Consider the following 72,089-nt stretch of genomic DNA (forward strand, 5'->3'; position numbering starts at 1 on the left):
ATCCACATCTTGCGCCTAAACAAATTAACCTAAGTATAGCGTGACATTACTCAGAGAAACTATTATAGTATAAGATGAAACAAGCAAACACAAAGAGACAAGTATATATGTTGACCTTAAGATCAGGATGAGGATATTCGTTTTAAAACTAAATAAATCTATGCTCTAAGACTATCATACAGTTATGTGTTAAAACCATCTCATTTATGCTTTAGAAAACCCCGTCTTCCTAAGAATGAAGTAAAAAAACGTAACTTATTATCTTTAAGCTGACAGTTGGTACACAGAGGCGGATTTAGTGGGGACCAGGGGCCCGGGTCCCCCTTTTGTGGGAAATTTTTGTTGGTAATATAGGGAATCACTGATGAAGCGTGACGGAAGCGGCCCCCTCTTAGGCAGTCAGTTGGCCCCCACTTATGAAAAATTCTGGATCAACCCCTGGTACAAGCCATTCATTAAATATGTTAAACTAAGGCATTGTTTAAAATTTGATAACTCATGCACACATAATTACAGTTTTAACAGCGCAATGGGAATAAAAAAAGAATGGAACCAAGTTGGTTGCTAAAATTAATTGTTATTTCATCATTTCACTTAAATTAATGGAAAAAAAAGGTTTTCTGTAACAAAAAAAAGAAGAGAATAGTTTTTGTTTTTGTTTACCATCACATTCACAAGCTCTCTGTATTTGCTATATCTATATCGTGGCTACCACGGTTGATTTTTATTGGTAGACGATGCCGGGTTGACAGGAGTGAACCACTGACATTAGCATAAAAAGACAGCAGTCGAACGCACCTAGTGCCACATGTGAATTTTGAACGACAAAATAAGTTTAATAAATTGCAGAAGGATTATCAGCTGTATAATATGGAAGGAGATGTGCTACAATTAAAAAAAAAATAGTGTGAACTGGGTATAAGTCTTTACTATACATTAGGCAAAATTTGCGGAACAAAGGCTTTCAACTTGAAGCAGTGAAAATGATAAATTTAGTTTCTGATCATGATATTTATTCATTACTTGTTGTACCTAATTGAAAAACTTTTTTTTATAAAGATGAACTAATTCAATTCCCTGATAAACTCACTATAGGTAGTGCTCCAGAAAGGACCAGAATCTGGAGGGGAAAAAATGAAATTAATCTTTCGTTTCATTCCCCGTCCTTAAATAGGCCCTGATATTTTGTCTTCTCAAAACTAAAGCTGTATAATTTGTAAATAATGCTGACAAAATCCATGTTATTCCGAAAGAAAATTGTACTTATAAGATGTGGGAGAGTATTCAAGCAAATAAGGTTTTATACGTGTAATAACTATTTTGTGACTACACCAATTTTCTACGTAAATGCAGGTATAGTAACAAAACTAACATGTAAAACCACTACACGTGTCTTTATAGATATGTACATGTATACATGTACAGTGAAAAGTGGGGTACTATTGTTTTCTTTACTGCTTGAAATTTCATGGATACAAGGACCAGTTCAGTGGCAGATCCAGTACTTTTCAAAAGGGGGCCCCGCTGACTGACCAACTGGGGGGGGGGGGGGTCCTCACTTGAGTCATGCTTCAGTGATTCCCTATATAATCAATCAAATTTTCCCCTTGAAAGGGGGGTCCAAGGCCCTGCAAGGCCCCCCGCTGATCCGCCTATGCAATTACTATTTATAATACAATACAATATTTTTATTGTCAATCAAGGACGCCTTAAGAGAGCAGTATAATTACAAAAAAAATTATTACAATGATTATTTTAAATTCTTAATGAGATATACTGACAAAATATAGAATTAGAATAGAGAAAATAAACACAAAAGAAAAATTAAAACCCCAGATATTTATATATATATTAAACATATAAAAATGTTATTCAACTGTTTATGGATACCATTAGTGCCATAAAATTTAAATTTGGCCTATGAATGATTCACTGAGTCAGTAAATTGGCATCATTTACATTTTTTAACAAATTATCCCTCTCAGTCCAGAGACTGATTATTAAATTACATAGGTGTTTTAGAACTTCTAGATTCTCACAACCCATTAGCCATATAAAAATATTTTCATTGTTACATTTCTTTAGATTAGGATAAGAAATACAAAGTTCTTTAAGGTGGCTCGTGGGTACAAAAATTTCAGCAAAAAATTAAACTTTTATTTTTTTATTACAAATTTTATTTATTACACTATTAGTTATTACTTTATGATATGGTACAAAAATCAACCCCAAAAAATGTTATGGTTTTGCCCCAGATGACTTTTAAAGTGTTTGATATCATTGAAAAAGCTCCAAATTATCTCCCTATGGTGCAAAAATGCCATGAAATATCTTTTTTAACTCATCGGTGACCTATATTTTTTATTATTGTTATCAAATAAGCTGTACATAAACTAAATAATTGTAAAATTTAAGCGATTTCTGTAATTAGGTTATATTTTTTTATTTCGATATTACCTTTATTTCTCCTATTAGTTCAACAGAAAAAAAGGACATTAACAAAAATGTATGCTTCTTCCAGAGGCAGATTGTGAGCTTAAATGAACAGTGACCCCATTTTTTTTATTTCATTTTTCTTTTACGTATATGATAAAGTTCATTTATAAAAAAATATAGCGAAATCCTATATTAGAAAAAAAAATGATTTATACCCAGGAGCCCCCTTAATAAATGTTATTCTATGCGTTTCTAATTTTTTGCATCATAGGAGAAAGTGGATCCCATCTTCCACCTCCTCCTCACAAAGTTTACAAATACGCTCAAGAGCTGGGATGTTTTTGTGCCTCCCTGTTTCGATTGCAAGTTGATGGTCCCCAATTCATTGCAATTCTTAGTTTTGTTAATGCCTGCCTTTGTTTAGAGTTTAGCAGGTTTACATACATTTTGTACATGACATAGGGTTCAAAATTAAAAAGTGTTTTGAGTAAACGAAATGTACGAAGTTTATTTTTTAGGTTTTTAATACTTCTTACATCATTAAAAATGTTAATTTTCCATTCTTTTATATACATGATATACAATCCTTTAAGTTTTCCCATAACTATTTTTTAATACAATATTTACTCTTATGTAGTAAACTGTTGGGAGAGAGATCCAGAAGCTCCAAAACTTTAATAATATAACTATACCATGAAGTGTGACCTTTTTCATGTAGGCTTTTAGATATAGTGCCAGTGCTTCTTTTAGTAAAATGTCTTCAGATTTTTCTAAAGTTATCCAATATTTAAGGATGCTTAATAAAATAGACAATATAAATGTATGTATGAGTTATAGGATAACTATATTTGATAAATAGGTCATTGCAATGTCTACTGTACATGTCTGTCAGGTAAGGTTCACCTGACATTGACCTCATTCCATTTATCAGAGATCAAGGTTAAGTTACATTGTCAAGTCTACATCTCAGATACTATAAGCAATAAGTATGGTATTAGGTTTATGGAATGATTGTAAGGTGTACATGTTAGTCTTGGAGGTTTCATCTGACCTTGACCTCAATTTCATGGTTTATTAGACAAGTTTTAGTTTTTGTGGTTTGATCTTTTTCACAGATACTGTAAGCAATATATTAATAGGGCCACTATATATAGTGTATGAAATGATTGAAAAGTTTACATGTCTGTCTAGCCGGTTTCATCTGAACTTGATCTCATTTTCATTGTTCATTTGACAATATTTAGATTTTGTGGTCTGGTTTTAAGCAAAAGGTCAACTAAGTTTAGTGTATGGAGAAATGGTATTAAGGAAACATGTCTTTCTGGCATGGTTCAGCTGACCTTGAATTCATTTCCATAGAACATTTTACAGACTTTCAACATTAATTTTCGTGATTTAAGTAAAACAGGCAAGACTTTTCAGTGTGTGGTCTCTTGTTTAATAATTAAAAACCACATCAAGAAGAATTAGAATAATGAAAAAAAATGTTAGAAAGAGAAGGAATATATGTAAAGCTGTGGTCACACTTTACTGGGTAGCACGAACGGACGCCTCACGGATGAAAATAAAAGTTTTCCGTTGACAAAATTGTTATCCATTGATGTACTGACCAAATTAAACAGACGTGTAACGAATGCATAACGTACACACACTGGATAGGCAACATACGAAAAACAGAAACGTACCGGACAGAACGGATGTCGAACATACATTCAACTGACGAGTACCGCAAAAAAACAGACACCTAACGGAAGCGTACCGGTTAAAATGAATGAACAAGATGAATGGAAAAATTAAAGGCAACAATAATAATACATGTAAATCACATAAATATTCAAAAAATTTCTGTGTAACTGGTTTTGGTTTGTTCAAACGGCAGTGTCTGGCCTGAATAAGAGCTGCTTGAATGTGAAGACATGCCTTTACTCTAAGATCGATTATGAATAATAAGAATTCATGAACCTCAAGACATCTGACATACAAATAATTGGCATTCCTTTATATATATGCGAAATTTGGAATTGGCATTTATCTGTTTCAGATCCATTCATCAACTGTTTTATCCGTTAAATGTCCAGTAGAAGTCTGTTTCACATTAGTTCAACATCCGTTTTATCTGTTAAAAATCCTGTAGAAATCTGTTGGTGAATTTTTATACCAGACCTCCAACGGATGTATAAAGGACAAGTAACGAACACAAAACGGAAACGAAACGGACGAGTACCGTACAAAACGGACGCCTACCGGGCTTCAATGGACACTTCATCCATTGGACGTCCGTTCAAAGTTTTGAACATGCTCAAAATTTTCCACCAGACAGAACAGACGTCGACAGATAAAACGTACACTAAACAGACATGAAATGGATATGGACGGACGTCTAATGGATATGAACGGATGTCTAACAGATAAGAACGTACGTCTAATGGACATGAACAGATTGAAAAAAAGTTATCCTTTAGGCATCGGTTCGAGCTATCTGTTAAGGTGTGGCCGAGGCTTAAGTAAGTGAAATTGTAGTTTAATAAAAAAAAAGATTACAGGAGTCCAATATAAAATGTAAATGAACATAGTGTACAGTACACCTATAATTTGTTAAACTTTTTGTTCAGTTATTTAGCTAGCTTATAGTACAGTTTTATAGTCATGTAAAGATTATCTGATAAAATTGATTTAGTCTCCTCCTTCATAAACCACAAACATGTTCAATTTAAAAAGAAATTAATTTGATCGCTCATACCATTTTTTATAAATATATTTTAGAGCCACATATTGGACATTTGTACACAGCTGTTCTAGCAGATTCTGTTGCTAGGTGGCATGAATTAAAGGGAGGTAATGTAATTTTTACCACAGGAACAGATGAACATGGATTAAAGGTAAGTTGTCTATTAAACTGAAAGAATTTCAATTTTACAATCTGTATATTTAAGGAATGACTGTAATATGTTTTCTGTCTATGAAGAAATAACATAAAAAATACGGTGCTCACTGAATAACCCACGTAGTGGGTTATTTAAAGTGTGCACCACATTTTTTATGTTATTTCGAATAGACAGAAAAAATATTAGTCATTTCTTATAATTTGATTTTTAATTCCATTTTAAACTGGAGTAAATCATGAAAAAACGTTGATGACATCACGGTCACAAGACAAAATTATGTCTATGGACTGATAAACAAAACGACGTCAGCCAATCAGAAGAGGTGTTACAACCAAAATTAAATTATATAAAAATCGAATGTTTCTTTTAATTATTTTATTTGTTTGCTAAAGCATTCATGAAAGTGCATGTGATAATACAAATATGAACATGGTCAATACTTTCACATTGGAAAAAATAATACTTAACAAGGGGAAAGAAGTATTCAATTCTTATAATTTCGTCTTAATACCTTAACCAGGAAATTAAAGGTATTAAAGTCAAGCTTTGTATTTGTTTTGTCTTTACAATGCTTATTCAGAAAGCTTTGTATGATCTAAATACCACTTGCTAAATAGGTTTTAACTGATTGCAGTTTGAATCTTCTCTACAAACTGACCAACTGGGTGGTAAAATAGTTTAGCTCATTGCTTCAGTGAAAGGTTGATATTATAATATGAATGAAGTGAAATAAACATTGATAAAGGTAAGGGTTACCAACTTGCCATCCAAATCCCGGTACGTCTAAACACTGCTAAGGACTCCTTAGTGCACTAAGGACTATACAATGCCACTAAGGACTAGAAGGAGTGCTGTTATGTGTATTATTTGTACATATTATGTTTGAGATTGATATTAAATGCATAAATTTGAAATTTTATAGAAAAATAATCATGAATAAACGAGATATTCAACATTATTTAGGCACGTGCCTGTTTTTCTTTGATATGCCGAAAATCAATGAACCGTTTGACACGTGCCAAATAACATAACAATTGATTAAACAATCATAACTTTCTTTTATTTTTTTAGAAATAAACAGTTGTATCGAAAAGATTTATGCTTAATATTTATTATTAAATGTGTTGTTCTTATTAAAAATGATTAAAAGGACAAATAATTTTGTTTTTGTTTCCATTAAACTCTATTTAGTAGTAGTTTTTGTATTATTTCTTTTCCGACAAAGTTATTTGCCATGGGTGCACGACTTTGATGAGCGCTTACTAAATGACTAATAAGTTAGAGTGTGGTCAGCTTGTTATGTAAGAGATACGAAGACAAAAGGAATAGATATATACTTATAAGTGTTTTTTTTTAATTTTTATTTCGACAAAGATGCTTGTATTTACAAATAGTTTCACTAAAAAATTACAATTGAATTGAGAACAAAATCATGTGGCGTCCTTGGTGTTTATCAAAACCACTAGTTTTCAACCAGTTTGATATCTGTTTACAAAGGCTTCTTACGGTACTTAATTGTTTGAATAGGTTCGACATTTTTTTTTCTAAAAGTAAAAGAAGTTGAAAAATCATTTCACGATTTTTAGTCAGATTAAATTTCATTTTCAAATATACAAAAGAGACAAATGTTTTTTTAAAATGTTCCACAGTTTTTAGTACATTATTCAGAAAAAATTTCAGTATGTGTTAATTTAGAGCTTAAGATATAATTTTGACAGAGAAAGAGAATGCTTCGTATGAATACCTTGAAAATATGCCTTTACCTTTTTTTGAAAATGAACCACAGCAAACGCATAAGATAATCCCTGCCCAAACAGGTCATATATGAACTTGCAATTACCGGACTTATCACAGCCCAAGATCAAGATGAGTTTAATGAAAAAGCAACAAACATCTCTGCTGGTTATCCAATTTTCAACACAAACTTTCAAAAAATATATCAATGTGAATTACAGAATTGAGAATGGAAATGGGGAATATGTCAAAGAGACAACAACCCGACCATAAAACAGACAACAGCAGAAGGTCACCTATAGGTCTTCAATGTAGCAAGAAATTCCCGCACCCGGAGGCGTCCTTCAGCTGGCCCCTTAAAATATTTTAAAAAAATGTATATGAGATCCGTTTGCGCCAAAAATGCATCCTTTTGCGCCACAAACATTTTTCTAGAATGCTACGTTTGCGCCACATGTTTTAAAATTACATGGTATCATTTGCGCCATAAATAAAACATACAATTGCGCCAATTAGAAGAAAAATGACTTCCCTACTCCTTTATTCGGACTTTGAACCGGAAGTTTACACGACAAATGTTTCCTTTTCTGAAACATATCTTCTTCTTAATGCTGCTGCATGTGTACTTCCCAATTTGATGTATGTAGTAGCTTGTAACTTCACTTTTTTGTCCGAAAACACAAGCATTGAAGGATGAAATGCATAAAACAGTTCATAATAATCCTAATATAATAATAAAGCCCATACGCATGGTGGGAACAAAGCACTGTGTCATCAACATATGTGGCTAAAACATTATCAGCAAAAGCTTCTATTTTCTTCTCTATTGGCACATCTTTATTAAATATTCAGAAAAGCAATAAGTTTTATTCTATCCCTGTACATTGACTGTCTAATGCATTTTGAGCCATTTCTCTTCAGATGCTTATCAGACATCTTCATGGTGAAGTATCTCCGAACATATGATACTTTTTAAGCCAAAAATAAGAATGAATATATATTAATCATTTTTATTTATGATAGATATGTGTACAGGTAAATTGACGCAAATGAGTTCCGAATATTGGCGCAGTTGATACATTTGGTAAACAAAATTTAGCGCAAATGATACCCCTGAAAAACAGTTATTGGTGCAAAAGGACTGCTGCCATTTCAGTCACCTAATAATATGAACATTAAATAAAACGGTTCATTGATTTTCGGCATATCAAAGAAAAACAGGCACGTGTCTAAATAATGTTGAATGTCTCGTTTATTTATGATTATTTTTCTAAAAAATTTGAAATTTATGCATTAAATATCAATTTCTACCATAATATGAAAAGAAATTACATGTAACAGCACTCCATCTAGTCCTTAGTGCACTAAGGACTCCTTAGCAGTGTTTAGACGCACCCTCCAAATCCAGGCATTAAATGTCTGTCATGAAATTCATATAAAATACCTACCTACATTTGCACTTTTTTTTATGAGGAACATAGTATGAAAAGGTGCAACTTGGATATGAAAATATCTATCTTATTGACATTAATTTTCTTTAATGGAACTTCAAAGTACTAAGGATATTCTAGGACCTAATATCATAAACAGATTTACCTGTTATTGTCATAAACTGTTACAAAAGATAAATTAATTATTCATGTTATTGTAAAACGTACCAAACTTTATTTTACAGATACAACAGGCAGCTGAAAAATTTGGTTTATCACCAGAGCAACATTGCACTAATATTTCAAAGAAATTCAGGGTTTGTAAACACGTATTATTGTCATTTTGTTTATTTTCTTTGGTTACATCTATTGACATCAGACTCGGACTTCTCTTGAACTGAATTTTAATGTGCGTATTGTTATGCGTTTACTTTTCTACATTGGCTAGAGGTATAGGGGGAGGGTTGAGATCTCACAAACATGTTTAACCCCGCTGCATTTTTGCGCCTGTCCCAAGTCAAGAGCCTCTGGCCTTTGTTAGTCTTGTATTATTTTAATTTTAGTTTCTTGTGTACAATTTGGAAATTAGTATGGCGTTCATTATCACTGAACTAGTATATATTTGTTTAGGGGCCAGTTGAAGGACGCCTCCAGGTGTGGGAATTACTCGCTACATTGAAGACCTGTTGGTGACCTTCTGCTGTTGTTTTTTTCTATGGTCGGGTTGTTGTCTCTTTGGCACATTCCCCATTTCCATTCTCAATTTTACGTATATATTTATACAATAATAGTATTTCAGTTTTAATACTAACTTTATCTGCAAGAATATCCCAAAGATGTCTGCTAGAGCATACTGACATTTGATTTGAAAAAGTCAATATAAAATGATATAATGCTGTTATTCTTTTTATCTGTAATTTTTGTCGAGCCTGCAACTTTTGTTGCAGAAAGCTCGACATAGGGATAGTGATCCGGCGGCGGCGGCGGCTACGGCGGCGGCTACGGCGGCGGCTACGGCGGCGGCGTTAGCTCACTTCTTAAAAGCTTTATATTTTAGAAGGTGGAAGACCTGGATGCTTCATACTTTGTATATAGATGCTTCATGTTACAAAGTTTCCGTCAGTCACATGTCCAATGTCCTTGACCTCATTTTCATGGTTCAGTGACCACTTGAAAAAAAAGTTCAAATTTTTTGTAATGTTGAATTCTCTCTTATTATAAGTAATAGGATAACTATATTTGATGTGTGCGTACCTTGCAAGGTCCTCATGCCCGTCAGACAGTTTTCACTTGACCTCGACCTCATTTCATGGATCAGTGAACAAGGTTAAGTTTTGGTGGTCAAGTCCATATCTCAGATACTATAAGCAATAGGGCTAGTATATTCGGTGTATGGAAGGACTGTAAGGTGTACATGTCCAACTGGCAGGTGTCATCTGACCTTGACCTCATTTTCATGGTTCAGTGGTTATAGTTAAATTTTTGTGTTTTGGTCTGTTTTTCTCATACCATATGCAATAGGTCTACTATATTTGGTGTATGGAATGATTGTTAAGTGTACATGTCTAGCGGGCAGATGTCATGTGACCTTGACCTCATTTTCATGGTTCAGTGGTCAAAGTTAAGTTTTTGAGTTTTGGTCTTTTTATCTAATGCTATATGCCATAGGTCAACTATATTTGGTGTATGGAAATATTTTATGATCTTTATGTCAGTCGAGCAGGTTTTATTTAACCGTGACCTCATTTTCACGGTTCATTGCACAGTGTTAAGTTTTTGTGTTTTGGTCTATTTTTCTTAAACTATAAGTAATGTGTCAACTATATATGTTGTATAGAAGCATTGTTAGCTGTACCTGTCTGCCTGGCATGGTTCATCTGACCTGGACCTCTTTTTCAAGGTTCATTGGTCTTTGTTTAGTTATCTTGGTTAATGTAAAGTTTATGTGACAGTTGTAATAAAGCTTAGATTTATACTTAAGACTATCAACATAATATCAATGATTAGTATAGAAGGCGAGACATTTCAGCGTGTGCACTCTTGTTTCTGTATTTCATGGATTTTTTTTTTGAAATACAAAAATATTGAAATAGTTAGTAAAACTATATTTACATGTACATTAGGTTGTGATAGTTGTGAAGTTGAATAAATGAAGTTGTGTGCATTTCTTGATATTTAATTTGAGTGTACATGAATCTGTCACTCTGTGATACAGTTTTACATGATGTCATTGCCTTATAGTTATTGGTATTAGGTCCTGTTCATGAATTCAACAAATATTTGGCAGTAGGATCAAAGGGAAAATGTACAAATTGCTGATAAAATATTTTATGCATTTTCTTATATTATTTCATTTTTTTTGACTGAATAATTAATGTTATTCAAATGTTGAAATCAGACTTGTGAAATGAATATTTATGGCACTTGAGACAGTGTTCTCCCCAGATCTTTCATATATAGCATCCTGGTAAAAAAGGAAACTCAAATACCATCATGTGTCTAAAAATTATACCATCACATCCATAACACAATCTATAAGAAAATCAATTCAGATAGCATCACATTCATAAATATAGCATCACATTACCACGATGCTAAAAGGTCCTGGCGAAACAGTGTTTGAGATACTATTAGGACCTTTAAATTCTCAGTTGTGGAACTTCTTTTGAAAGCTTTTGAAAGATATGGCCCACAGTTGTAAGTCAGTGAGTGCTATTACAGTTTAATTCATGTAATAATTTGTAAACACCTGTCAAAGACGTGATGTATTATGGTGTACCCATGTCTGGCCATCCTTACTTGTAAACACCTGTCAAAGACGTGATGTATTATGGTGTACCCATGTCTGGCCATCCTTACTTGTAAACACCTGTCAAAGACGTGATGTATTATGGTGTACCCATGTCTGGCCATCCTTACTTGTAAACACCTGCCAAAGACGTGATGTATTATGGTGTACCCATGTCTGGCCATCCTTACACCTGTCAAAGACGTGATGTATTATGGTGTACCCATGTCTGGCCATCCTTACACCTGTCAAAGACGTGATGTATTATGGTGTACCCATGTCTGGCCATCCTTACACCTGTCAAAGAGGTGATATATTATGGTGTACCCATGTCTGGCCACCCTTACACCTGTCAAAGATGTGATGTATTATGGTGTACCCATGTCTGGCCATAACACCTGTCAAAGACATGATGTATTATGGTGTACCCATGTCTGGCCACCCTTACATTTTTCTGTCAAAACTTTGCAGTATACCGGTACCTTAAATACACTTTAACATAATTTTCATATAACTTTATCACTACATTAGAAATGACAAAAGAAAGTTTGCTTTTGATTAATTTTAATTTTGTTGTTGCTCCAGAGTTATTGGACTTTAATTAATTGTCAGATTTTCACATTTTGTACCAAAACTTGAGTTTGCTTGGAATGATTCAGTGGACACTTGACATACTGATTTAAATAATGAACATAACAAACTGATTGATTCAAAAGGTATCCTAAGGCATGTTTTTATACAGAGCCATTTTATTAGTTTATGATTAAGTGCCAGGTCTCATAGTGAAGGTCTCTGCTTCAGTAAAATATCAGTATTAGAGTACAGGAAGACAATAATTCAACAGCAGTACATTTATGAAGATTTCTATTAATAAGATAAAGGATGTTCTACAAGAAAGTACATGAATATAAAACATATTATATTTTTTTTATTTGAAGTTTCATGACTTTGCTAAACTAATGATAAAGTATTTTAATTAAGTGGCATATTTTTTTTTAAGGATTTATTCAGTATAACAGATATTAAGTATACAGACTTCATCAGAACTACAGAAAATAGGCATAAAGAAGTGGTCAGTCATTTCTGGGTAGGTAGACTTTCAGTTAGAACCAGTAGTCTGTGTAATAAAATTGAGAATGGAAATGGGGAATGTGTAAATGCAAAGAGACAAGAACCTGGCAAAAGAACAGAAAACCACTGAAGGCCACCTATTCTTTGCAGCTAATGTCAGAGTGTTCATAAAACTACAATTTGAAATAAAAAATGAGGTATTATTGCCAATGAGAAAACTCTCCACCAGAGATCTAATGAAGAAGTTTAAAACAACTATAGGACATTTTCAAGCTTAAAACAAGAAAATATGAACACAATAGGATTGTGAAGTATATCTTTATTTTAATGTCGCTTTAAATTTCTTTTCCATTATTCTAGCAATAGATTTAATAAAGCAGTGATACTGCATAAAACTTTCATGAGTCTATAGATAGGAAACATATTTAGGAGAGCCTTTTTTCTTTCCAAAGGTTGATGGTTCAATATAACTCTGACTTCCTCCAACCATTAAAACTGGTGGCCACAATAAAGCAAAATGTAGCTGAAAGTAATGTTAGACCAACAAACAAAGTAACAAATAATTAACTTAAGGGGGCTCGCGGGTATAAATCATTTTTTTTTTTAATATAGGATTTTGATGTACTTTTTTATAAATGAACTTTATCATATACCTAATAGAAAAATGAAATAAAAAAATGGGGTCACTGTTCATTTAAGCTCACAATCTGCCTCCGAAAGAAGCATACATTTTTGTTAATGTCCTTTTTTTCTGTTGAACTAATAGGAGAAATAGAGGTAATATCGAAATTAAAAAAAAGAACTAAATTGCAGATATCGCTTAAATTTTACAATTATTTAGTTGATGTACAGCTTATTTGAAAACAATAATAAAAAATATAGGTCACCAATAAGTATAAAAAGATATTTCAATTTTAATGCTTTTTGCACCAAAGGGAGATAATTTGGAGCTTTTTCAATGATATAAACATTTTAAAAGTCGTCTGGGGCCAAACAGAATCGATTTGTTTGGTTGATTTTTGTACCATATCATAAAGCAAAAACTAATAGTGTAATGAATAAAATTTATAATGAAAAAACAAATGTTTAGTTTTTGGAAAATGACGCTTTCAGCGGCATGTTTCCAATACTAGTGACATGAACTTCCATTACATTTCTCTGCCTACCGCGCTTGATTCGTATTTACTTTCCATTACATTTCTCCGTCTACCGCGCTTGGTTTCGTATTTACTATTTTACATACAAACTTGAATCTGCTTCTATTATGTGTTGTAATATAATCAACCGGGAACCAGTTTACATACCTCCGGTCCTTCTTATTACCAAAAAGATCGAAGTGTACCAACCAATGTTGTTAAAAATACTCATAAATCTATTTTTATAACTTTATTGATTATGTGAAGTAAAACTAAAACATTGTTAAAACATTAAAGATATATAATTAATCGGGGAAAACTTGAAAGTCTTTTCGTTTTACAAACAACTGCCTTTTTTATAAAAAAAATATAATGTGTCCGTGTTGGTCACTTTCTACTGGTTATAAGACAGATCGAAGTACCGGAAATCCGACTCAATCTTTGTTTACAAAGTAACAACAGTAGAGGCTGTAACAGACTGTATCTGTATGACATGTGAATAAAATGTCGATATTGATGCTGGCTTTAATACAACGGTTTGAGAGAGCGCCGCCGATTTATTAACGGGGCGGGAGAACAGATTTAAAGCTATCTACGTTTGATGCGTGCACAACAGTGTCGATTGTTGCGTGGTATTCTTTGAATTTCTTGGCAGTTATGGTTCTCTTCGGACATGCTTTTTAGAGGAATTTGTCTGGTAACGTTCAATAGTGTGAATCAGCCCCTCAACTACTTTTTACATAAATACTAACTTTGGCTTCAATTACTAGCCTTGTTCGTCCTTGTCTGGAGATCTTGTTGTAGTTCCAGTTTGGCAAGCATTTTGGAGACTTATCCATCCTCTCTTGACTTGTAATCTCTGGTGATAAATTTTGCCGCTTGACATGTTTATTTTTGTTACGGGGTAGGGGTCGCATACTATGGCTCCATATTAAATTATGAGATCAGTTCATAAAGGTCTAGTTCATCATGTTCATTATCCAATCTGACACAAATTTCAATAACTGGAATGCCACCCAAGTTGAATATACATGTATGGTGACCCACTATAATAGCATAATAACTTGGAACTGTGTTTAATACCATGATGGTTCGACAATGACATAAAATTAAATGGAGACAGAAATTTGACATGAAAGATTGTGGATTAGTGTAAAATAAAAAACTAGCTTTCTATGATATATGGTTAAAGAATGAATATCAAATTATATGGGTCATGGGCAGAGTTGTTATAAAATATCAATATGGCAGAGAAGTGGTTTCAAGTTTCATATAAAGGGACCTGACTGGCATGAAATAAAAAAATCAAAGGAGTATCCCTATTTGTCTAATCTTCAAGGTGAAATAAAACAAGTATAACAATATTATGCTATTGTGTAAATCTACAGAAATAGAATTTGCTTCAAGTAACAGAAATAACTATGTCACTAGTAACTTATTTAATGAGTATGTGGGTAATAAGTCCTATAACATATGACCTCAGGAGCATTATTTACTATTTCTATTTACTGTTCTGATAAATTTTTTTACTATCAATGTGTCACACTTTGCATTAATTTTTTTTTTTTAAATGAAAATATCAGTATAAAAACATTAAAAATTGAATAAGAATGCGAAGTCATATGTTATAGGACTAGTGGAGTATAAGAGCGTGTTACAACAGGCTCTTTGTAATCATTTGGTTTGAAAGGATACTAGAAGTCTGTATTCTTGATTTAGAAAAATGTAATTGCAAGAAAAAAATTACACATTACTTAGAATACTTTAGATCATTCAGGTAGTCTTTATTTAGTATGTACAAAAGAACAGCCAGTAGTCATTGGATATTGTAGATCATTTAAATAGTAATTAGTCTTGACCTATCTATTAGTACAAAAGAACAGCTAGTAATCATTGGATATTGTAGATCATTCCAGTATTCTTGACCTATTTATTTGTACAAAAAACAACAACCAGTAGTCATTGGATACTGTAGATCATAATTTCAGATAGTCTTGACCTATTTATGTGTACAAAAAAACAGCCAGTAGTCATTGGATACTGTAGATCATTCAGATAGTCTTGACTCTTGACCTGTTCATTTGTATTAAAAAAAAACAGTCAGTTGTCATCTTTACTTCACACACACATATACAAATATCAATTATAATATATGGGTACGAGACATGTTGTAATGTTAAACTTATTACGGTATTTGAAGATCAAGACTTGCATAAAAAATATCCCAATATTAGAGGCAGTGGCGTCATTTTTCCTCAGAGCTTTCAGCTCTTTGATTAGCTGATTTGTTTGCACCCCCGAGCCTTCTTAAGGAGAAGCTGAAATGTGAGAAGCAAACGTGCCTAAAAGTTTTTATTATTTTCTGCAGCAATCCCTCATTAAGAATGATCATATTTACAAAGGTGTTTATGAAGGATGGTATTCTGTGGCAGATGAAGCATATTTATCAGAAAATGAAGTTATTGAAATAGATGATAAAGATGGGAACAAAGTTAAGGTAACATGGTATTGTTGTGTAAAGTTTTACATATATATATAGCAGGGTTCTCGTTAACGCGTCCTGTACATATGAAAATTGAGGAAGACGCAGAATTATTATACTATAGTGATTATATTTTACCACATACCTAAAATTGGGTCAAATTGTAAATCCTCATATACTTTATTTTTAAAAATAAAACACAAAGATGTTTAAACATTATTCATATAAACCTTTCTGGTAGGCTGTAAGTTCATCAGGAGTTGTTTTGACCTGGACAAAGGTTGTAACCATTATATTGTCAATAACATGCATTTCATTATTATGTTGTCCTTGACACCTCTTGACCAAACATTTTGAGTGTACTTACAATGCTGTTAACTTTGTGTAAAACGCACCTCTAATCCCTTGTTGAAGTTCTAGATGGGACTCAATTTTTTAATTGTAGTAAATATTTAATAAGGTAATATGTTTGCAGGTTGCCTATGACAGTAAGCATCCTGTAGTTTGGACCAAAGAAGATAATTATATGTTTAAATTATCAAAATTTAAAGATGGTTTGACAGAATGGCTTGATCAGGGAGGTATGTTTTTGCAAATTCAAGTGACCAGAAAAAACATTAAACAACAACTGCATAAAAAAAAAGATGTCTGACTAATTGTCTACAGTAATGGTTAGGATGAAATATGAAAAAGACAAGACATGAGTTTTGAGTAAAAAAAAAAGCAGGATGAGCATTTGGCCAAAAAAAGGCAGGATGGCAATTTATGTAAATAAAGTCATGATAAAGTAATTAATAAAAGGCATGACTAAATAAAGTGAAAAATAAAAAGGCAGGACAGAGATGACAACTAAACAAAAATGCAGGACAAAATTTTTCATTTAGGACCTCCCCCCCCCTAAAAATTAAAATTAAGAAATTATTGTGAGGTTTTTACTAACATGAATAATTCTTCTGGCTGTGAATCACAATAATTAGAACTCTCATTCTGACATCAGATACATATGTCTGTATGCAAATTTTGGTTGGTTGGGTGAAATCGCAATAAAAAACGCTGTTGATAATTTTTAAATTTAAGTAGTATTCACACCGTGACTTCCAAGTTATTAGACAATGTGTGAAAATGTAAGGTGTGAATTGACAGTCCTTGTTTAATAATGATCTTTAAATAAATTGCTTTGCTGAGTGCAGCCAGATACGATCGCTGAGGTCCAACACTGGACAGTTGGGGCAAAAATGGACACAATATTCGTGCTTGATACAGGTCTGAATTTGGATTGTTATTATATATTTGACATATATTAGGTTTCTTACACAGAATAACTGTAGTCAAAGAACTTAGAATTGGTAATATGATTTGAATTTATATATTCTTTGCTTTTGTGCAATTACCCCCCCCCCCCCCCCTTTTTATACCACTGCAAAAACAAATTTGGGATAGTATAATCGTATGCGTCGTCTAAAGACAAATTGGTTTCCGAACAATAACTTTAGTTTACATGAATGGATCTCTTTGAAATTTAATAAGAAGGTTCACTACCACAAAAGGAAGGTTGGGATTGATTTTGAGGATGATGGTCCCAACTGTTTAGGAATTAAGGGCCCAAAAGGTGCCAAAAACAAGCATTTTTCTACTTTTAGGATAATAACTTGTGTATAAGTATTTCAATTGCTCTGAAATTATTCCACAATGTTTAATACCACAAGTAGAAGGTTTGGATACATTTTGAGGTTATGGTGCCAACAGTTTAGGAATTAAGGGCCAAAAAGGGGCCAAAAATAAGCATTTTTTTGTACTTTCTGGACAATAGTTTGTATGTAAGAGTATGGATCTATCTGACTTTGTACCACAAGGTTCCATATCACGAAAGAAAGGCTTGGGTTGAGATAAGGGGTTATTGCCCCATTCATGCAGAAATTAGGGGCCAAAAAAGGACCAAAAATGAGCATATATCTAGTTTCCAGCTAATAACTTGTGGTTAAGTGTATGGATCTCTCTGAAATTGTACTACAAGGTTCCATACTAAAAAGAAAAGGCAGGGATCGAGTGTGGGGGTAATTGCTCCAAGGGGGGATTCAAAAAGTTTGGGGGGTCCAATTTTTTTAAGGGGTTCAATTTTTTTTTAATTTTTATAAAGTTTCAAGAAGAAATCTTTAATTGCACAGTATTGCACAATAGATTTGTAAGATCTTGATATTTGTTTTGTGTCAGAAACCTATATTATGTCAAAAATTTGATAACAATCCAAATTCAGACAGTATCAAGCTTGAATATTGTATCCAAATTTGGCCAAACTGTTCAGGGTTCAACCTCTGTGGTCGTATCAGGCTGAACTCAGTGAAGCATTTTATTGGCAAATTGTAAAAAAAAACTGACATTTTTTAATTCATAATTTACAAGTAGTGTAAGTTAGGTAAATCTGAACATTCCCAAAATTGTATTTTAAATGTTTTTTTGATTACCTCCCTTCACTGCTTTTAAATTGTCTTAATTGTCCATTGACCAGAAAAACCTCTTTTCCCCCCTTTTTGCCCCTAATTCCTAAATAGTTTGAGCCATAACCCCCCCCCCCCCCCCTATAGTCAATACTAACAATCACTTCATGGTATGGAAACTTGCTGTTTAATTTCAGAGAGTTTCATACATTTAAACACAAATTATTGTTTGGAAACAACAAATAGAGATCCATTCACTAAAACTAAAGTTATTGTCCGGAAACTAAATGCGTTTCTGAGGACGACGCAGACGACGATGACGAAGACATAATAGCATTATATGATGCAAAAAAAGTTTTGCAGTCATATAAAAATTAAGATGAATCTAGACCTCAACATAATTCATTTACAAGTTTTCAGGTTACTTTTTGATATTCTTTTTCAGTGATCCACCCACAGAAATTTGAAGTGATGGTTAGACAGTGGGTTGATGACCTAGAGGATTTATCAGTATCTCGACAAAGGAATCGATTGACATGGGGTATACCAGTACCTGGTGATAATACACAAACAGTAGGCAAATTAAACTAGGATATTTTATAAGAAAAAGAAGATGTGGTATGATTGCCAATGAGACAACTCTCCACAAGAGACCAAATGACACAGAAATTAACAACTATAGGTCACTGTATGGCCTTCAACAATGCGCAAAGCCCATATTGCATACTCAGCTATAAAAGGTTCCAAATTGACAAATGTATATCAATTCATACGAGAAAACTAATGGCCTAATTTATGTACAAAAAAGTGTACTATGTGTGCTGTGTATATTATCAGGATATGGTACCTTTCCATGCATTATACAGACTCTAATACCCTAGTAAATATTGATGCATACAATGAAGAAAAACAGAACAGATATTATATTACATGTATGTAAAAGAAAAAAATGGAATGTCATGCTTTAAGAATTTGGCGAAGTTGTAGGTAGTATTAAGAAAATAAGTGGAATTTAGATATAAGAAGGAGTGTAAATATGTAATATTTATAATCAATTCCTTCACCAGTTTTAACCAACACATTAGAAACTGCACAAAATGGTTCCATACTGAATGAAAAAGATAAGTCTGTGAACAAGGAATTTAGTTGACATTTTTAAAGTTATGTACTTGATCATACAGGTGATAAAGTATATGGTTTGAATTTTATTTTCTATTTGCAACAGATATATGTATGGTTAGATGCTTTAGTAAATTATCTAACTGTATCTGGTTATCCAAATGAATCACATGACTGGCCACCTGATTGTCATGTGGTTGGAAAAGACATTTTAAGGTTAGTATTGTTGTAGAAGCTTTATCCTGTCAATGTTGTAAAAGTACATTACTCACTGATTTCCATTCAATCCCCTTATATACTAGGCATATATCATTACTTTGTTAAACACTCCTTTTAACCCTATGAACAACTTCATTAACCCTATGAAAAAACTTTTTGGAGGCTACATAGTTGAATCACTGTTTGTCTGTTCATGCTCCTTGCAACAGCAAACCCTCATAAACGACTCAAAAGATTTGATGAAAAACAGTAAAATAGTATCTGAGAATTTGCAAAAAGAAACATACCATTAATTATGAGCCAACATGTAAAATGAGGTTATCCTTTTATGAGTTTAATCATTCTTGGTTTTTATTTTGCTATTTGAAGTACATGTATGTTAAAAGAATAAATGTTCAGCACATACAATAAAAGATTAAAGTCAAATGTCTAAATAAGGGAAATATGCACAAGTGAAATGACAAACAACAATTGGTTACTGTCAAAATAATCTCAATGTTATTTTTTTTCTGCATTTAAGATATTTTACCTTAAATCATTGTACATAACATTGCTTAATCCAAACAAAAACAACATGCTTTTTTACAGTAAATTATGTATCAGAATTTTATACTTTCAGATTTCATGCCATATATTGGCCAGCCTTTTTACTTGCAGCAGGTCTCCCACTTCCAAAAAGGATACAAAGTCATTCTCATTTCCTGGTAGATAATACTAAAGTAGGTTTTGTGTTTATGTGTCAGAGGTGTCCATTACTTAGACATGATTGATTCATTAATGTTTGCTTACTGTTCAGTGGCTATCTACAGACTCCTCAGAGAGTACTTACAAGGGTTCTTTATCATACATAGAGAGTGGTACTCTCTCTACACAAAATATAAGATTTAACATCCCCATTCCGACTGGACATGGCTGAATACTTACACTACCTGCATAGTCAAACAGGCTCTGAATTAAAGCAACTATTTTACTGCCAAAAGATATCAAATGGAATTACTATTTTTCTTTACCCTTAAACCTTTGATGTTTTTTAGAAATGAAGGTTATGAAAAAAGGAAAATACAAGCAGGACATAAGCTTTATAACCTACTAACTATGAACAATATATATCTGAATATCTGAATAGGTATACAATGTTGTGAAATTCAGTTATCTTATCTTTTTCTGTGTAGAAAACTATGAGTAGGATGTTTTTAAATTCGCATTCTTTTAAAACAAAACTGTATCTGAGTTATCTCCCCTTATGTAGGAAAATAGATAAAAAAATAATCTAACAAAAAAAAATCTGGTTTTATACGACCGCAAAAATTGAAAATTTTTTGGTCGTATATTGGTATGACGGCGTTGTTGTCATCGTCGTTGTCAGAAGACATTTGGTTTTCGCTATAACTTTAGTATAAGTAAATAGAAATCTATGAAATTTAAACACAAGGTTTATGACCATACAAGGAAGGTTGGGATTGATTTTGGGAGTTTTGGTCCCAACAGTTTAGGAATTAGGGGCCAAAAAAAGGTCCCAAATAAGCATTTTTCTTGGTTTTTGCACAATAACTTTAGTATAAGTAAATTGAAATCTATGAAATTTTAACACAAGGTTTATGACCACAAAAGGAAGGTTGGGATTGATTTTGGGACTTTTGGTCCCATCAGTTTAGGAATTAGGGGCCAAAAGGGTCCAAAATTAAACTTTGTTTGATTTCATCAAAAAATGAATTATTGGGGTTCTTTGATATGCCAAATTTAGATTGGTCTACATTAAGGTGCAAAGGGTCCAAAATTAAACTTTGTTTGATTTTAAGAAAAATTGAATTCTTGGGGTTCTTTGATATGCTGAATCTAAACATGTACTTAGATTTTTGATTAAGGGCCCAGTTTTCAAGTTGGTCCAAATTGGGGTCCAAAATTAATTTTTGTTTGATTTCAACAAAAATTGAATATATGGAGTTTTTCAATATGCTGAATCTAACCATGTATTTAGATTTTTAATATTTGGACCCGGTTATCAAATTGGTCCACATTGAGGTCTAAAGGGTATAAAATTGAACATTATTTGATTTCATCAAAAATTGAATTCTTTGGGTTCTATGATATGCTGAATATAATCATGTATCTAGATTTTGGATATTGGACCATGATAGGTAAATGACCAATTTAAATTTTTAAGTTTTTAAGTTTAAGTTCTTAGACCACATTCATTCTGTGTCAGAAACCTATGTTGTGTCAACTATTTAATCACAATCCAAATTTAGAGCTGTATCAAGCTTAAATATTGTGTCTATACTTGCCCCAACTGTTCAGGGTTCGACCTCTGCGTCGTATAAAGCTGCGCCCTGTGGAGCATCTGGTTGTAAAATATGATAAAATACTGAATTTTTCTTATTAACATGATAAGTATTACACATGAATTACATTCTTCTCTTGAAATTTGCACCTTTCATTAAAGATCTAGATTGATTGTTATCTGCTATTTCAAAATCCAATATTGAGGAAGACATCTGAGCTACCTTAATAAAGTTTTAATCACTTGTGTTTTATTTTGAGAAGCTTCTAAATTTTCATTTAAACTTGTTTTACAATTAACCAATAATCGTTTAAAAAATAATTAGGATTAATATTCATAATATAACAAAAACCAAGTGGAACATACATTGTCTAATAAGGAGAAAAGGATTCATAAAGAATTATTTCTGGTCTTATATAAGTGTCTTTTTTGGGTCACTTTTGTTTGGCATATCTTCTGAATGTGCAAAAATCTGAAAAATATACCCATCACAGAATATTTGAAATTTGTATTATAATTTGATGCAGATGTCCAAGAGTAGAGGTAATGTCATAGATCCATTTGAAAGAGTAGACAGATACACTGCAGATGGGCTACGTTATTTCTTGTTGAAAACTGGAGTGCCACATGCAGATTGTAGTAAGTACTGAGTAAATCTTTTACAAACACTGTATTGTACGATAAGAAGTTTTCTTGTTGTAGTACTGTAGTCTATGGCACACCAAGAAAGATATGGTATACACATTTTAATATTCATATGTTAAGAAAAGTGACTGACTTTACTCATATTGACCAGTGGCGGATCCATAAATTTCATAAGTGGGTCCCTTTGATTGCCTAAGAGGGGTCTGGTTCCTGTCATAAATCAGTGATGATTGCCAATATAATCAACCAATTTTTGTTTTCACAAAGGGGTGGAGGGGCTGGCCCCCTTCTTATAAGACTAAATCTACCTCTGTTGACTCCAAAATCAAAAGGGTTCATCCCCTTTCCTTATATCTTTCATCTGCATTAAGTTCTTTCAAATCAGGTAAGGTTATCATTTGTTTCGGACACATGGACAGAAAGCTGAACTGACTTACGATTATGATTTCTGTTTGTCTGTCCATTTTTTTTCCTGTCTGACCATCCATTCCTGTCCTACTTCAGATTAAAGGTTAAACAATTTGGTCAAGGTAGTTTTTGATGAAGTTGAAGTCCAATCAACTTGAAACTAAGTGCACATGTTTCTAATTGTAATGGCAAATTAGCATTTTATCCCAATGATCAATCTGTAAGTCCACTGACATAGAAAATGATTGTGTGAGTGGGGCATCCATGGTCTATGGACTCATTCTTTTTATTTTTAATTTAAATAAATATTTGGGTAAAACAAGATATATGAAAATTGAAAAACCAATTGTTCAGAGAACAATTGAAGGCCTTTCCACATCAAAGAAATTTTGAAAAGAAGCTAGTTTCTTCAGACTGATGCGATAAATAATGGTTTTGATGTGCTTGAACTAAAGTGAACTAATGGAGATCATATGCTACTTCCGGTTAAGTAAATGTTACTTTTGGTCTCATATGATAGCTTCTTTCACACTGATTCCAAAAATATGTAGTTTCTATATACTTATGCCTGTTAACTGGGATATAATTGACCACTTCCGGTTAACAGAAAGTCACTTCTGGTCTTTAGTGATAAGTAAATGTATTTAAATTACAAAATATATGGATTCTGAGTACTTTGATATGAAACTAGAAGTGCAAAAATAGCTACTTCCGGTTTTCTCAAGGTCATTTCTGGTTGTCATTTTTCAAGGTCATATGTCACCTAACCTTTTGTACAAGATCATATGGCTTTATAATGAACTTAGTTTAAGTTATAATCAAATAACCTTATATTAAGACATTTCAGGGGCACCAACTACTATAAGATGACACTAAAATGTATCAGACCAAATGTAACATATCTTCATTCAATAAAGGAAACATTTTGCACTTGCTTTTTAGCTCACCTGGCCCGAAGGGCCAAGTGAGCTTTTCCCATCACTTGGCGTCCGTCGTCCGTCGTCGTTAACTTTTACAAAACTCTTCTCCTCTGAAACTACTGGGCCAAATTAATGCAAACTTGGCCACAATCATCATTGGGGTATCTAGTTTAAAAAATGTGTGGCGTGACCCAGCCAACCAACCAAGATGGCCACCATGGCTAAAAATAGAACATAGGGGTAAAATGCAGTTTTTGGCTTATAACTCAAAAACCAACGCATTTAGAGCAAATCTGACACGCGGTAAAATTGTTTATCAGGTCAAGATCTGTCTGCCTTCAAATTTTCAGATGAATCCGACAACCCGTTATTGGGTTGCTGCCCCTGAACTGGTAATTTTAGGTAATTTTTGCTGTTTTTGGCTATTATCTTGAATATTATTATAGATAGAGATAAACTGTAAACAGCAATAATGTTCAGCAAAGTAAGATTTACAAGTAAGTCAACATGACCAAAATGGTCAGTTGACCCCTTTAGGAGTTATTGACCTTTATAGTCAATTTTTAACCATTTTTCCTAAATCTTAGTAATCTTTTACAAAAATCTTCTCCTCTGAAACTACTGGGCCAAATTAATCCAAACTTGGCCACAATCATCTTTTGGATATCTTGTTTAAAAAATGTGTGGCGTGACCCGGTCAACCAACCAAGATGGCCGCCATGGCTAAAAATAGAACATAGGGGTAAAATGCAGTTTTTGGCTTATAACTCAAAAACCAAAGCATTTAGAGCAAATCTGACATGCGGTAAAAGTGTTTATCAGGTCAAGATCTATCTGTCCTGAAATTTTCAGATGAATCGGACAACCTGTTGTTGGGTTGCTGCCCCTGAATTGGTAATTTTAAGGAAATTTTGCTGTTTTTGGTTATTATCTTGAATATTATTATAGATAGAGATAAACTGTAAACAGCAATAATGTTCAACAAAGTAAGATTTACAAATAAGTCAGCATGACCAAAATGGTCAGTTGACCCCTGAAAGAGTTATTGCCCTTTATAGTCAATTTTTAACCATTTTTCCGTAAATCTTAGTAATCTTTTACAAATATCTTCTTCTCTGAAACTACTGGGCCAAATTAAACTAAACTTGGCCACAGTCATCATTGGGGTAACTTGTTTAAAAAATGTGTGACGTGACCTGGCCAATCAACCAAAATGGCTGCCACGGCTAATAATAGAACATAGGGGTAAAATGCAGTTTTTGGCTTATAACTCAAAAACCGAAGCATTAAGAGAAAATCTGACAGGGTTTCATTGTTTATCAGGTCAAGATCTATCTGCCCTGATGTTTTCACATGGATCGGATAACCCGTTGTTAGGTTACTGTCCTGAATTGGTAATTTTAAGGAAATTTTGCTGTTTTTTGTTATTGTCTTGAATATTATTATAGATAGAGACAAACTGTATACAGCAATAACGTTCAGCAAAATAAGATCTACAAATAAGTTTACATGACCAAAATAGTCAATTGACCCCTTAAGGAGTTATTGCCCTTTATAGTTAATTTTTAACATTTTTCATAAATTTTTGTTAATTTTTAGAAAATATTTTCCACTGTAATTATTGGGCCAAGTTCATTATAGATAGAGATAATTGTAGCAACAAGAATGTTCAGTAAAGTAAGATCTACAAACACATCACTATCACCAAAACACAATTATGTCATGAATTTATCCGTGTCCATTGTTTAATATGCACAAGACCAAGGTGAGCGACACAGGCTCTTTAGAGCCTCTAGTTTATATGTATCTTTCAATTTGTCAGGAAAAAGGCAAAAAGAAGGAAAAATCAAAATTGAGAAGTTGACCTTGACCTTTGACCTTCACCTTGTTTTCTAAGTTAGGACCTAGGGGCCTCAGAGAAAAACATTCCAGGGTTATACGGTTAACGGTTGATGAGTTGAAAACACTAAGCGACAAATTTATTTTGTAAAGGTAGATAACTCCTATAAAATTTCATTGAATCGCTTCGATCCAAATCAGCCAAAAATTCCTGAGGATGTAACGAACAATTTTTAAGAAGAATTTTGTCGATATCTTTTTTTGTCACGAAGGAGATGCACTCTGATGATAAACAGTGAATAGGGAGATAACTCTTACAAAGAAAATGGTTTGGCTTAGCAGGGTGATATTTAAAAGCGCATAAACTATACGATACAATATGAGAAATATTTAAGCGACAATTTGCGAAACAAACATTTATTGCAAGAACAAAATTTGGCGGAAGAAAAAAAAAATTATTATAATCAAAACAAATACAATAGGTCTTTCAACAGAAAAGTGGAAAGACCTAATAATCAGAACAAATACAATAGGTCTTTCCACAGAAAAGTGGAAAGACCTAATAAGTAAGATGTAAAATTATGTATGACCTTCATTTCATGGTTGAAATCCTAGAATTAAAGTTATTCAAATCAATATGAAAGGTAGATGGGGTGTCTAAATTAAGATTCATAGAAAATTTTAATAATTTGTCAAAATGTAGTTTATATTATGCTTCTTTTTAAAAAGATAATAAAAAGCATGGGTCACAGGGCTTATTAACACTACAGGTTGTACATAATTGACATATTTTGTATAGATAATGCATGGAAAACTCCATTTTCTGCCATAAAACAAAAATTACACCATAGAATTTTGAGATAAAATATGAGAAGATAGCTCAAACATTATGCTTTTAGATAAGAAAAAGAAAAAATGGGACCACAGGACTCGTTTTCTGGCTACATGATAAAATAGGTAAATTCCTAACTCATTCTATTATAAAATAAACTTGATCTGAATTATCTCCCCTTATATTAGAGTTGCCTCCCCTTATGTGGCAAAGTTTGGGAAAAAAATGAATCATACAAAAGTATTCTGTTTTTTATTTGCAAAATACAACCATAGATATGATAAAACATGTCATTGTCTATATTGAAAGGAAAATTCTCACATTTTATTAAAGATCTAAACTGATTGTTTTCTGGTATTTCAAAATCCAAGATGGAGGAACCTTAACTTTGAAAGTTGTAAATTGAATGGATTAATATCAGATTTTATAAATTAAGCAAATATGAACAAAAAGGCTATATATAATTTGTTATTTATCATTTCAGATTACAGTGATCTTAAGGCATTAGATTGTCTGAACAATGACTTAGCAGATAAGCTAGGAAATCTGTTGAATAGATGTACGAGTAGGAAAATAAATACAAACTTTCCTGATCTTTTTCCAGCTCTCAATCAGGAAATTTTGGAAACCAAGTTTTCTCCTGAAGATGTAAAAATGTATAAATCATTACAACAACTTCCAGGTAAACTTTAAAAACTGAAGTCGATTTGAGGTAATAGCTGACCACAACTCAAGCTTACATAAATGCTATATACATTGATATATAAACTGTTTATTATTTTTAAATTTCATAACTGACATAAAATTGAGAATAGTATTGGGGAATGTGTCAAGGAGACAACAACCCGACCATAAAGCAGAAAACAGCCAAAGTCCACCAATGTGTCTACAACACAGCAAGAAACTGACACCACTATATCAAACTGCACCTAACTTGGCCTCAGTCATCCTCAGGGAGGCTTCCTGTGAGATGATTTGATCCCTCAATTTATATGACAATTTATTTCAACTGATATGACTTGGACATGTTTTCAGGTAGCACACACATAATTGTTTGCTGCCTGTTTTGACTAAATGTATTATTAGTACATGTTGTATCGACTTGACTTGTTTAGCACTTTTTCAAGTATTGTATGTTACTTGTGTATATTATGTTTGAATTTTACCCTGTCAGAGTTTTACTTTTTGCAAGTTAAGACTAAAAGAAGTTGGTCATCAGAGATTATATCAATGTATCAATATTGTGTAAAAGCATCCAGATGATCATATAAGGCTAACTGTTTAGCTGATAGTAAATGATTTCGAAAATTCAAATTTAGATGCACCAAAACAATACTTTTCAGTGCTATTTATATTTTGTTTTGGTCTACAAAAAGAAATATACTAATTAAAGATTCATTCTTTTTTTCAGATATGGTTGATGAACATTATAATGAGTACAACATATACAAAGTGATAGAATGTGTAATGATGTATATAAAATGGGCCAATAAACTTATAGCAGACAATAAACCATGGCAACTTAAGAAAAAAGAAGAGGATCTCCAGTTCTTAAAATGCCTTATACATGTAGTGATGGAAACATTAAGAGTGAATGGAATCATTCTACAACCAATTGTGCCTAATTTAACTGATCAATTGTTAGGAAGATTAGGAATTCCTAGTAATGAAAGAATGGTAAAAAATATTCACTTTGGAAGTAAAGAAATTAGTGAACGAAGATTAGGAAAATCTGATGGGGTTTTGTATCCAAAAATAGTAACATCTAATAAACCATCTTGAAAATTGAGTGTTATTTATATTTTAAGAAAGATCTTTTTATTAATTTTATTAATAGTTTTGTTTGTTTTTATTTATAGTTCTATTTGTATAAAAATAAGAAGATATTCTATGATTGCAAATGAGGCAACTCTCCAACAGAGATCAAGTGGATGTTGAAGTTAATAACTAGACGTCACAGTACAGCCTTAACAATGGGCAATACCAATACATCATCCCCTGAAATGACATGTAAAACAATTCAAATGAAAAAAAACTAACAGCCTGAGTTATAGACAAAACAATTAATGAAAAACAAATATCATATACAGCAACGAAAACAAAAGCATTGGATAAAAGATCCTGGACTTGGAACAGGGCCATAAAGGATTTTTTCGGTGCCAATTCCTATCTAAAAGTATACAAAGATATGAACAAAGTATAGCAAGAGTGCACACACTGAAATGTCTTGCCTTCTTTACTAACTATTGATGTTATGTTAATAGTCCTAAATATAAAGGTTTATGAACTGTCACACAACCTTAACATAACCAAGAAAACTAAACATTGACCAATGAACTATGAAAATGAGTTTAAGGTCAGATGAACCATGCCAGGCAGGCATATACAGCTAACAATTCTTCCATACAACAAATATAGTTGATCTATTGCTTATAAATAAAGAAAAACAGACCAAAACACAAAAACTTAGCAATGAGACATGTACACCTTACAATCATTCCATACACTAAATATAGTAGACCTATTGCTTATAAATAAAGAAAAACAGGCCAAAACACAAAAACTTAGCAATGAGACATGTACACCTTACAATCATTCCATAAACTAAATATAGTAGACCTATTGCTTATAAATAAAGAAAAACAGACCAAAACACAAAAACTTAACTATAACCACTGAACCATGAAAATGATATCAAGGTCAGATGACAGCTGCCAATTAGTAACAACACTTGGCCAGTACCTCCTAAGGAAAGGAACATTCATGTTATGTTTGGTTTCATTCAATTCAGTGGTTCTCTAGAAGAAGACTTGTGTATAAATTTCCCATAGGGTCCTATGTTAAACTAAGTCCCCCGCTAGCAGATGTTTTGGATGATGGATGGGCAACAAAGAAACAACACATGGTCAGCACCTCATAAGGAACATACATGCTATGTTTGGTTTCATTACATTCAGTGGTTTTCTAAAAGAAGTCATTTGTATGCATTTCCCATAGGGTCCTATGTTAAACTAAGTCCCCCGCTGGCGGCCATTTTGGATGATGGATCGGCTACAAAGTAACAAACTTGGTCAGCACCTAATAAGGAACATGCATGCTATGTTTGGTTTCATTACATTTAGTGGTTCTCTAAAAGAAGTCATTTGTACAGGGGCGTAGCGACCGGTACGGCAGGTACGGCAGGCGCCGTACCAATAATTATCGTTGGTACGGCATGCCGTACCTAGAATTCATATTAAAAAAAACAAAAAAACAAGGTTTTTGCACTGCAATAAAGAAAGCAAGTTTGTTTTTTACAGAAAATAAAAAAATTATACTGTTACGGTATGCAGTATAGTGTACATTTATCGATACCGGGTAACGTTCGACAACTCGTATGACTGGTATATGTATGCGTTGTACGAGTAATCGACCATGACCCGGTATTAATTAAAGAACGGCATTGTTTTACTTATAACTAATCCCGGGTAATTAACCTAATCTCGCAAAAGATTTTGATAAATCATGGTTATAAACGAGCATAGCATCACAAATATGTAGCATCATCTAGGGTAGATCTATACAGATTTCACAATATTAGTTAAAATGAATGACTTGTAAAAATACTACATATGGAAGAACTAAAGTTAGCAATTTCCAATGGAGACGTAAACTTTGTTAGGCAATTATTTGCCACAAAAATAGTCACTTTGCCCACAAAACAAAGTAAACATGAAACAATTATAATAGATGAGTTGTCCGAAATCTTGATTCCGGCCGACCTACCTGCAATAGAGACAAACCAACGATTTATAGCAGTGAAGACGAAGGGCGATGGCAATTGCCTGTATAATGCAGCTTCCCAGTGTATTACAGGTAATAATGCATATTATAAGTAAACATTGAGTATGGGGGGGGGGGGGGGGGGGGCTTGCATTTCACTGTGTTCAGAGGCAGGCTATTTCTGTTCTGCCCCTCCACAAATTATTGACACAAAACTGCCTCTCCCCTCGAAATCAACTAGTCATATCTATCGTAACTTTTGTTTATGCATATATATCAACTTGAGTTTAGATATTCAATCATAGAACGGAACTCAGTAGGCGATAATATACTTTTTTAATTGCGGCAGACCAGCAAAACGAACAAATTTTCTTTTGAAGTATTGAATGTTTGGGGTCAGAATGTTTATATTTATATGTGATTAGACATGAATGATTTGTTTTACCTCAATGTAGGCAAGAATATTATCACATATCCAAAATTTGCCAGCCTTCCTTTTCAATATGATTTGATTGTCCCCTTAAACTGCATATGTTTCTGTTTCTAGTCACCAGGTACGATGGGAATATAAACTAATTTAACTCGCAACATTCTGTATGATGTAGGTGCCTGCAATTCAGTGATTGTCGATTGTTATTTGTACATTTTTTTTCATAAATTAGACTTTAGTTAGTTTTCTCGTTTGAATTATCATTTTGGGCCTTTTATAGCTGGCTATGCGGCATGGGATTTGTTCCTTGTTGAAGGCCGTACGGTGACGTAGAACAGTAAATTTCTGTGTTATTTGGTCTCTTGTGGAGAGTTGTCGCATTATCAATCACATTATTTTTTTTTTATATTCAAACACACTTTACACTCATTTCTTAGCACTATACAACTATAAATCATTCGGGAAAATTTAAACGTAAAATGCATGAATATAAGCACATTAGCAGAGCACAGCACATTCTCAACTCCGCTGTTTAAATAATTCTTTTAAACAAATCACACGGAAAAAAGAATGACGGTAATTTTATCTTGTAATTCTCTTCTGATAGAAAAATTAACGAATTTATCGTCATTTAACAAAACGATAAAAACTAATTAAAAACAGTTTTTAAGCGCTTTGTAAAATTATTTTTATTGAAAAAAGACCAAATACGCAAAAGTTCCGTGAAGATATATATTTGTCGTAATGGGTACCGTGGTAGTGAAAAAAAGAGCTGAAAGTAAGCGTTCCGTAGAGCTTAAATCTGAAAGCACACTTTATGAATATACGCCGTAAAAGTTAATCCAGCAGTCTTATAGTCGATGAGCCACCCTTGCCTGTTTCTTTAAGAATAAAGGAACATAATCATAGACCAGCTATGGCCTCTTTGACTCATCATCATTTCTTAGTCTCTGTTTTATGGCTTGATTAATACAACGAAGTAACTTAACGCTATATGAAAATTTTGTTCTATTTTATTCTCAAAACGCATCCAACTCTGCATTTCCTTCCCATAACCAACTTTTTCCTGAAACGTGTTTTCTTCATTTAATAAATGAAACCAACTTTATCCATATTTCTATAATTTTTTTTTTTTTTTTTTTTTTTTTTTTTTTTTTTATATATAGATAATGAAACATTAGCCAGCGATTTGCGATATTTGTGTGCAGCTGAACTTTACGTGAATGCAAGTTTCTACGCTAATCTAGATGCCTTTGGTAATGATGGTGAATTTGGGATGTCTCTTACTGGATCAGCTGAAAATGTTCTAACTTCGACAAATGACAGGTACTTTTCAATAGATTCCTAAATTTTAACATAGACGTATTATGAGTGTGTTGGATTATCGACATGTGATATTTTGTACATGTTTTCGCCAGACCTACCGACAGACCAACCGATCGACCGACCGACCGACCGACCGACCGACCGACCGACAGACAGACAGACAGACAGACAGACAGACAGACAGACAGACAGACAGACAGACAGACAAACATAAATGATGTTTTTTTTTTATAAAAATCTATAGACAGCTTTTGAAATTTAAAAAGGTTTAAGTGCAAAAAATAAGTTAACTATGCATATTGCCATAACTTGAGATAATATTAACTGGACACAATTTCAGAGAATCAGCAATAAGCCATGAAGCACTGGAAACTTGCTGCATTATTCCTAGACCTAAGTGGAGTAGTTTGATTCACATTGCAGCCCTGTCAAGTGAACTCAAAAGACCAGTTTATTCTGTATATCCTAGTAATGTAAGTCTAAAAATTAAAATCACAAAAATACTGAAAGGGAAATCCGTAATCGAATGACAAAATAAAAAAGCTCATACACATCAAACGAATGGATAACAACCGTCATATTCCTGAATTGATACAGACATTTTAGAAATGGTGGATTTAACCTGGTTTTGTATAGATTGATAAACCTCTCACTTGCATGACAGTTGCATAAAATTCCACTGTCTCGACAACGATGTGTGAACTATACAGTATTCGTTTTTACTAATGTTTGAGAATGACTTTCGTGTTAATTAGTTTGTATAATACATGAATGTTCCTGGATACACACATATATATACTAGACAAAAGAAATATATATAAACTAGAAAAAAAAATCATATAACATTTACGTTTTGCTTTTTGAGCAATTGTCATGACTCGTATAATAATATCAGATGCACGGGATTACCAAGCGGTAGCATGTATACACATATAACTTTTTTCACCTTTTCAACCTTCTTTGTTATATTTGTTTCCTTTTTTCAGACGGGATTTCCATACAGATATCTCTTCCATCAACAGTTTAATCCGAGAGATTGTGCACTATCGTCTGATCAACCAATTTATATCCTGTGGTCTGTTGATGGGGGTCTACCTAATGGTCCATTTACTCCAAATCATTTCGTATCGATTTGCCTTAGTAAGTATCAAATATAAGGTTTTTCCCCAAATGTTCGGCCGTCTTTTTGTTTTGTTACATGATAAATACGCCGACATCACCGAGTGCAAACCAGCATTCCTTATCGCTTGTTATGAATTGGTTTCTTCAATAAATACTCATCAAATATTTTTTTATTTTAAGAAAAAAAATATATAATATCTATGCACACGTACAAAAAATTGTGTGAACACATGCAGTAGAATATCTCAAGAAAGATTGCAATCTCCCATGCAGAATTATCGGTCCTTGCTCTCTCGTTTTGCGGGAAAATATAAATGCAAACTCAAAAAGATTCGACCGTCACTGATGAGTCTTTTGTAGACGAAACGCGCGTCTGGCGTATATACAAAATTTAGTCCTGGTATCTATGATGAGTTTATTCAAATTCCATCTTAAATGAAAATCGAATTAGTACAGAAGAGTGTCCACTATAACTTGCACTGCACTATTGTTATTAAGTAGAGTAGAAAGACATACAAATGGATGAACATTATAAATATACATGTAACTGTAATATGCAAATATTGATATAATAACCAGAGTATATACTGATTTGTATCACTACAAATAGTTATACGTTGGGGTTTGAATTCTCTGTCATTTATTTATCATCCACGCACGAACTTGTCTCAGAAAACAATTATAGCTGTACATTTACCACAGTTTTGGATATTTTTGTATGTAATGACTATTTAACTTTAAACCATCAAGACAATAATGTAGAAAAGCAGATGTCCTATACAAAAGGCGCAAATGTCCTATGGAAATGCTCAAACGTCCCGCGCCGGCACTGTGACCTATAATTAGTAATGTATGTGTAAACTTAAAAGTGGTCTCTAATACATAGCTGCACGTCTCATTGGCAATCAAACCTCATGATCAACTTCTATGTTATACTTTATTTAGGAACAAGTAACCCTGAAAATAAAACTCTCGCAGAAAAGAACAAGAAACGTACAGGAAATTTGACAGATTACTTCGCGGTAAGTTTACTAACAAAGTTTTAGTTATGGTTATTTGAAAAATAAATGTGATGTTGTTTATTTATATGATTTTTGTTAATTTCTCCTATTTCGCAATAAGTGTTTCAGTGAAACTTAAGCGTATTAAGTATTGCTAAGGTGAACTTAGGGTAGGTCTTTCTGTTTGACTGAGAAAATGTTTTGTTAATTCTTATATTAACCTAGGTGTACGCGTTCAAGTTTATTTGTGTTATTCTGTCATTCATATTTTATCAGGATTTTAAATGAAACCATGCAACACTTAAATATCTTCTAAGATTGCAACTTTTTGTCTAGACTAATTCTGGTTGGCTCATCTATGGAGTGTTGATATGCTCATGGAATTACCTTTGCTCGTTTGGACTTATGGGTCTTGTCATATTTTGAATGTTTTTGTCAACCAACTTTATTTAAAGATGTATATAAATATTTGTTGTAGCCAAAACGGACAAAACCTGGAACCGTTCAGTCAGACGAAAATGCACCAGAAAAGGGGAAACCGCAGTCAGACGAAAATGCACCAGAAAAGGGGAAAACGCAGTCAGACGAAAATACGACAGAAAAGAGGGAGCCATTTACTTACTTAACTGATGAGCACAGGACGTCTTCGACTACTGCACCAGGCGCTGAATTAATTGTAATTATAATTATTTACAGCCATTTTTCGTAAAGCAAGATCTGATAAGAGCTTTGACTATATCGGTAACGTCTGTTGAATCGTACAGTTCTTAAAAAACTGAAAACAAAACGTTTTACATTTCATGCGTCCGAAGTGCTTTTCTGGATTGACCTTTATCGGGAACGCTCCAAGCCGATTATTTGAAAGCCAATGATGTATATGTACAAGGACGGAACATGTTGAAGAGCTTTAACTCAAAAAATGAAGGACCAAGTTTTCCTTCATAAGTCAACTCTCGCTGTATTGTCTTTGAGCAATTAAACTAACCAAGACAATATTCATCAGTGACGGTAGAATTAAAATAATTGTATTTAAGGCCAAATTAAGTACACTTAGTGTGAGAGCATTGATGATAAAAAAAATCAAAAGTTTGTCATACACAGAATGTCAAATACGACTAAGGTAATATAAGGCGATACCATAGGTCGAAATCCTAAGTATTTCGTATAATTTACAGATTTATATTTATGCATAGCAAATAATGAAACTAACTTAATTTTTTCTGACTGATCAGTTTGTTCTCTGGTATCAACAGTCGCCTACTAGAATGTGGAACTTTACAAATACAATTTTTGTGCAGCCATTTCCGCTCATTGAGGTTTTTGTATATATACTAGTATTGCTATACATGCAACAAAAATAATGTAATACCATAGCCACATATGTTTTCCTGCCACGTGTAATACTGCTTGTACCCACATTTGTCATTTCTTTTTCATTATGTTGTAGGTTGAATCAGCTACTATCCCGACTATGCATGAAATACTAGATTCTCGAAGAAATCAAGACTCGTTTGAAAATGAACAACCTAACCAGCCCAGAAACTTTAAATTTCCGAAAAGACCTTTTGGAAAAAAGACAATTGAGTACAGATCTTTTCAACCGACCTGGTTTCATAAATTTATATGGATTCATTATGATGAAACCCTAGATAAAGCTTACTGTCATTTATGCCAAACTGCTTCCAGAAGGGGTCTTGCTACATCATCAAAAAATAGCCAAACATTCATAGCAACAGGATATACCAATTGGAACGATGCTAATAGGGGTTTTATGAAACACGAACAATCAGATTGTCACTTGGAGTCTGTACAAAGATTGAATTTAGACAAATCAAATAAAGATATCAGTATTGCTATTACAGCACAGGTCAGTGATTTGAGGGGAAAAAATAGGTCTTGTCTTCTGACCATCATATCAAATCTGAAATTTCTAGGTAGACAAGGCTTACCGTTAAGAGGGAGAGCTGATGACTCGGACTCTAATTTCAATCAACTGAATGTACTTAGATGTGAAGACAACCAAAATTTTAGAGAATGGTTATTGCGAAAAAGTGAGAAGTACACTTCACCAGAAATACAAAACGAATTGCTTAAGATAATGTCTCAAATTCTTGTTAGAGGTATTTCCGAGGACATTCGTAACTCATTGTATTATGCTTTGATGGCAGATGAGACCACAGATGTAAGCAATAGAGAACAATTAGTAATATGCATCAGATGGATAGATGAGCTGTTAGAAGTTCATGAGGATTTCATAGGGTTATACCAGATAGATGACACTGGCGCTAAAACAATTTCTGATTCAATTCAAGACGTTCTTTTGAGACTTAATATAAGTCTATCTCAGTGTCGTGGCCAGACATACGATGGAGCCAGCGCTATGTCAGGGCAGAAAACCGGGGTTCAGAAGAGAATAAAAGACCAGCAACCAAAAGCCCTGTATAATCACTGTCATGGTCATCGCCTAAATTTAGCATGCTCTGACAGTATCAAGAGAGTAAAGATTATGTGCGATGCTTTGGATACAACCCAGGAAATAACCAAGCTGGTAAAGAAGTCTCCTCAACGTGACACCAAGCTCGAAAAAATAAGAAAAGCTGCAATGTACGAGTCTGAAGATGATTACATGTATGCTGGGATACGAGTTCTGTGTCCAACCAGATGGACCGTCAAAGCAGATGCTATGATAGCGATTATTAACAACTATGAGTCTTTAAAAAAGTTATGGGAATGGTCACTAGAGAAACTTAAGGACACTGATATGAAGGCGAGAGTAAGGGGCGTCGATGCACATATGCAAAGATTTGACTTCTTCGGGCTGATTCTCGGGGAATGTCTTCTTAGAAACGCAGACAATCTAAGCGCAGGCCTTCAGACCAAGGATTTATCCGCTGCGGAGGGGAAGGTAATGGCCCTTAAGACTGTAAAGGCAATTTCCTTAATGAGGACTGAAGAGGCATTCAGTCTATTTTGGCAGAAAGTCATTACATTTGCCGAGCAGAGAGGTGTGGATAAGCCATGTCTTCCTAGACACAAAAGGATGCCTGCTAGGTTAGAGACCGGGAATGCGGAACCATATTACCATGAAACACCAGAAGGGTATTTCCGGCAGATATATTTACTAGCAATAGATCACATGGTAAATTCTATTACAGATCGGTTTGACACACCTGACTTTGACATGTACGTCAATGCAGAACAAGTTTTAATCAAGTGCATAAGAGGTGACGAATTTGAGGGTGAATTGCATGCCGTTACGACATTTTACGGGGATGATTTTCAAGAAGATAATTTGAGATGCCAATTAAGGATGATTTCTGCCAACTTTGAGTCTGACTGTAAAAGAGAGGATGCTAATTTTGCTGACATTGTGAAATATGTCAAAACACTGTCAAAGGGAGAAAAAGTGTGGTTAAATGAAGTTGTTAAGTTGATCAAGCTTGTTCTTGTGATGCCAACAACGAACGCAACAAGTGAGCGATCTTTTAGCTCCCTTCGTCGAATGAAAAGCTACCTGCGTTCTACGATGAAACAGGAGAGATTGAACAGTTTAATGTTTCTTAATGTGCACAAAGACAAAACTGATGGACTGAACATACATGATGTGGCTAGGGAATTTGTATTTAAAGAAAGCAGATACAACACTTTTGGAGAATTCTAAATTATTTTTGCTAAAATTTTTGTATTAATTAAGTCATATGTAACTTTGTGTTGATATTATAATGCTAAACATATGGAAATTTTATAGAAAATCCACAGCCTTCGATTAAATCATTGCTAGCATTGCACCCCGTCTATCCTATCTACATATTAAGCACTGGATTTCCAAATATGAGAGTACAAGTAGAAAGACTTTAAGTTTTCTTGTTACGTACTCTCATATTTGGCAATCAATTAGTGTTGCACACATGACTAGCAATGATTTCATTAAAAACATTTTTATAAATCTAGATAATGGTTAAAACAAATATAAATATGGACCAATATATATATAGGACTAAGGTACTATAGTCACGCTTTCTAGGTTGACTTTAATGACTCGATTAGCAATTGTTTTTTTTAGGAATTTATAGATTGTTTAAGACTTTTTGTAAACAATAAACGCTAGCACATCATAGAAAAACAAGTGAGTAAGATATGTTTAAAATTCTTTAACAAAAAAACTCATTTCTAACGTCTGTGGATTTTCTACAAAAATCTTGGTTTCATTTGTCACAAAATCTCCTTTGACTTTGATTTTTTTTGTGTACGTAAACCTTGCAAGCCTTATTCAAATAAGTTGTTTGGACATTTGTCCTTTTATTTCTCAGTCTTACTTTTTGCACATGGAGTTTTGATAATCTGTTCATCGTCCTCAATCTGATCATAGTTCATTTAACGGAAAACCCTGTGACTTTGTTTAGCGAAAATTTGATCGTCTATGATTGAAGTTGTAAATTGTCCTGCATCCAGTATACTGTTACAGAATTGCACGCATTTTTTTCTAAAACTTTCCAAGGAAGAGCATGCCAAGCCCCGGTCTAGCAAGATGTCCGACAAAAAGTGAAACTATTAATTTTGAATAAGATATTCCACCTATTTCTAACCAGTTGACTAATTGTCCTTTTTTGACACATTTCACGTTTCTTATATTTTTTTATATTATAAGATATTTTGCAATCACATTTACATTTCGTGGTATATTCAAACATAATAGATGAATAAAAAAACACATTTTTAAAAGCATGTTTTAAGCTTCAGAGATGCTTTCATCATCTAACCTATTATAATATTGCCTTTAAGACACATATTATAATTATATAACAGTGCAATACAGGGAATGTTTTGTAGGAAAAGTTTTTCGGTCAGGATTCTTCTAAAAAAAAAACTCATATAAATTTACGAAATATATTCTTGGTGTGAACAGAAAGTCCAGTAACATTGCTGTGGGAGAGCTTGCTAGCTGATTTTCCTATTTATTTTACTATTACTTGATCAATATTAAAACATTGTTTACGACTGTGAGGTTTGAAAGAAGGATTATTATTTGATGCAATCATACCTTGTAAACAATTACGTATTTCTTATGTGAAAACATGATACTGACTCTAATATAGATTATATTCCAATAGAGATTAAGTTACCAAATGTGGACTAATCACTTGCTTCTTTGTGTAAGTTTAAAAAAAAAATCTATAGGAAAGTTAGTCGACATTTTGGAATAGACTGAAGGACACTTCAAACAATTTCTCAGAAAAAGGGGAGTAAAGTTCTTTTTTTTTCTATAAATAAAATGTTTTAAAAAAGGCAGATTTTAAAACTTCAGGTTTTTTAAAACGGAAATAAGCATTCATTCTTTAAAAGTGAGACAGACATTTTAAAAAAAAACATATAGAAAGATCTGAGCGTCTTTGTTTAAATTGCTCACTTGGTAAAGTTGAAGACGAGCTTAATTTCAAGTTTGTTAGAATACCCACTTTGGGAATATTTATTTCAATAAATTGTTAACAATTTTTATAATTCTAAATGCTTCAATAATCTTCTAAATTTTTATGGCTCTTGACCCAAGAAAAATTAAAATGGTGTTGTTATTTTGGTGACTATTATTATTTCAAGGAGATGATGATCGGGTATGAATATTGACACTAACTGATGTCAAATAAATGATTTTGGAATGGCTGTGTTATATAATGTAAAAAAAATTGTTATCCAATATATATACTATTTTGGCTCTGATTCCGACAAATGCTAATATACTGACACATGTACACTGTGATTTTAATTGTTGTAAGTACCAATAAGTCAGTCAAGTGTATATAATTGTATGCCCTTTATGGGCTCTATAATTTGGGAAATAAAAATATTCGAATTTTTACTATTTTTATTTTTTTTTTGAAGTAAACTTTGAAAAAAAATGTGTCGTAGGTAAAACTATTGCTGGCAAAATAGGGTTTTCAAGAATGAAATATAAGTGTCAGGAGAGGGTCAGAATGCAGGATTTTGCACCATTTATCAAAAAATTTCCGGGGACCTTAAGCGGCCCCCGGACCCCCTGCCGAAATACCGCCTCTACGAGGCGGGATGATTCGCTTCGCGAATCATACATATTCTGCCGTACCAATAGAAAATTAAGCGCTACGCCTCTGTTGTATGCATTTCCCATAGGGTCCTATGTTAAACTAAGTCCCCCGCTGGCGGCCATTTGGGATGATGAATCGGCTACAAAGTAACAATACTTGGTCAGCACCTCATAAGGAACATTCATGCTATGTTTGGTTTCATTCCATTCAGTGGTTCTCTAAAAGAAGTCATTTGTATGCATTTCCCATAGGGTCCTATGTTAAACTAAGTCCCCCGCTGGCATCCATCTTGGATGATGGATCGGCTACGAAGTAACAACACTTAGTCAGCACCTCATAAGGAACATTCATGCTATGTTTGGTTTCATTCCATTTAGTGGTTCTCTAAAAGAAGTCATTTGTATGCATTTCCCATAGGGTCCTATGTTAAATTAAGTCCCCCACTGGCGGCCATCTTGGATGATGGATCAGCTATAAAGTAACAACACTTGGTTAGCACCTCATAAGGAACATTCATGCTATGTTTGGTTTCATTCCATTCAGTGGTTCTCTAGATGAAGTCATTTGTATGCATTTCTCATAGGGTCCTATGTTAAACTAAGTCCCCCGCTGGCGGCCATCTTGGATGATGGATCGGCTACAAAGTAACAAAACTTGGTCAGCAGCTCATAAGGAACATTCATGCTATGTTTGGTTTCATTCCATTTAGTGGTTCTCTAGAAGAAGTCATATGTATGCATTTCCCATAGGGTCCTATGTTAAACTAAGTCCCCCCGCTGGTGGCCATCTTGGATGATGGATCAGCTACAAAGTAACAACACTTGGTCAGCACCTCATAAGAAACATTCATGCTATGTTTGGTTTCATTCCATTCAGTGGTTCTCTAGAAGAAGTCATTTGTATGCATTTCCCATAGGGTCCTATGTTAAACTAAGTCCCCCGCTGGCGGCCATCTTGGATGATGGATCGGCTACAAAGTAACAACACTTGGTCAACACCTCATAAGGAACCTTCATGCTATGTTTGGTTTCATTCCATTCAGTGGTTCTCTAGAAGAAGTCATTTGTATGCATTTCCCATAGGGTCCTATGTTAAACTAAGTCCCCCGCTGGCAGCCATCTTGGATGATGGATCGGCTACAAAGTAACAACACTTGGTCAGCACCTCATAAGGAACCTTCATGCCATGTTTGGTTTCATTCCATTCAGTGGTTCTCTAAAAGAAGTCATTTGTTTGCATTTCCCATAGGGTCCTATGCTAAACTAAGTCCCCTGCTGGCGGCCATCTTGGATGATAGATCGGCTACAAAGTAACAACACTTGGTCAGCACCTCATAAGGAACATTCATGTCATGTTTGGTTTCATTCCATTTAGTGGTTCTCTAGAAGAAGTCATTTGTATGCATTTCCCATAGGGTCCTATGTTAAATTAAGTCCCCTGCTGGCGGCCATCTTGAATGATGGATCAGCTACAAAGTAACAACACTTAGTCAGCACCTCATAAGGAACATTCATGTCATGTTTGGTTTCATTCCATTCAGTGGTTCTCTAAAAGAAGTCATTTGTATGCATTTCCCATAGGGTCCTATGCTAAACTAAGTCCCCTGCTGGCGGCCATCTTGGATGATGGATCGGCTACAAAGTAACAACACTTGGTCAACACCTCATAAGGAACCTTCATGCTATGTTTGGTTTCATTCCATTCAGTGGTTCTCTAAAAGAAGTCATTTGTATGCATTTCCCATAGGGTCCTATGCTAAACTAAGTCCCCTGCTGGCGACCATCTTGGATGATGGATTGGCTACAAAGTAACAACACTTGGTCAGCACCTCATAAGGAACATTCATGTCATGTTTGGTTTCATTCCATTCAGTGGTTCTCTAGAAGAAGTCATTTGTATGCATTTCCCATAGGGTCCTATGTTAAACTAAGTCCCCCGCTAGCAGCCATCTTGGATGATGGATCGGCTACAAAGTAACAACACTTGGTCAGCACCTCATAAGGAACCTTCATGCCATGTTTGGTTTCATTCCATTCAGTGGTTCTCTAAAAGAAGTCATTTGTATGCATTTCCCATAGGGTCCTATGCTAAACTAAGTCCCCTGCTGGCGGCCATCTTGGATGATGGATCGGCTACAAAGTAACAACACTTGGTCAGCACCTCATAAGGAACATTCATGTCATGTTTGGTTTCATTCCATTTAGTGGTTCTCTAGAAGAAGTCATTTGTATGCATTTCCCATAGGGTCCTATGTTAAATTAAGTCCCCTGCTGGCGGCCATCTTGAATGATGGATCAGCTACAAAGTAACAACACTTAGTCAGCACCTCATAAGGAACATTCATGTCATGTTTGGTTTCATTCCATTCAGTGGTTCTCTAAAAGAAGTCATTTGTATGCATTTCCCATAGGGTCCTATGCTAAACTAAGTCCCCTGCTGGCGGCCATCTTGGATGATGGATCGGCTACAAAGTAACAACACTTGGTCAACACCTCATAAGGAACCTTCATGCTATGTTTGGTTTCATTCCATTCAGTGGTTCTCTAAAAGAAGTCATTTGTATGCATTTCCCATAGGGTCCTATGCTAAACTAAGTCCCCTGCTGGCGACCATCTTGGATGATGGATTGGCTACAAAGTAACAACACTTGGTCAGCACCTCATAAGGAACATTCATGTCATGTTTGGTTTCATTCCATTCAGTGGTTCTCTAGAAGAAGTCATTTGTATGCATTTCCCATAGGGTCCTATGTTAAACTAAGTCCCCCGCTGGCAGCCATCTTGGATGATGGATCGGCTACAAAGTAACAACACTTGGTCAGCACCTCATAAGGAACCTTCATGCCATGTTTGGTTTCATTCCATTCAGTGGTTCTCTAAAAGAAGTCATTTGTATGCATTTCCCATAGGGTCCTATGCTAAACTAAGTCCCCTGCTGGCGGCCATCTTGGATGATGGATCGGCTACAAAGTAACAACACTTGGTCATCACCTCATAAGGAACATTCATGTCATGTTTGGTTTCATTCCATTTAGTGGTTCTCTAGAAGAAGTCATTTGTATGCATTTCCCATAGGGTCCTATGTTAAATTAAGTCCCCTGCTGGCGGCCATCTTGAATGATGGATCAGCTACAAAGTAACAACTCTTGGTCATCACCTCATAAGGAACATTCATGTCATGTTTGGTTTCATTCCATTCAGTGGTTCTCTAGAAGAAGTCATTTGTATGCATTTCCCATAGGGTCCTATGTTAAACTTAGTCCCCCCTGGCGGCCATCTTGGATGATGGATTGGCTACAAAGTAACAACACTTGGTCAGCACCTCATAAAGAACATTCATACCATGTTTGGTTTTATTCCATTCAGTGGTTCTCTAGAAGAAGTCATTTGTATGCATTTCCCATAAGGTCCTATGTTAAACTAAGTCCCCCGCTGGCGTACATCTTGGATGATGGATCGGCTACAAAGTAACAACACTTGGTCAGCACCTCATAAGGAACATTCATGCCATGTTTGGTTTCATTCCATTCAGTGGTTCTCTAGAAGAAGTTCAAAATGTAAAAAGTTAACGACGACGACGACGGACGACAGACGCCAAGTGATGAGAAAAGCTCACTTGGCCCTTCGGGCCAGGTGAGCTAAAAATCAGTTGAAAAGAACATTACTGATTACTGGATACAAATTGACGCACAACATAAATACCGATAATAACATGACTTCTTTTCCTTAGGTAGAAGACCAAGTTGCTACATACCGTATGCAGATGTCTAGAAAATTCCATTTGTCATATGTCAATTATCCTTGACCTTATTTCCATGGTTCAGTTGCTGCTTAAAAATAGATAGGGGAATGTGTCCATCGGACACAGATAATTCCCCAACTTGCATGTAAGTGATGCTACCCAAATTTTTCCTCCATTTTAGTTTTGTGGTAATAAGCATTATGTATAAGTTTCACAACATCTAGTTGAGGCAAACTTTAAAGAAACTAAAAATTCATAAACTTTTCTATTTTAAAGGGGCATAACTCTAGAACAGTTAAAGTGACACCAACAAACTTGATGTGTTTTGTCGTTATGAGCATTGTGTATGAGTTTCATTACATGTGTATGAGGCAAATTCAGCTATCTTTACATTTGTGAAGAGGCAATAACTCTAGAATGGTAAAAGTGAACCATTAAAATTCAAAGTTGATATGTTTGCGGTAATACGCAGTGTGTGTAATTTTCATAACTTTTTTGTTGAGGCAAACTAAAGGCATTGGGCTTCCTATATATCCCCAAAACTTTTCAAAAAAATTGCAAATTGGAGTACAACCAACCCCTCTGTTTAATATGGTAACAGAAATGTTATGGATCAAAGGTATTAGTTTAAAGTTGATTGTTGTATGCTAATGCCCAGTGACGTTTTTATTTGTATATTGTGAGGGCTTTTATGACATCCTGTATTCATGTGCAGTATTGTTTGTTTTGAACCAACCACAGTATCTTGGGAATTGAATTTTGTTTTTTTCTTCATTATCTATATAGTTATTTCATATTTAAAGGGTTTGCCAGTGTCCACTTAGAACAAACTTATAATATGGACCTTTATCCATCTTTGAAGACCTGATATGTAATGTTCTTTGACAGCTCTAATTTCAATGGATACTTGTCTATCAACTGGTTTTCATACTGCAACTCCTAATTCTTAGTTTAATCTTTTTTTTCAATCATTATTGATAGCATCACTATTTTAAATTATCTTTGAAATAATCAAGTTACACATTAAGAATTTCAATAAGAAGGCAAAACCTAATCTATGAAGGATGAGAATTTGTTTACCAGTGTGATGAAGATCAACTATAACTGTATTTGTTGCTGTAAATTTCAAAATTATTGTGTGCATTTATTTTTGCGATATTGAGAAAAAAACTGTTTAATTCATATAATATATTCCAAAATGCAAGTTTAAATTATTGCGATTATAACCCTGTCGCATTTTTTGCAATAATATAAACATCACAATAATTTCTGAATTAACAGTACTCTAATGTGCATTTTGTAATTTGCATTCTACAAGTCCTCAACAAACAAAAAATTCGTAAGGGTTCCACGGAACCCAGTGTCTCGCCTACTTTTGCTGTTAATTGCAGACTCAACAAAAATGAGGAAAAACATCAATAAAAATTTCCCTCTCGATACTGTCTTTTGATTGAAAGAAGCTTCCAAGTTTGGTAAAAAATCAAGGATAGTTTATGAATCTAATAAATGTTTTATAAACTTTAACTGCAGACTGTATGTAATGTTAACTGAAAGAAAAACTAAGTCCATTTATAAGTAAAATACGGAAAAAGTGAATTTTTTTTTCACAAAAAATACTTCTGAATAATATCTTATGATCAGAAACAAGCTTTTGTCTAAGTTTGGTAAAAAATCCAGGATAGTTTAAGAACATTATAAAAATTTTAAAAACTTAAACCACAGAGTGAATGTTTTGTTTCTGGCAAAAAAACTAAGTCCATTTATAAGTAAAATACGGAAAAGTGGAAATTTATTTTTACAAAATTTTCTTCTTGATACTATCTTATGATCATAAACAAGCTTCTGTCCAAGTTTGGTACAAATCAAGGATAGTTTATGAAAGTTATTAAAATTTTAAAAACTTTAACCACAGAGTGAATGTAATGTTTCCTCGCAGAAAAACTAAGTCCATTTATAAGTAAACTACCGAAAAAATGGAATTTTATTTTTACAAAATTTACTTCTGGACACTTTCTTATGATCATAAACAAGCTTCTTTTCAAGTTTGGTAGAAATTCAGTATAGTTTAAGAAAGTTATTAAAATTTCAAAAACTTTAACCACAGAGTGAATATTTGTGGACGCCGCCGACGACGGAATGTAGGATCGCTTACTCTCGCTTTTTCGACTAAAGTCGAAGGCTCGACAAAAAGCCAATAAAAAACCTTTTTTTTTTTTTTTGCAATTTTACAATTCACTATTTACTTTATTCTTTGCTGCTTCTGAAAATACCAATTTCCAATGCCATTTTTTTTGCAGTAATTTAACACAGAAACCTTCATCAAGTATCATACAAACAACCAATATGAAAGTTAACCAAGACACAAACATTGAGATTATTTCACTTGTTTTTATATATTCTGTGAAATAAAAACATGACATCACACTATCTGTTCACCTGACTCATGGCTAAATACCACCACTTACCGGTAAACAACTACCGAACCTCAGAATAAAGTCACATACATGTTTTATGAATACTTTTATTTTTTATATGATGATAACAAATAACATTAAAAAATGTACAAAATTCAAAAAGTTTTCTATATCTTAGAAATTCTGATTTCTTTATTAACCTGTTAGGCTTCAATAAAATAAAACAAAAAACTTGCTATTCTTCAAACAATGGATCATGAAATTAATAGAAATATATCTTTAATGAAGACATCATGTGTATTAAACATAGCCTAATACATGTATAATACTGAAGAAGAAACATTTATTTGTTAAATTGTTTTGAATTTTTGTCTCTAAACTTGATTTCATGGGAACTTATTTTTGTTGTTCCCAGTATGGAAAAGTGGAAAAAATCTTTGTAGGTAACAAGTTTGTTCATGTTTTCATTTTGTGGATAATGTCCATCAGTAACATTAACTTAATTAAAACCTCAATGGTAATTTCTGCCTTTACAGTTTATATATATATCTATAAAACAATGAACGTAAGACACTACTGTGGTATCTTTTGTCAAATAAAATAAAAATAAACTGAATGTTTAACTGATAAATTTAAAACTATTTGTTGAGTTTCATTTTATCTCTTTCTACAGTTTGTACATTTACAGTGTAAGATTGCTACATCACTTGTCTTTGAATTATATAAGTTTTGTGACTTTATTCCCTATTTTTGGGGTGACAAGTGATAATTACAAATCTGTTTGGACTGTATTAATTAAGCTGTATACAAAGTTTGTTCACTTTTATAGGGCATGATATCAGTAAAATAGATCAATTAGAATTTAACACAATTCTTTAGCTGTCTGGACTACATAGTAAAAAGTGTAAACTTGTTTACACATCTTGTTTTTGTTTAACAAAAATAATTCACTTAACATTCAATATACATGATATAGCATGAAAAGATGTATCAACTGAAAAAAACATTATTTGTAACTATTTTAAACATACAATTTAAAGACAACATCGACTTAATATACAAAACAAAATATAAACCTATTTAAACATAAATTGGGAGAATACAGCTATCAAAACAATCTAGGCTTTTCCTTCTAAAACTGTAATAAGTTTCATGTCTGGTCAATATACTTGTTCCCCTTTGTCCAGAAAGTACAGCTTTACAAAAGAAGTGGAACTACCCCAAAAAAGGAATTTAGATTTGGGAAACAGATTGGAAATTAATTCCATATATATATTTAGAAAATTGGTATTTTTTTAAAAAGCAATTTATTTTGTAGTTTGCGATACAGATAGTGTTTATCTCAGGAAAAAAAATTGTACCATAATTTCCAAAGCAAAATAAAGAAATAAGTTTTCTAAATTCTGTAAAAGCCAAAATGTGTTTTTTCTAGTAATTGTGTTTTTAAACTATCACAAAATTACATTTAAATAATAAATAACGCAAATAAAATTATAAAATAATTATAAAAATACACATACAATGCAAGGCAAAAATATGTGGTTTGCTATGTAGCATATCAAGCTGAAGGCATTTTAATGCAGGATAATACAAGACTTTAAAAAAAAGAGGGGTTGAAAGTTAACAAAAAACAATATCAATATCTATGATTTGAAAAAAATAAATGAAAAAGCAAAATATCATTGTTCATATATACAAATCTTGTAGGATAAATTTTGAATTTGACAATTAAAAATGAAGGAAATGAATATATCCTCGGAAAAGGAATAAATGATAAATACAAGAAACATTCACCGTACAAGTAATGTTCTTCGCTAAAATATTGAATTTTCCTCCTTTTTCTGTGTTTGATATTATAATCTGTTGTACTGAATTTTTGTATGTACAGGTATTTATTTCAATTTCTGATTTAATAAGAGTTTTACAGAAAAACAACCTTTTTTTCTTATATAAACTGAACTTTTTTTGAAATGGTTTTAGTTGTAAAACCATACTGTACTAAAATGTTGTTAATATTGGCTATTTACAGATAGAATTATAAGTGTTAATCACTGAAACCAAAGGACTGTTCCAGAATTAAAATCGTGTGGCATTGGAGGCATTTTTTGTTTTTTTTTTTTTAACCCAAACCAGCCATAAACTCAATTTTTATTTAACTATTATTTTTTACAAATTCTGTAGAATAATGCAACTAACTACCCATAATAATTTTATTTGATTGCCTCCCATGCCCCATCACAATTAATTTTTGGAACAGCCCTAAAATAACATTAACAACAGTCCTAATGGTAACACTGAAGAAAGGGTCTGTTATAACATAGACAGAAATAAACGTATAAAACATATTTTCTCATTTAACTTTCACAAAGTTCTAAATACTTAATTCAGTAGAGAATCACTGTATGTCTGCTGTAAAAGATTTTATATGTGATGTTTTCTGTGATTCTTTCTCATTTTCATGAATAACAATTAATATAATCATTTATAATGAGAAAATTTGACAATTACTTTAGAATATATACAATTTTAACTCTGAAAAAATCTGACCAATTGTAAAACTTTTGCAGATGTTTAAAACATATAACCAGAGATAAACGAAATTATGCTATCCATATTAACAAATCTCACAGAACACTACTCTGTTATTGTATGGACTTCGATTCATTATAGATTCTCCTCTATCCAATTATCAAATATGAATTTACATAAATGTATGAAACAGTATATAATGTAGCTTTTGCAATGAAGTTTGTATACGTTATAACAAGAAAACAGATAACAAATTGTCTGCTCCATATTTACTGTGTGATGCAATATTCTACAACAGTGTCAATTCCATTGAAGTTTCCATAACAATTCTCACTGGAGGCACTTCTCTTCTCAATCAAACCTGTAATCATATTAATTAACCTTTAAACATGTTAAAGTATCAAGTTATATTAATCTCTTTGTTTTAAGTATGAAATCCATACAATGAGAATAATTGACCGGGCTGGGGTTTGTTTATCTTTTAAAGTTTGATAGGAAACAAGAAATATCAAAGTGCATAAACATCAATCATGCATGTTTTCATCATGTTCATATCAAACCAGAAAATGTATGGTTTAGGGGGGGGGGGGGATCTTGACCACTAATTAGATATTTAAACATTCTCAAGTGACATGGGATGGGAATGATTCCTTGGAACTAGCTCTATAGAATCATTCAAATCATCTTAACATGAGAAACAGGGATACATATGGTTCAGAGGTTGGGATCTAAACATCTTACAATATTTGAACATTCTCAAATGACATTGGCTCGGGGTGACTGTGGAGACACTCTGTAAATCATTTCAACATAACAACAGGAATATATGTGGTTTAGGTGTGGTAATTTCAATCTTTTTACAAGATATCAAAACATTCTCAAATGGCAGGGGTGGGGTGACCCTTGGGAACTAACTCTTTATTTCATTTGATTTGTTTAAAGAGTCCCCAATTTGAATGCAATTTAAAGTGAAAGTTGAAAAATAATGTTCTAAAGGTCACGGTCATAAGTGAACAATTATATTTTACAATGTGTTTTTCTATTTTGTGATGTTATGCTATTGTTTCAGAAAAAGGGAGAAGGTTTGGATCCATTAAAACGTTTAATCCTGCAAATGTTTGCACCTGTCCTAAGTCAGGAATCTGATGTACAGTAGTTGTCGTTTGTTTATGTAATTTATATGTGTTTCTCGTATTTTTATTTTATATAGATTAGACCGTTGGTTTTCCCGTTTGAATGGTTTTACACTAGTGATTTTGGGGCCCTTTATAGTTTGTTGTTCGGTGTGAGCCAAGGCTCGTGTTGAAGGCTGTACATTGACCTACATTGTATAATGGTTTACTTTTTTTAAAATTGTTATTTGGATGGAGAGTTGTCTCATTGGAACTCACACCACATCTTCCTATATCTATTGACATTTTAACCTTGAAACAGGCAATATGATCTCATGATCATTACTGAATTCCCCATTTGAATGACTATAAGTTATTGTTCTTAATATATAATTATCCAAAAGGGTTCTATACGTCAATGAAAGTGCCCATAAATAGACCCATTGTATAAACAAAACCTTAATTCCACCACTTGGCATGTTAGCCTAACATAGCTAAGAACGCTAAGTAAATATAATAAGCAGTTTGGAGAAAAAGTTTGAGAAAGCTTTGGATATCAAGAAGATAAACCAAGTGAAAACAACAAGACTTCTAAATTTTGATTAGGAGACTTAAGTTATACTTTAGATAAGGATATTTTTACAAGTTCCTTTTTCCAGGTAGTTTCTACTTCACAAAATTAAATAAGTTAATTCCGCCTTTCATAGTATGTTACAGTTTGAAAAGTTTTGGAGGAAGTGAAAAGGATTGATTTAAATTTCCACTTAGATGTTTACAATTCTGGGCTAAAGTTAATTTTTCAAGTGTAAATTACATTTCGTACTAAAGTAATATCAGTTATACATGTAGAAAGGAAAAGATGTGTCTAAAACTGTATACACTATTTAAAATATCTGAAGATAACTATGTACATGTTTTTATGGAATTGGGTTAAAACCTACTACCCATTTTCATGACGCCTACCTAGAACCAACTTTAATTTGTTTTAAAGGTTGACTCCTTGTATAATAATTACCATCTCCAACTTTCTTTTCCAGCCAGAAGGTACGGTAGTTGCTGCATTCTTTTTCAATGTAGACCCCAAATCTGGAGAGATCTTCTAGAGGTCCTTCTGCTACTCTGTATTTCCTCTTCAGTACTGATGCCTTGGGCATGTAGTAGCCAGTCTGTAAACAATATATACAAAATTATATAGTCAACCAGATAATTTAAAATAATAAACTCTATGAAACTCACAATGACAGGATATAAGAAGAATAGGAAATTTGTCAATATAGCATATGTACAGCAGGAGTCAGGACCACCATTTTTGAAAAGCATTGGTCATAAAAGAATGTGGTATGATTGCCAATGAGCCAACTCTCCACAAGAGACAGATAACACAGAAATTAACAGCTAAAGGTCACGGTACAGCCTTTAACAATAAAGGTTGAATGGTTCAGAAGTTATTTACACAAAAACAATTGGAGCTGCCATAAAACCCTTAATCAATAACCAGATTTCCATTGGAAACTCCATTAAGAATTATCTAAGTATGATATAATAATCAGCTTACAATGTTCTCCCATCTCATATACAAAACAGTAAAATCACAAAAATACTGAACTGAGAGGAAAATCAATTAGGAAAGTCCATAATTACATGGCAAAATCAAATAACAAAACGCATCAAAAACGAATGGACAAGAACTGTCATATTCCTGACTTGGTACAGGCATTTTCAAATGTAGAAGATGGTGTATTGAACCTGGTTTTATAGCTAGCTAAACCTCTCACTTGTATGACAGTCGCATCAAATTCCATTATATCGTCACCGAAGTGTGAACAAAACAAACAGACACAATAGGTAAATATGTCAAAAAATAGGGGTACAGCAGTCAACATTGTGTTATCATCTTAATAAGACTTTTTTATCAAAAGAAATATTTTTGCCAAATTCTATATTTTATCAAACATACTTTTCTTGATACACAACCGTTCTCAAGTCAAAATACATAGAAACACCTTATGCAACATTATGATTACATTTAAGCAAATTGATAATTATAATGACAAAAGTAAATGTCCTGAAACAAGAATGTGTCCACAGTACACGGATGCCCCACTCACACTATCATTTTCTATGTTTAAAGGACTGTGAAATTGGAATAAATTCTCTAATTTGGCATTAAAATTAGAATGATCTTATCAAAGGGAACATGTATACTAAGTTTCAAGTTGATTGGACTTCTACTTTATCAAAAACTACCTTGACCAAAAACTTTAACCTGAAATTTGCACTATCATTTTCTATGTTCAGTGAACCGTAAAATTGGGGTCAAAACTCTAATTTGGCATTTAAATTAGAAAGATCATATCATAGGGCACATGTATACTAAGTTTCAAGTTGATTGGACTTAAACTTCATCAAAAACTACCTTGACCAAAAACTTTAACCTGAAGCCAAAAACTTTAACCTGAAATTTGCACTATCATTTTCTATGTTCAGTGAACCGTAAAATTGGGGTCAAAACTCTAATTTGGCATTTAAATTAGAAAGATCATATCATAGGGCACATGTATACTAAGTTTCAAGTTGATTGGACTTCAACTTCATCAAAAACTACCTTGACCAAAAACTTTAACCTGAAGCCAAAAACTTTAACCTGAAATTTGCACTATCATTTTCTATGTTCAGTGAACCGTAAAATTGGGGTCAAAACTCTAATTTGGCATTTAAATTAGAAAGATCATATCATAGGGCACATGTATACTAAGTTTCAAGTTGATTGGACTTCAACTTCATCAAAAACTACCTTGACCAAAAACTTTAACCTGAAGCCAAAAACTTTAACCTGAAATTTGCACTATCATTTTCTATCAGTGAACCGTAAAATTGGGGTAAAATCTCTAATTTGGCATTAAAATTAGAAAGATCATATCATAGGGAACATGTGTACCAAGTTTGAAGTCGATTGGACTTCAACTTCATCAAAAACTACCTCGACCAAAAACTTTAACCTGAAGCGGGACAGACGGACGAACGGACGAACGAACGGACGCACAGACCAGAAAACATAATGCCCCTCTACTATCGTAGGTGGGGCATAAAAATCAATAAACACACTGCACTTTTAATATTTCATAAAATCAGGTATTTGTATAATATCCTATTCTTAATTATCTCTCTAATCTAATAATGAATGAGCATGAGGTCAAATGAACTTAAAAAGCTATAAACATGATAAATAACCCATTCAATATCAAACAATAACGTCATCTATTGTTTTACTTCCTTGTTAGTACATGTACATATAACATGTATAAATGATGTCACAAAGAACATCTATGGAAATTCCATGCTTATTATCTGTAATTACTTCAAACATCACATGTATGATATTATTATATAAACATGACTAAATATATAAAATTGAATAAGGAAAATTATATAAACATGACTAAATGATTTGAATAAGGAAATTAATTAGGAGTGTGCAACTCACATATCTGTTTTCATTTATCAAGTGCAATTAAAAAAAAATTAAAAAGATAACAGAATTGCAACATATTGTTGGTGTTTTTCCTACTAAACAATTTCATAAATTTTGAAAAGTTGATAAGAACAGGATTGACACGTTAAAATGTCAGATGAACCCTGCAAGGAAATACATGTTCATCTTACAATCTTTCCATAAAACCAATTGTAGTTGACTTGTTGCTTATAGCATCTTAGAAAATAACCTTACTGCTGAAACTTAACTCCCAAAAAAATCATATCAACTTTATTGTACAAGAACATGTCTCCAGCCCTCAGTATATTGAAAAGTTCACAATCTGCCCAAACATTTGGGTTAACAATGTAAACTGAGCTGTTTAATTGGGTTTGAGAATCAAGAAATGTACAGAAAGAAAATCAAATCACAAACTTGTGTCAAATGTTAGAATATAATATGTAGGTTTCTTTAGAAGTACTCAAGATATCTTTTGATGTTTTGTGTGTATATATATATGACTACATTGCCCATGGTATCTTACTGTTTTTGATACTTTTTATGATTTCTTTTGTATTTAGATTTGACAAACTTCCCTAACTATACTTTTAATAGATTAATAGATTTCTCTTATTTGTTTCTTTGAAATATCTGCTGTAAACCAACATGTCCTAAAGGAATCCAAAGGCTAATAAACTGATGGGATGATAATGCTATCATTATTCTAACATGCAAATATACATACTGCAAACTTTCTGATCAAGTCAAACCAATCTCTTGGTGGTGTGATTTTGTCTCTATTCAGCCTCATAACATAGCATACTCCTTCATCAAAGTCAACAATTCCAGAGTAGTTCTGAAAGTAATAAACAAACATTGCATTTTTTACATCTATCTACAAATGTATGATATATACTAAGCATAAGTTGAAACATATTTAACCAGGTGCTCCGCAGGGCGCAGCTTTATACGACCGCAGAGGTTGAACCCTGAACAGTTGGGGCAAGTATGGACAAAACATTCAAGCGTGATACAGCTCTGAATTTGGATTGTGATCAAATTTTTGACATTACATGGTGTTTTTTTTACACAAAACAAATGTCAAGATTTTACAAATCAATTAAAGATTTCTTCTTCAAACTTTTTAAATCTAAAATTAAATAGTTGACACAGCATAGGTTTCTGACACAGAATGATTGTGGTCAAATGAACTTAAAAGTTTTTTTTTGCTTTTGAGCAATTCACTATGCTGTTGAATATTAATCCTCTCAAAAAAATGTTTGAAGAAATTTTCTTTTTATTTATGAAATCTGAAATGAGAAAAATTTAACCCCCCCCTTTTTTCACATCCCCGTTTCCCTTTTTCCAAAACTGATATCAATTCAAATTTCTAATGGAGTTTGCAACAATAACTACTCTTTTAAATACATCATAAAATATTAAAATGTAAAATAAAGTGCTTGTTATCACTGAATGGTAAAGATTGGTTGGTAGTAAAAGTGAATATACATTGTTTATTGTATAAAACAATAAAAAAAACTTCATCAGCAACATTTTATATTGGCAAATTTCCAATGAAGTAATTTACATAAAGTTATTGGCAAATAAAAATAGAAAATGACATCATAGTCATGTTTGGCAAATGTCCAACATACATTATCTAAAAACATTTTAGATAAGATAAGGAAAAAAAGCTTCATCAGCAACATTTTATATTGGCAAATTTCCAATGAAGTTATTTACATAAAGTTATTGGCAAATAAAAATAGAAAATGACATCATAGTCATGTCTGGCAAATTTCCAACATATATTATCAACTACTATTCTATACAAAGAAAGATAACTCCAATTAAAAATTAATTGCTATTGCACAATATTGTGCAATGAGTTATTTCTTGCTATTGTGCAATACTGTGCAATTGAAAATTTCTTGCTATTGCACAATACTTGATATGGAATCCTGATTTGGATCAACTTGAAAACTGGGCCCATAATCAAAAATCAAAGTACATATTTAGATAAAGCATATCAAATAAGCCCAAAGAATTTTTGATGAAATCAAACAAAGTTTAATTTTGGACCCCCATTTGGACCAACTTGAAAACTAGGCCAATAGTACATTTTTACATTCAGCATATCAAAGAACCCCAAGGATTCAATTTTTGTTAAAATCAAACTTAGTTTAATTTTGGACCCTTTGGACCTTAATGTAGACCAATTTGAAAACTGGACCAAAAATTAAGAATCTACATACACAGTTAGATTTGGCATATCAAAGAACCCCAATTATTCATTTTTTGATGAAATCACACAAAGTTCAATTTTGGACCCTTTGGGCCCCTTATTCCTAAACTGTTAAGACCAAAACTCCCAAAATCAAACCCAACCTTCCTTTTATGGTCATAAACCTTGTGTTTAAATTTCATAGATTTCTATTTACTTATACTAAAGTTATGGTGCAAAAACCAAAAATAATGCTTATTTGGGCCCCTTTTTGGCCCCTAATTCATAAACTGTTGTGACCTCAACTCCAAAAATCAATCCCAACCTTCCTTTTGTGGTCATAAACCTTGTGTTAAAATTTCATTGATTTCTATTTACTTATAATAAAGTTATTGTGCGAAAACCAAGAATAATGCTTATTTGGGCCCTTTTTTGGCCCCTAATTCCTAAACTGTTGGAACCAAAACTCCCAAAATCAATCCCAACCTTCCTTTTGTGGTCATAAACCTTGTGTCCAAATTTCATAGATTTCTATTCACTTAAACTAAAGTTATAGTGCGAAAACCAAGAAAATGCTTATTTGGGCCCTTTTTGGCCCCTAATTCCTAAAATGTTGGGACCAAAACTCCCAAAATCAATCCCAACCTTCCTTTTGTGGTCGTAAACCTTGTGTTAAAATTTCATCGATTTCTATTCACTTTTACTAAAGTTAGAGTGCGAAAACTAAAAGTATTCGGACGACGACGACGACGACGACGACGACGCCAACGTGATAGCAATATACGACCAAAAAATTTAAATTTTTGCGGTCGTATAAAAATTTGGGTCACTGAAACTATTATACACATTATGATGACGTTATCACCAGATTTTCCTTAGAACTATATCATTCAATCCAACCCGTCTTGCATCACAGTATATATCTTTAAAGTTTCAATTCAATTGTAGAAGTAAGGGTTGTGTATAGCAACTGAAATTTCATTATTTCTTGCAAATTCATCTAAATTACTACAAACAAAATACAAGTTTCAGCCCAGGGGTTGAAGTCAGGAATCCAATAAGTAAATCAGGAGTAAATTAATAGAATCAAAGCCATAGCAAAATTGCCTCCCCAAACTGTATAAAGAAATAAAATTGTTTGTACAGTATTAAGTTTTAAAATCATGACAATAGAGCATAGAGTACATTATAAACTGTTTATCAGACATCTGAGTTTGCATGAACAAAAATAAAGGAATTTATCTATTTTTGGAGTTAAGAAAAATGTATTCAATGTTTTAAGATGAATTACTTATGAAGATAGCAAAAGTTTAGACTTTCTACACTATACTAGCTAACACACAATCTAATCATAAATATAATGGTATAGCATAAACTGTCAGTTGGTCTCTGATGGACATTATACTATATCTTCTTTTTTTTTTATATAATTGAATGGTTTTGGATAATACAGGTTTCACTGTAAGCCAGAATTAGTTTTCCCAATGTAGGAAGTTCACATAGTGTACAATTACTCCTATGTGTGTTATAACTAGACATACAAGGATATATATTATGTTTTTTTTATTTGAAATAAGAGTCCAAATTTATAAATTTGCTGTAAATCATATAAAGCCTTCTTTTGAAATGAAACAGGTATATTTGAAAGATATACTCGCTTAAAGTATGATCAGTGTTCTCTGAAAAAATTACCCTGTCCTTTTCAAAAATGGTAGGAAACACTACATTGGCAATCATACCACATCTTATTTTTATAATTAACCTTGAAAATATCAAGTTTAGTGGATAACTATCAATCTACAGTCAAATATTTTACAGATGACAGCTAGTACTATGTATAATGTTATGTGATATATACATTGTATGTACCAACAGTTTCATTTTTGAGACAAATTTCAGGAATGCATCTAATAGCCAACCAACCAAAAAAGTGTGTTACATTGAAATCTATTTATATATACATTTATTCTAATGAAAAAGATAAGACCACTTCCAAATAACTTCCTTTCAGATTTGGTCCATTTAGTTTAAACTCATCACCATCTTGTAAAGAATGTTCAGTATACTTGGTAAATGTTGGAATAGTATAGTATACACTGTATTTCTAAGTAATTTGGTCTCTGATGGACATTGACAATCACACCTCAGCTTAATTCTAATTGAATGGTTTTGGATAATATAGGTTTCACTGTATACCAAAATTTGTTTCTCCAATGTATAAAGTTTACAGAGTGTACAAAAACTTAAACTTATAACTAGACACAAAAGGATGTTGTTAGTTTTAGCATGTATCTTATCTCTAAGAGATTTGTCACTTTCCACTTAAAAAGTACTTGTAACTCATAAATGAAACCTTCCTTCCTAGTCATTTTTCTTAAACATGTATCCTGTAGAATTAGTTATAAATACAAATTTTTTAATGTTAAATCATTTCTGTACTTTAATTTTTCTGTACATATATAACTGAATGTTTCTCAGAAATGGTTAAAAAGGGCCAAAAAATTATTCTTAATATCATACATGTCATATGTACATGTACAGTACATGTTTAACCATGCAGGACCATAACCAAAAGGTCTTTCAGAAAAAAAAATCATTATGAAATGATCAATAAAACCAAATTGCCTTGCTATAAATGATACCTTAGCAAAGAAAAATTGATGAAAAAATGTATTCAAACTGACTGAAAAATAAAAAGGACATCTGTGTTCAAGACAGTCACATCAAGATAAACTGTAATAGCTGTGATTACAAAACCTTAAAATTAGAGTAAGACCTGCTGCTGTAGAATATTCAAATCTCATGAAAGTTTGTGATGAAAATTTCTTTTTATACTTTGTACAGAAGTTATTCCATACAATAATACCAAGCGTCCAGACTAAAGATATGTTTTATAATATATAGTGTTAATAACTGGTTGTTTCTGTATTGGCCCTGTTATAGATTCGAGGTTAGCTGTATAGGACCAGAGACTCAAAGAGTCGAAAGCCAATACAGCTCATCGAGAATCTATAATAGGGCCAATACAGAAACAGTCAGTTTATAACACTTTTATTAAATAATTTTAAGACAAGAGGCTGTCAGAGAGACAGCAAACCAGATTTATTAACATTCATTTATGTCCTGGTATTTTTCAATTTCACAAGGACCATAACTGATATCAAATTTGACCTCCATTTTGTCATCAGTAACAACATATTAATATTTAATAAAAGTCAAAATCGTCATTATTGAACTTGACCTCCATTTTGTTGTCAGTTACAACATATTAAAATTTTAAAAGGTTTGGTTGAACGGTTCATGAGTAAATGCACAGACACAACATTTTTTAAACTTTCAAGAACCATAACTCCTGAACGGTAAAAGTAAAAATCGTCATTATTGAACTTGACCTCCGTTATGTTGTCAGTAACAACATATTAAAATTTTAAAAGGTTTGGTTGAACGGTTCATGAGTAAATGCACGGACACAACATTTTTTAAACTTTCAAGAACCGTAACTCCTGAACGGTAAAAGTCCAAATCGTCATTATTGAACTTGACCTCCATTTTGTTGTCAGTAACAACATATTAAAATTTTAAAAGGTTTGGTTGAACGCTTCATGAGTAAATGCATGGACAACATTTGGTTTTTTTCCTGTTTTTTTTTCAAATCTAATTAAAAGCCGATCTCTCATCACTCCTGTTTCTGATATGTCGCTTGGGAGATCTAACGAAACCCACTTTAAGGTCACATGTGAGTCTTCCGGATCTTGAAAGTTTAACGTAAGGCAAAGGGATGAAACTCATCTTATTTACGACGAAATCGTCAGTCAAAATAATTCATAAACTTTTTTGATTGGCTTATTAATAGGTCGTCAACTCATTTGCATATCTTTATAAATTCATAACTTTTAGTTCACTCACATGTGACCTCAAAGCTGGTTTTGTTAGATCTCCCACGCGACATATCAGAAACAGGAGCGATGAGAGATCGGTTTTTAATTAAATTGTTTTTTTTCTGTTTCAAGACTATAAGTCATTACAAAACATTGAACATCATTTAACCTGTTTATTTTATGATTTTAAGTTTTAAAAAATATAAAACAAATGTTTTATGCATAACGATACCACCAAAGTAATTGCGTAAGAAAATTGAAACCAGATGTGATCTTGTATAATGGGCCAATACAACTTTCTTCCGTATTGGCCCTGTTGGAAAAGCAATATTAACTCTTGATTTATATCGACAGTGGAACGTTTTCAGTATTGCACATGCTGATTTATCAGTATTAGGGCTGATTTGTTCATATCATTTAATAATCTGTTAAACAAATATATATAATCTTGTATAAGAACGGAATAAGTCATGATTCTGATTGGGTTTTCCTATCTCCTCTGTATTTCACAGTTTCCAGATGCTATGATATTAGAGTGATACAGATAGTGCCATTATTTATGTAAATCAATATTGTTTGCAGTTTTCAGGAAGTCAAGGCTTGTCTACATGTAAATGTCAGTTTTAATATTCAGACTATTTTCATCAAATGTCAATTAGTGTAGTTTGAACTACAACATTGAAAACAAAATGGCATTTTTTTTGTTGCAATTTTTATTAATAATAAACATTAAAGATTAACCAGCTTTTATCATGTTTATTGAGAATAAATAAATTTGTACCAAGAGATTTTTTTTTCAAATCCATTGACATTTTTTGTTGTATTCGAAATGTACAATTTCAGGAACAGAGCTCTACTAAATGCAAAAGAAAAAAAATCTGCATGAACTCCCTTTTTCAAAAGAAGTTATCTTAGCCTTTTTCAACTGATTTTTATAGTTCGTTCTTATGTTGTACTGTTATACCACTGTTCCAGGTTAGGGGAGGGTTGGGATCCTGCTAACATGTTTAACCCCGCCACATTATTTATGTATGTGCCTGTCCCAAGTCAGGAGCCTGTAATTCAGTGGTTGTCGTTTGTTTATGTGTTACATATTTGTTTTTCGTTCATTTTTTTACATAAATAAGGCCGTTAGTTTTCTCGTTTGAATTGTTTTACATTGTCTTATTGGGGCCTTTTATAGCTCACTATGCAGTATGGGCTTTGCTCATTGTTGAAGGCCGTACGGTGACCTATAGTTGTTAATGTCTGTGTCATTTTGGTCTTTTGTGGGTAGTTGTCTCATTGGCAATCATACCACATCTTCTTTTTTATATTGGTATATGTATTTTTAAGACTGGGGAACGTCTATGCTTTTTCTCTTATTTGGAAGTGGTTTAAAATTTTAAATTCTGATCTGAGTGTATTCTCACTTAAAACAATTAAATTTCCAGGAACACTCTACACCATTGACACCAATCTAAGAATATTTTATGGTTTTTGATATTAGCCATGTACATGTAAGTATTGCAAAAAGTTTTGATATTAGCCATGTATATGTAAGTATTGCAAAAAGTTTTGATATTAGCCATGTACATGTAAATATTGCAAAAAGTTTTGATATTAGCCATGTACATGTAAGTATTGCAAAAAGGTACAAATTCAAAAATAAAAAGGATTATTTTGAAAGCATCCCCTGAAAATTTACCTGTTGTTATCTCTGAAAAAAAATCCATATACACATTTTAAGCATCTACGAATATGCCTACCTTGATCAAATGTTTTCAGTACATACCCTTGTGAAATCATGAAGTACTAGAGTCTCTTTAAAGATGCCAAACTTTGGCATGTGAATTTTTTCGTAACTATTGTCCTCAACTTCCACATCTTGCTGAACTCTGAAAGGTTTCATAGGTTTCATCTTCAAACGATTTAAATTCATGTGGACATGCTTCATATGAGATCTTTCCTTTCCAAAATGGTCCATTGGATGTGGTTCCATCATTTTCTGTTGTTCTGCTGAATAGTGTGGTTCAGTAGGTTCAAAGGTCACTGAACCTTTGTAATGCTGAAAGTCATATATCACGTTGAACTTGATAATTGATTATATATGTATATTTATGATGATGAAATTCAGAATATATATATTGGTTTAAAACAGGCAAAATAAAAATGTATTCAAATATCACCAATTAAATCAAAATGTGAGCTGGTGTCGGAGTGCTTAAAAGACAGTTTATGTCTCCTCAAGCATGTTGTTACTTCTAGTTTTTTATGTAATGGAATCACACGTTTATAGATCAAAGTCACACAATTTAATTTCTGAATTATTTTTTTTTTTTAAAACAAACTTGTAATTCATTGATATCCTTTTTATTTAGCCCTGCCCCCTATTCAGAATCCTGGATCCATATCTGTGCATAAATTGTCAAAAATGATCTAAAATCCCAACTTTGTTGTGGCAATCTTATCATGCAAGATACTAGGAATAATGACTTCATTGTACAATACAAAAACATGTCACAACAATGCTTTAGTAAACATGACAAAGTTGTACCATTCAATAATAAAATTTACCTTCCTAGACAGATGTTAGCATGGTTAGTAAAGATAGACATTGGACACAATACATAGTACCAGCAGACAATTCAATCATTTAGAGCCAGTGCAGTATATATATAGGCTTTGATTATTGATAAAGGCCATACAGTGATCTTTAGTTGTTTGGTTCTGTCATTGGTCTTGTGTGAAGAATTGTCTTGTTGGCAATTGTACCACATTTTACTTTTTATGACTTATAAGGCTAGTCAAATCAGATACATGTAGGAACTCTATGACTTACCTTCCTAGACAGATGTTTGTATAGATAGACACCAGACACAATACCAGCAGCCAGTACTAACAAGGCAAGTAAAATCAGGAAAAAGTTGAAACAACATCTCCTTCTCTGTTGTACATGAAAATGTGTAACATGGACCTCTGGTGCTGGCTCTCCTCCTTCTTCCTAAATTTTAAAGGAAAGTCAGTTTTACTGTCTACATCTCTCATTTTTCATATTCAACAATAAATTTAAAACTGTAGGTTCAAAGTAGCCTGAATTACTAGTGATGACACTTGTGTTTTAGCCACTTCAAAAAATAACCTGAAAACGTCACCTGTGTGCATGTTGTGACTAGAGTAGTCAACAACATGCACACTTTCAAAAATTTGTCCCTAAATGACTATTTAAAACATTTTGAAAATTTTCACTAGCACAAAACCAATATACATGTATACTAGTCTGGGGTATCGGACTAGTGGCTAACTGTGCAGACTGTCATACAACAATCACTTTTCCATTGTGGCGTCAGATATTTTTTATTATGACATCAACATTTTACGAGAACTTTTGTGATGTCAAGTAATGGTGGACAAATAGCTTTAGCAATAAGGTGTATTCTGCTCTGACATGCCATATTTCCCGACCTCTGAAAACTTTTGCACAATTGCACTGTTAGTCCAGAAAAACATTCAAAAGCAGAACATAGGCTTCCGTCAAGTCAGCCAAACTGTATCACATCAATGAACCAAATATAACGGGAGAGTAACAAATGATATGTAAATAATAAAGAATCCTCATAAAAACAAAGAATGTAGAACAGAAAACAGTGAAGGGTATGTCAGGATTACACTTTACAATACACCTTATCGCTAATACCGGCTGACCCGGCTGCTTGAACTTTTGACCAGTGTTCTCCCCAGGCCGTTTTAGAGTCGCGGTAACACAACACCATATTTTCTTCCCATTACGCTATAATAATTTTCGCGACCCTATAATTATTTTCAGGATGTTATTTTTCTCATATGGCAAAGCCATGTCCTAAATTTTGAACTTTCATCTAATTACTGCTTATGATCATAAAAAAATATATCACCTTTAATTGTAATATCCTTCAAGTCGGACAATAGAGGCAATTTAGAGTGATTAAAAAGGTGTAAATTGCCCTTTGGGTGATAACTGTTCGGATACGAATACCCCAAGCTGTCACTTTGACATGATTAATACCACATGGTCTGCAATCGCAAATTTTGACAAGGAGAAAATGTTATCAGAAAATCATACAAACAATCGAAATATATGTTTGCAAAATGACAATTCAAAGAAACAAACATTTTTTCTCTTTTGAAAAGAGGTTGTTCTTAATTTTTTTTATGACTTTCAAAATATTAGTAGTACTTTCTTTCTCTTCCTATTACTTTTTGTAAATCGAGAAAATTTTGATTTTGAGCTAAATAAGTTTTGGTACTTTCTTTAGAAAGTGATCATAATTGGCTTTAGTTTATGTTTCATCCATTTAATACATTAACTAGAGGCTCTCAAGAGCCTGTGTCGCTCACCTTGGTCTATGTGCATATTAACAATAAACACAGATAAATTCATGACAAAATTGAGTTTTGGTGATGGTGATGTGTTTGTAGATCTTTCTTTACTGAATATTCTTGTTGCTACAATTATCTCTATCTATAATGAACTTGGCCCAGTAATTACAGTGGAAAATATTTCCTTAAAATTTACAAAAATTAACAAAAATTTATGAAAATTGTTAACAATTGACTATAAAGAGCAATAACTCCTTAAGGGGTCAATTGACAATTTTGGTCTTGTTGACTTATGAAGTTATTTGTAGATCTTATTTTGCTGAACATTATTGCTGTTTACAGTTTATCTCTATCTATAATAATATTCAAGATAATAACCAAAATCTGCAAAATTTCCTTAAAATTACTAATTCGGGGGCAGCAACCCAACAACAGGTTGTCCGATTTGTCTGAAAATTTCAGGGCAGATAGATTTTGACCTGATAATTAATTTTATCCCATGTCAGCTTTGCTCTAAATGCTTTGGTTTTTGAGTTATAAGCCAAAAACTGCATTTTACCCCTATGTTCTATTTTTAGCCATGGCAGCCATCTTGGTTGGCGGAGTCACGCCACACATTTTTTAAACTATATACTCCAATGATGATTGTGGCCAAGTTCGGTTAAATTTGGCCCAGTAGTTTTAGAGGAGAAGATTTTTGTAAAAGTTAACTACGACAGACGACTACGCCGGACGCCAAGTGATGGGAAAAGCTCACTTTGCCCTTTGGGCCAGAAGAGCTAAAAACACCATATTCATTCCCAATTTTGTGTCAAACATTGTTTATTTTCATTTTTTTCATTGCTTTCGGCAGCCATATAATATTTTAGTGTAAACTACTGATCGGAACCAGACCAGATATGACAAAAATCTGCATTTTACGATAATATCCTCATATGCACAAATGGCACAGTAGACAGAAACAATGATACCTAAAGAGAAAACTAAGCATTAACAGACTATATCCTGTTGAACTTACTTTAAATAAAGCTAATACTAACAATGACCACTGCCCTTTCCTCGATCTTGATATTTATATCATTAAGGGAAAGCTTAATACTAAAATTTATGATAAAAGAGATGATTTCTCATTTCCTATCGTTAATTATCCATTTTTAGATGGTGACGTTCCCTTGTCACCATCTTACGGTGTTTATATATCTCAACTTGTACGATTCGCTCGTGTATGTAACAATGTTTTAGATTTTAACGAGAGAAATTTATGTATTACTGAAAAATTATTACACCAGGGTTTTCGATATCACAAACTAGTCAAAACATTTACTAAACTTTTAAATCATCCGTATAAGGACATCATTCGGAAATATAGCTCAACATGCAGACTTCTTAAACGTTCAGGTATTTCACATCCAATATTTTATGGAAATATTCTTTATAAAGCACAAAAATATCAGTATTCACCTCAGAAGCTAACAAAACCTTTAAATAGACTTATTAAGAAGGGATATAGTTACGATACTGTTGTCAGGTCATTAAAGATTGCATATTTTGGCGTTAATATTGATTCACTTATAGGGTCTTTCATCAGAACTAAACACATTTATTATTAATAAACCAGTTGTTGGCATGACACGGGTTATGTTCTTCTCATATATGTTATGATGGTATGATACTAAACCCCTCACAGGGAGGATTGTGCCTGATATTCATATGATGAAGACATAATTTTTCAATCAGTTTAATTGAAGTCTGGACCTGGCATGTCAGTTAACTGCTAGTAGTCTGATGTTATTTATGTATTATTGTCATTTTGTTAATTTTTCTTTGGTTACATCTTCTGACATCAGACTCAGACTTCCCTTGAACTGAATTTTAATGTGCGTATTGTTATGCGTTTACTTTTGTGCATTGGCTAGAGGTATAGGGTGAGGGTTGAGATCTCACAAACATGTTTAACCCTGCCGCATTTTTGCGCCTGTCCCAAGTCAGGAGCCTCTGGCCTTTGTTAGTCTTGTATTATTTTAACTTTTAGTTTCTTGTGTACAATTTGGAGTTTAGTATGGCGTTCATTATCACTGAACTAGTATATATTTGTTTAGGGGCCAGCTGAAGGACGCCTCCAGGTGCGGGATTTTCTCGTTGCATTGAAGACCTGTTGGTGACCTTCTGCTGTTGTCTGCTCTATGGTCGGGTTGTTGTCTCTTTGGCACATTCCCCATTTCCATTCTCAATTTTATTTGTTAGATAACTTTGTTAAAATATATATCATTTTGAAAAAAAGAAACAACTAGGACCATGAACCAATATATTTCATAGACATGATAAAGAAAGTTTTTTAATTTAAATTTGATTGCTGTACATTGTATGATACTTTCTCTTCTCTTCTCTTCCCTTTTTTTTTTTTTTTTTTTTTTATAAGAACCAGTTTTTTTTCCTACATATTTAGTGCAATTGTATCTATACAGGTTGCACTATGATAAACCATTCATTCATTTAGCTGGGTAGGTAGGGTAACTGGAACCACACATCAATTTTATTTGGCCCTAGAGGAAAAAAATAATCTGGAACTATAAATGAATATAGAAAACATAAACTGATCATAAACTGAAAATACTGTTATCATGGTCAGTCAGGGGACTTACTGAAATGAGTGATTTTTAAATCACTTATTTGAGTAGCAAATTCGAGGTTTTGTCACAAATTGGGATTATGTAGTTTTTTTCAAAATTTTAAACACATAGGTTTAAATAATATCTTTTAATTAGTAAAATTAAAAAAAAAATGAACTTTTTGCTTCTTTTAAGTAGCAAGGTTTATGCCTTTGATGCTATCATTTAGCTGAAAATTCTATTTTAGTTGAAAAAATGCTATAATAATGGCTTTACATAATGAACTGATACTTTCTTAAAAGATTTTTCCCAGCAGTGGGAGTATTTTTCCTGTGAAGTTCAAGGTTTCATCTTTCAGATTATGAAATAAAATTCTACTGTTCGCGATAAAAATTTCACTGTTCGGGAGTGTTGAAATTAGTGGGGTTATTAAAAGAATGATCCTTAAAGAAGTGATTTTTGGGAAGGAAATTGAGGTCTGATACTTAAACAAGTGATTTTTATGCCATTATCCTAGATTCAGTACAAGGTCATCACCTGAAATGACCTGGTCATCCTAGACAACACAGATGTTGGTTCTGATAAGTTTAGAAACATAATTAGTCCCTGGATCATTAGTATTCTATATTTTAAGCTACAATAAAATTAAATCACTTATTCTAGTGATTAATTTGTACTACTGTGGATTCATTATTATTCGTTGGATACCAATTTTCGTGGATTTCGTGGGCACAGTCAAACCACGAAATTAAATATTCAACGAATGACAATTTTTCTATAGGTTTGTATGCAGACTTCAGCAAAACCACCAAATTAAGTATCCAAAATTGGTACCCACGAAAATAAATGAATCCACAGTACTTAAATTAAAGAAAGACAACTCTAACTTCCAACCTTTATGGAAATAATGTTACTTGAATCAGTGATTTAGAAAATACTTATTTAAGTAAGTCCCCTGACTGATGGTCATGATGGTTATAGTTTAATTGTATTCTCAGTTATGAATTCAACAATATAGACACAAAGAATAGGGTGGAATAGAATGTTTTATTCACCAAATAAGGGCCTATAGCATACAAACAATAGAATACATTTTGTAATAAACAGTAACGTATATAACATAAAGGAAATAGAGCATTGTCATGAAGCGACAAATCACATTGAAAAAAATACAATTTATTATTTTACGCCAAATGTGATGCTATCCAAAATTTCTGGGGAGAATACTGTTGACGTCATACAAAATCACTTTTCAAATGTGGCGTCAGATATTTTGTTTTATGACGTCAAAATTTTACAGGAACCTGTGTGATATCCAGTAATGGCGGACAAATAGCGATAACGTGTATTGCAATAATAGGTTCATCATTAATTTTTTTTCACATTCAAAATCAAATGATTTTAAGTTCCGCTTATTGAAAAACATCAAGTTGAAAGGGAAAGATCTGGATTGAAAGATTGAAAAATATTTTATAAAAAATCATGGTGCAAATAATACATATAAACAGCGACTATATGCAAAGTGCCATGACTGCAATTTGTAAACAAATTCAGAGAGTGAAACTGAAAGTACAGAAATATAATTTACCATCTAACTGAACTTGACAAAAAAAAAAAAAAAAAATTAATGACATCTCACAACTTATACAAAACAAAATATTTAAAATTCGACGAATTTGAAAAGGAAACTTTTAAGTATCAGATTTCAAAATAATTTTTAAAACTTTTGAGTAATGGCTGACAGTTTTATTTTGTAAACAAAATTTGCTGGAAAATTTCCTTCCGACTGTTGACAATTAAAAATTTTGACATCTTACCAAAGATTCCTGTAGTAGCTTCTTCTCAAGAATGGTTTTATCTGGTTTAAGTGATGAACCTTTGATGATTGTCATCTTGACTGTTATAAAATGTCTTTCTACAACAAAGTTTTTGTCTGATTATGTAGCTCCTTGGATTTCCTTGTTGACCTTTCAAACTTCCGCATCTGCGTTGTACTCAATAAAACAGAAATGGTTGTCTCCCCTAAAATTGTATAACAGCTGATTGCGTGTTGAGCTTCCTTAGGTACTGATGCTGCTGTCTACAAAAAAAAAATTGTATTGTCAGTTTTATGTGAATTTTTTACTTGTCAGAAATACATCGTTACACGGACTAACACTTGTCAAAACACCTCAATTAACTAATTAAAGTTTACCCGCCAAATTTGGATTGCGTAACCACTCATTTATACAAACATCCAAGTATTAATCTAATCGCTGCGACCAAGCATATAAAAAATGAGCGAGTGCGGTGACATAATTAAAGTTATTTTGCCATCAAGGATTTGATAATTTTCTATACATATCCTTGCAAACACAATATCTTCAAAAAAATAAATGCCAGATCAGCCCCTGGTTAGGGAATAGTCCACAGGCACTTGTTTCTATCCATACGAAGGTCGACTATCCATATAAATTACAGGCACTTGTTTCTATCCATACGAAGGTCGACTATCCATATAAATTTATATGGATAGTCGACCTTCGTATGGATAGAAACAAGTGCCTGTGGAATGGTCATTATTTATCAGCTGATGGTGTTGGTTCAAATTTTTCACACACCAAATTTTGTTGGTAACACCCTAGTCCAAATAATTATGACGTCTGGCAAGGCTATTTTTTTTTTTTTTTTCTGGGACGCCTAAATTATTATAGCCTTGCCAGACATCATAATTATTTGGACTAGTATATAACACCCACATAATTCTTTAAAACAACATTATGACCCCTATGAAGTTGTGAACATGAGCTGTGATATTAGTTTATTTTATCCCTCGCTAACTCTGATTAAAATTCTAATATCACAGTCCTGCAAGCCAATGTGTAAATTTCCAACAAATCTATGGCTTCCATGAATTATTTCTTAAATTTCTATGACACTTTATGCAAGAACTGTTAAATGTTTGATGTGATAATTACAGACCAAACATTTGCTATATGAGTATAATCTACTATACACCTATATTGTCATGACCATACATAGGTGAGAATATCCTTTAACGTCAGCTGTCATACAGTCATTTTCAGCAACTGTTTAAGCATCAAATTGGTTAAAAACATACTTGAAATCAAAATCAGTGAATAATTTCATTAATTGTCTTAGACTTAAAGAAATAGTACAATTTATTGTCAAGCTCCAAAAATTACTGTTAACATCATTTTGCTAATTTTTTACCATTATTAGTCGTGGAGGCACCCCAACTATAACCCTCACATCCCTTTATATGGTCCAAATACTCTTAAGGTCTGGGACATAGACAATAGGAAAGTTTGATAAATTGATTTTATCTGTCTCTGCACTGTTAACTTTGTCATTGTTTGTAGAGTTTTATATAAAGTTTTCTTTTTTTTCTAGGTTTGTTATACAGATTGATGTTGAGAAATATTAAACGTCTTTTTGATCATACCCATTCATCACTTATCTGCACAACTTTAAAGCAGACCTGTTTTAAATTACAAACAACACAGCAGTCATTAACATCATTTAAACTCTCATCTAAAAAATTGTTCAACTCTCAGTTGTTTTATAGTGAAATATATTTAAAATTTGCACATCATAATGCAAGTGTAAGACAACCGCAAGTCAGATTTTTTTCATCTTTACCTAATTTAGACAGAATGGCTGAAAAGAAAGCATTGTCTGCAAAACGTAAAATTGATTCAGACGAGAATCCGCCAACAGAAAAGAAGCAAAAATTGGAAACAAGTGACATCAAATCAGATAACTTTATTGAAAAAATTTCTACAAGTAGGAGCAATGTCTGTAAATCAATATCTGAATTTAAATTTAATAAGAAGAGAGTGCGTGTTTTATCAAAGGCTAAAGATTTTCCTGAGGATAGTCGAGGAGTTGTATACTGGATGTCAAGAGATCAAAGAGTTCAAGGTAATTACAGATGGTGAAGGTCAACATTTTTAAACGTGTATAAAGACATCAATCTAATCTTCCCGAAACCTGACAAAGGTATTTTAATTTCTCTTTTAAGTTGTCCCTTTGATTTGTAAGAAATATGGACCATAATTTGCTATTGGGCTCGTTTCCTATAACGATAGAAAAGTGATAAAAATGTGTATTACTGTAAGAAAAGTTGTAACTACATCTAAAGATGCCTTTATTTTTATCAACATACAAGTGTATGCTACTCTTCCCTAGAAAAAAAATTGAAATTAACAAATTTCAAAGATTATACGACCGTATTTTTGTGTCGTTTCTCGCGTTACTTTTCGCTTCCGAAGTGCATAACACTGACTAATTTATAGATAATCGTCACCGGTAAATTCGTAACTTTTGCTTTCAAATAATAAAGAACATCAACCAATAAGAATAGTCAGAAGAAAATCCCGAGAACTATAAGTATTTCTGTAGCAGGTGTAAGAACACTAGCGTTACTTTGGTTTCCAATTTCGTAACGCAAAATTTAGATGATGTAATCTGCTTTGTTGTAATAGAATTCTTTATAACAATATGCAAATATGAACTCTCGCGAGATGTTCAAACAGGTAAATCAGAGATGATTTACATTCTAGTTTTGTTCTTCGTAATTAAGTTAGAAAAGGACGTTATCGTTATGCGTTACATTTCACACGAAACAGAAGTCCAGTTATTTCCTTTTTTTTATTAAAATTGTTTTTGTCGTTAAGTTCTAATCATTTCCGGTCATACGTGAACCATGTGACTAACATGTGATCACGCCCTTACGACCGGATATATGAAATACTAGGTCTAAACATTGTTTTTGTTTCCAACGGGATGTTAGCAAACATAATCTGTAGACTTGTTTCGTCTTGTTTAAAAAAGGAAAATACAATTTTCAAAGAGATTGCGCCGGGGGTCTATTTTTTTTCCTATGTGCATAATGTTACATACGATCTTGTGTGAAAATAAATGCCCAATACCTTGACAAAATCGATTTCAGATTTGACAGACGTTATAACACACTTCGTTTCCAGATAACGATGTAACGAGTCCTTGGAAAATTCCATCAACATTACGTCTCTTATCATTGTGCCGATGCTCGTTGGATTGATTTTGCTTCAGCAGTAAATATTACTGGATATTTTAGGTGAATAAAGATAATTTAATAAAAAATACATGTTAATATACCGTTACACTTGGAATGTACAAAGTTGGTATCTTTGTCACAATTTTTAATTATTTTTTTTTATTCATGTTCTGCAAACACTTTTCAGAAACGCAATAAACTTGTGAAAGGAGAAGTAAACTTTTACCATGCATGACTTGAAAGGAAGTACTTTATTGATTTTAACCCACTAAAGTAGGTTAAAATGTGGAAACCATGTACAAAAACATGTAGATGGTGTACAGGTCACAAATATCACATGGTGCCTATTTTAAAGATTTTAATTACAAGTT

General features: G+C 32.8%; 3 protein-coding genes and 1 long non-coding RNA gene across 6 annotated transcripts in view; 3 read left to right on the plus strand and 1 right to left on the minus strand.

Moving 5' to 3' along the window:
• The first annotated feature begins 1,171 nt into the window (after positions 1-1,171).
• LOC143067421 (methionine--tRNA ligase, mitochondrial-like) lies at positions 1,172-28,490 on the plus strand. 2 transcript variants are annotated; one of them, XM_076240677.1, is made up of 12 exons: positions 1,172-1,353; positions 5,200-5,315; positions 8,731-8,802; positions 12,274-12,360; positions 15,849-15,977; positions 16,438-16,543; positions 18,843-18,970; positions 19,623-19,732; positions 20,355-20,454; positions 22,544-22,655; positions 27,145-27,342; positions 28,072-28,490. In XM_076240677.1, exons 1-12 carry the CDS (start codon positions 1,224-1,226, stop codon positions 28,440-28,442), a joined length of 1,659 nt encoding a protein of 552 aa, XP_076096792.1. In that variant the 5' UTR covers positions 1,172-1,223; the 3' UTR covers positions 28,443-28,490. The 2 variants fall into 2 exon arrangements, with proteins under 2 accessions (XP_076096792.1, XP_076096793.1); XM_076240678.1 differs by lacking the exons at positions 1,172-1,353; positions 5,200-5,315; positions 8,731-8,802 and adding an exon at positions 12,797-12,896 and having other exon boundaries at positions 12,275-12,360.
• A 4,680-nt stretch (positions 28,491-33,170) lies between these two features.
• Positions 33,171-36,582, plus strand: LOC143067420 (uncharacterized). The gene is made up of 4 exons (XR_012975948.1): positions 33,171-33,318; positions 34,246-34,322; positions 34,780-34,977; positions 35,749-36,582. It is a non-coding gene; the product is annotated as an uncharacterized LOC143067420 (long non-coding RNA).
• Positions 36,583-46,604: 10,022 nt separating this feature from the next.
• On the minus strand, positions 46,605-68,635 carry LOC143067423 (uncharacterized). The gene is made up of 6 exons (XM_076240681.1): positions 68,495-68,635; positions 62,552-62,713; positions 61,505-61,777; positions 54,374-54,484; positions 51,172-51,322; positions 46,605-49,405 (listed from the first exon to the last, which is right to left on the minus strand). Exons 1-6 carry the CDS (start codon positions 68,567-68,569, stop codon positions 49,314-49,316), a joined length of 864 nt encoding a protein of 287 aa, XP_076096796.1. The 5' UTR covers positions 68,570-68,635; the 3' UTR covers positions 46,605-49,313.
• A 26-nt stretch (positions 68,636-68,661) lies between these two features.
• The window catches only part of LOC143067422 (deoxyribodipyrimidine photo-lyase-like), a 25,206-nt gene continuing 21,778 nt past the window's right edge, over positions 68,662-72,089 (plus strand). For both annotated transcript variants that reach the window (XM_076240679.1, XM_076240680.1), the window contains exons 1-2: positions 68,662-68,741; positions 70,071-70,601. In XM_076240679.1, coding sequence (XP_076096794.1) covers positions 70,088-70,601 — 514 coding nt within the window. In that variant the 5' untranslated portion in view covers positions 68,662-68,741; positions 70,071-70,087. The remainder of the gene's footprint in view (positions 68,742-70,070; positions 70,602-72,089) is intronic.

This window comes from Mytilus galloprovincialis, chromosome 3 (genome assembly GCF_965363235.1).
Source record: "Mytilus galloprovincialis chromosome 3, xbMytGall1.hap1.1, whole genome shotgun sequence".
NCBI classification, from domain to species: Eukaryota; Metazoa; Mollusca; class Bivalvia; order Mytilida; family Mytilidae; genus Mytilus; species Mytilus galloprovincialis.

Excerpts from the sequence above, each read along its gene's own strand:
- LOC143067423 (XM_076240681.1), bottom strand. The coding sequence starts at position 68,569 with ATGACAATCATCAAAGGTTCATCACTTAAACCAGATAAAACCATTCTT. Across the intron at positions 61,778-62,551 it reads ACAAACATCTGTCTAGGAAG|CATTACAAAGGTTCAGTGAC; the intron begins GTAAGTCATAGA and ends TATGACTTTCAG. Across the intron at positions 51,323-54,373 it reads ACTTGATCAGAAAGTTTGCA|ACTGGCTACTACATGCCCAA; the intron begins GTATGTATATTT and ends TATTGTTTACAG.
- LOC143067421 (XM_076240677.1), top strand. The coding sequence starts at position 1,224 with ATGCTGACAAAATCCATGTTATTCCGAAAGAAAATTGTACTTATAAGA. Across the intron at positions 8,803-12,273 it reads ATATTTCAAAGAAATTCAGG|GATTTATTCAGTATAACAGA; the intron begins GTTTGTAAACAC and ends TTTTTTTTTAAG. Across the intron at positions 20,455-22,543 it reads TCCTGGTAGATAATACTAAA|ATGTCCAAGAGTAGAGGTAA; the intron begins GTAGGTTTTGTG and ends AATTTGATGCAG.